The sequence below is a fragment of the Callospermophilus lateralis genome, chromosome 8 (genome assembly GCF_048772815.1).
Source record: "Callospermophilus lateralis isolate mCalLat2 chromosome 8, mCalLat2.hap1, whole genome shotgun sequence".
In the NCBI taxonomy this organism is placed as follows: domain Eukaryota; kingdom Metazoa; phylum Chordata; class Mammalia; order Rodentia; family Sciuridae; genus Callospermophilus; species Callospermophilus lateralis.
In genome coordinates, this window is record NC_135312.1 from 13,516,844 (window position 1) to 13,588,932 (window position 72,089).

The following is a 72,089-nucleotide window of genomic DNA, read 5'->3' on the forward strand; positions in this document are numbered from 1 at the left end:
TTAACTATGTAAAATACAGAGAAAAAGGGGGAAAGGATATCAGTAATCAGTTCTTTTTAGTTAATTTGGTGAGTTTTTAAATATATTTTATATATATTTTCTATATTTCAAAATTAAATTTTTTTATAATTATAATAAAGCCCCCTCAAATTAATTATATCCATAACAAAAGTGGTTTGACTAAATCTCATTCAAAAGTAAAATTTAAAATTAAGTTAAATAGTCCTTGTTGGGAACAATTTGTTTGATGGAAAAATGTGTTTTTTGCTTTTGCTCTGCCGAGATTATTTACTTTAAACAATGCTTTTATCTCGTGCCCTGTTTAGAAGTCTTGGTGGCTCCCTGTTTCTTATGTCTTTATTCTAAAAATCTTTGGCTGGTTTTTAGGGCTTTCTAAAATTTGATTCCATCCACAATTACTCTCCATTACTCTGCCTTCTGCTTCTTGAGACTCCAACATGTATTGGAATCTATGCTTACCTTTGAGACAAATACACACACACACACACACACACACACACACACACACACGTACACCCATGAGCCCTAGACTATCTGCTCACCAGCTGAGTGAAATCACATTGTTTCTTCACTCACTCATTCGACAGTAGTTGACTGTGTACCCTGGGCCAGGTGCTGTTCTTGCTGCTGGGAACACAAGGTCACAAAGGTTAACAGGCCTCCTCCATGGACCTCTTCTGTCTAAAGTAAACTTATTTGGCAATAATCCTTCAAGGGTATGGCGTGTATGGACTAGTCATGTCTCTAATGTCTAGACTTAGACCTTAATTTCAGTCACAAAACTTTCTGTTGGGCCAAATTAATCTGGTACCTGGGAGGAAAGAAAGCTTTCTTTGAGTCCTAGAGTTCTCTCACTACTCCTTGCTTCACGGTATCTATAAGAAAAGACAACATCAATTATGCCATTAATATATTGCTCTCTTTTATTGCCTGTGTTTTCTTGTTTGGAAGCCCAAACTATTTCTTGGAAGAAAAGAAGAAGAGTACAAAAAGTGTCATTTGATGCCTCCTATTGGGCTGAGGTACTCAACTTCTCAGTTGCTCAGAGTAGTTGTGGTCATTTGTCCTAAATCACACACACAAAAAACATTCCCCATGCAATGCCTGGTGACTGAAGCAGGGACAGATAGGCCCAACCCTTTATTTCTCAAGGGAGGATAATGCTGAAGACCACCATCCCAGTTCACCTTCGTCCTGGTTCAGGTTTCCTCTCTCCAGGCCCTTCATCCACTCTAATGGGTGTTGTTCCATATAGTGATAGCACCCACTACTGTATCTTCGGGCAAATATTAGGCTCAGTATGTGATTCTCAGGAATCTGTACCTATAATAACAAAATTAATAAAAGCCCCCAATGATAGCACTTTCTCTTGGCTACCAGTAGGTATACCCTCTATGCGATGAGGTTGTGATTTGGCTTTAGAATGTCCCTACAAGCACATGTGTTGGAAGCATGTTCCCCAGGGCAGCCCAGTTCAGAGGTGGGGCTTTTAGGCTACGATTGCATCATGAGGACTCTGACCATTAATCTACTTGATGGATGAATCCATTGGTAGCTGGATGGACCACAGGGAGGTGGGACTAGCTGGAGAAAGTAGGTCACTGGGGCATGTTCTACAAGGGCTTCTCTTCTCCTTAGCCCCTTCCTTTCTCTCTCTCTCTGCTTCCCAACTGCCATGAGCTGAGCAGCTTTCCTCTGCTATGTCCCTCTCCCATGATATTTCTGCAATGGAGTTAACCAACCACAGACTAAGGCCATGAGCCCAAATAAATGTTTCCTCCTCTAACTTGTTCTTGTCAGAAATTTTGGTCAAACAATCTAACTCACATGAGGTCAACAGCCTTGCTACCTTCATATCATATCTACAAAGATAGCATTGTTCATTGATCTCCATTTCTTTGTTTGTTTATTGATTTAGTGCCAGGGATTGAACTCAGGGGCACTCGACGACTCAGCCACATCCCCAGCCCTATTTTGTATTTTATTTAGAGACAGGGTCTCACTGAGTTGCTTAGCACCTTGCATTTGCTGAGGCTGGCTTTGAACTCATGATCCTCCAGCCTCAGTCTACCTAGCCACTGGGATTAGATGTGTGTGCCACCACACTCAGCTCCATTTATTTTTAATTTTAATTTTTTAAAATGTTGTGTTTTATTTTTGATTGACAGATAATTATATGGGTTTTATATATAACTATTCATATATGTGATTTTATATATAATTATATATATGAGAGTGTGTGTGTGTGTGTGTGTGTGTTTGTATATATATATATATATATATATATATATATATATATATATAATGGTTTATTAGTCAGCTTTCTGACCCTATAATGAAGTATCTGAGGCATCTGCATTGTAGAGAGAAATGGTTTATTTTAGCTTAAGGTTTTAGAAGTTCCAGTCCAAGATTATGTGGTCCTATGATTTTGGGCCACTGGTGATTGCAACACATGACAGAAGCATGTGGTGGGACAAAGTACTCCATGAGCCATGACTGAGAGAGAGAGAGAGAGAGAGAGAGAGAGAGAGAGAGAGAGAGAGAAAATATCAATTGGTAGGGACCTACAATCCGTTATGAGTGTTTGCTCCTAATGACCTGAGGATCTCCCAGAAGTCCCACCTTCAAAAAATTCACAGCACCTTCCAATAGAGCCACCCTGGGGACCAAGTCTTTAACATAGGGACCTTTGAAGAACATTCAACATCCCACCTATAGATATGAAGCACCATGATTCCATTTGCCATGGATTTCTTCAGGGGTCATGGTGAGAGTGACACAGCTTTTAATTCTTTACCAGCCTCTGTTCACTGTCCTTTCAGAAGGTTGTAACCATACAGTTTATTTGACACACCTTCTTTTTATTTGTGAACACAGTAGGACTTAGAAGCACTGGAAACTTTTGGCAATGACTTTAGAGTTATAAATTCCCTCGTAACTACTACATTACTTAATTGTTCACTCTTCAACCTGGATCGCTATTGTGCATTAAATGTGATTTCATTGTCTAAACATTACAATCTTATATTCACAAGAGCCAGAGCTCTAGAACATACATGGTCATGTTGGTGTTTCTTGAGAAATAGAATTTGCCTTATGGTACAATGAGAATCAACATTGTATTAGTTTCTAGGGCTGCTCTAACAAGGTCCCACACACTTAGTTCCCTAAACAACTGAAATTTCTCTTGCCTCTGGAGGTGGACATTTGGAATCAAGATGTAGGCAGAGCCATGCTGCTTATGGGGTTGGATTCTTCCTTGATGCTTCTTGGTTTCAGGTGGTTGGTGGTGATTTCTGGCATTAACTCATAACTACATCATGGTTTTCTACCTGTGTGTCTTTGTGTCCAAGTGTCCCTTGTATTATAAGGAAAAGGACAGTATTCATACTGGGTTAGAAAATGGCTTAACCCACAATGACCTCATCTTAACTTAATTAAATCTTTAAAGTGTATATATATATATATATATATATATATATATATATATATATATCTTTAAAATATGTATATATTTTAAAGGCTATATTCACAGGAATGGGAGTAAAAATGTGGACATGTCTTTTGAGGGATATCACTTAATTTTCTGCAAAGCTGTAATTTACTCTAATTTCCTGATACAATAACATAGGCTACTCTAAAAAATATTTAAGTAAAACAAGTATCTTCAGTTAAACACAATCACTTTTATTGATTGCTTGAAACGTTACTCCCACCTAGGAAAGATTACAGTGCACTGCATTAAATATAAAAGCCATCTCTGTGGATATTGAATGTCCCTGATCTTTCCAATACCTTCCTAGTCCCTTTTTCTGCCTTTTTTCCCCCTCATGTAATGTATTAGTCTGTTTTCTGTTATTATGACAAAACATCAGAAGCTAGGTATTTTGTGAAGGAAAAAAAAATATGTTTAGCTTATAGTTTGGAAAGGTAAAAGTCCAAAATTGTCCATGCCTTTTGATTTAGTTTCTAGTGAGGGCCTAATGGCACATGGAATTATAAGAGGAGTGTGTGCAAGAGGGATCACTCGGTGAGACAGAAAGCCAGAGAGTGAGAAGGACTCCTTTAGAGCAACTCACTGTCTTGGGAACTTACTGGGGTCTTATGAGGACCCTTAATATTTTCCAAGGGTAGTGCCTTCCGTGACCTAACCACTTCCCATTAGGCCAAATTGCTTAAAGTTTCCATACTACCTCTTACACCATCACACCAGGGACCAAGCTTCTCACACATGAGCCACTGGGCAGCAAACCTCAGCCAAATAGGGTACAGGGTTTGAGGGAATTCTATAATCTTCTTTGTTGTGTTTCCTGGTCCAAACCTCTTTTTTATTTTTTTCTATTTTTCCTCACTCAAATTCAGTGCCTGTGTGTTAATCTTCAGGATTATATAAAATGTTGGGAATCATTCTGATAGTTCTTTGTTTTCTGAACTTTCTAATCTAATTCCTAAAATTGCACTTACTGTGGGGTAACAGGCATGGATGTTATAGGTATGGGAAGGGAGGCCTCCATGAGCAAATGAACAAGAATTTTTGTGTACTAAATTTCCTCTTCTAGATTCATAAATTTAGATTATCTAGTTCATGAGAATTCTCACAAGTAAACAAAAAAGCAAACTAACAAAACATGCTGACCTTAGTCTATGTCAGCATTTCCCAAGTGCATTTAATCAGAAGACACAACAAGCACACCCACATTGTTAAACTTTTTCATAGTCTGTGTCTAAAGAACAAAATAAAACTGTCATCTTCTTGGTTTGTCTCTCCACAGAGAAAGAAGGATTTTCTAGACTGTTCTATGACTCACAGATTAAAGCCAATAATCAAAATGTCAGACAATAGCACTGGTTTCACAGGGAAAGGTGTACCACTTTTTAGGAAGAAGGTTTGCATAGATGTAAAAAATGTAGGATCCAGTGATGCTTGTATTGTTGGATTGATGTTATACTTTAAATTTGGGATGTGTTAGCTAAAAAAATTAAAAGGAAAAAATGTGATACAAAGTTGTATGGAACACTTAAAAAAATAACACTCATGATGTGAGGAAGAAATGAAAGCCAAATGAAATAACTGATTTCAGAATTTAACTAAAATATAAGCTAAAATTTAGAAATACAACTGACATTATTAAAGAACGAAATTTGATAGCAAAAAATAATAAAAATTTAAGTAATAAAACCAACCCATTGGTGTCAACCTGTTTTTGCCTCTATGAGAAAAACAAAGACCATCTGTGTGATTCAAACTGTAAAAATGAACACTAGGCAGTGAATTAAAAACATTTAAAAATTATTCAAAAGTAGCATGCATTCCTTTAATTTCTATACATTTTGTAATATTTTTTGCTATTTTAAGTTTTTTTTCCTAAAAATTTTTTTTCTTGGGGTTTAAAATTTACAATGAATTTCAAGTTTATTGATGTAGGTATAAATCATAGTACAAATTTCTGAAGTTTGAGAATTATATAATGTGCTTTATTTATATGTAACTCTTATTCTAAAAGTTGTCACAAAGGCTGAATTGGAAGCTTCAAGTGTGCATGAAATTTCCTATATTTTAATGCCTATGATGAATTTAATTTTTCTTGAATATTAAAGTTTGCCAATTGCTATGGGAAAAAAAAAATCAGTTCCAGAATCATATTGCCTGAGTTTAAATTACTTCTCCACAATTACAAGCTGTGTGTCTTTGAACGAATCACCTCATCGCTCTCAAGCTCAGTTTCCTCATTTATAAAATGATTATAATGATAATAATACTTGCTCATGGCATCATTATAGAGATGGAGCAATCTAGGTAAAATGCCTAGAATATTCCCCTGCACACAATTCAGTTTCAAGTTGAAGACTCTCTCTTGCAACCTCTTATCTCCATTTGTCGTTTTTATTGTGTCTTTCTCCCTCATTCTCATCACATACACACACACACACACACACACACACACACACACACACCACTGTTAATGCTAAAATTATATTCAACATTGGGTGCCTACATTATTGTTCTTGTGATTAGAACCTGATCCTTGGTTTTGGAAAGGACGCTCTGTTGGGAGTCAGGCTCTCGGAGCCGTAGATTTGTTTCTGGGACAACACATTTGAGAAGTGTTTTTGTCATTCCATTTTCTTTACTTGTAAAATACATAGAACATGTAAAAGGTCTACTCTGGCATACAAATTTAAAATTCACTTTTTTTTTTAAAAGAAGCATATTTCAGTATTATTGGCATCTTTTTGTTATGAAGAAGCAGTGTTTACTTTCACACACCTGCAATAACACTTCCCCAGATTGCAGCAGTTCTATTAGCAGTTCTATTTATTAGTTATTCTATTAGTTCTATTAGTTGCTTCTGCAGCTCAAAATGTTGGGAGTCACACGAAGATGATCTTACAGGATGCCTAAAATACTTCATGAGAAACACTGAAATGTTAAAAGTGCATTTGCTGTATATTCGTAGACTGTGCTCACCTCACTGGGGTTTTAGAGATCAGACATTGTGGTGTAGGCCAAGGACATGGAATTGGTGTCACAAGACCCAAATGGATATCTTGATTCTACTGCAGTTCATTTGCTTGAGCTCTTTTCACCTATTTTCTTGCCTGTGAGTAAACTCCCTACATCTGTAGAGTTATTTTAAAGGGGCATGTCTAACACACTCAAGGCACTGCTTATTGTAGTGTCGATGATAATATATAGACGATATTGCTATTGTAGGTAATCAGTACTTTTACAGACAAGAAAACTGAGACTCAGATTAAAATGCCTGACCTGGAAGTCACAGAAATAATTAATGATAAAGCTGTGAGTGGATTTAAGTTTTGAGCCTGATTATATCTCCTTTTCCTTCACAATTGCATTCCGGCAAGAAGGACTTTAAAACCAATCTTAGTTGCTTTAGTCATCCAATTTGATTAATCCCTCAAAAAACCTAAATCGAATTGGCTTAGTTTTCAAATTGACTTAATATTTGAAGCAAAATCTTCTGACTCAGTGATTTTTCTGTTATATGAAACTTAATAGAAGGATTCTAGGAAGATATTAAAATCATCTTTATGTCAATTATATGTACATTTATTAATTATTACATAAGGGAAGAAAAATGTATAAAAATGCACTCTAGATCTGTTAGGGGAGAATTTGTAACCCATCTCATTCTTGTTTTTCCATAAGGACTCTCTTTAACATACCTCAGAGCAGTTTTTCTTATTCATGAAAATATATTTATTTGAAACCTGCTATATTTTAGGTCTGGTTTTGATTGAAAAGGAAAACTTGGTATACAGGCAGGCAAATTATAAGTTCATAGGTCTGAACAGAGGTCAGTAAGCTACAGACTCAGCCCAAATCTGGCTTACCATCTGTTCTTGAAAATGAAACTTTATTGTAATATAGTCATGCTAATACATTTGTTTTTTGTATGGCTATTTTTGCACAATGGTAGAGTTAGAAGTTACAACAGGAAACCCATACGCCTCAAAGTCTAAAATATTTACTACCCAACCCTTTATAGAAAACAATTATTGGTCACTGATTTAGTAAGATGAACCATTCAGTAGACTTAAAAACAAAGAAGATAATTTCAGATACCATGAATAATAGAGACACCAGGGGATTACTTTAGTTTGGTGGTTACTTGGCATCCTTCCGAGATAATGATTATTTTATCAGAGACTAGAGTGGCAAGAAGCTGTGAGTCACATCAAGAACCAAGTGGCAAATTGTTTCTGGAATCAGGACCAGCAAGTACAAAAGTCTGATAAAATGCTTTGGTGGACAGAACACTGTAAACGAGGAAGGTCAGACGGACTGGGTCTCAGGGCCATACTGAGGACGTGGGATTTGACCTGGAAATCTCAGGAGAACTAACTGGGGTTAGCCTTTCTTTTTTAGTCAAAGGTAAAGATTTAGTGGTCATGCATAATCTCCTTTATTTTTCTTCCACATGTACGATAAGGGTGTAGAGTAAGGCCATCTTTTTCTCTATGGTAGCAGTTTACATAATTTGATTCTTTGATTTCTCCTCTTGACACTGAGTACAAAACTCTGGGCACCTCTATCCCTTAGACCATAGGTTCTGAGAGGAGCCTAACAGGTCCTGCACCATTCTCCACCAGTTTTATTAGTAGTAAAATTATGATATGTTTTACTTCATATTTGAATTATTATATAATTTACTACAACCCAGAGAGAGAAGGAGAAAGAATAATTTTGCACCTTCATAGACATTTCTTTCAGTTAAAGACATATAGTAACATTTTGATCTTGCGATATAAGCCCACAGCAAATATTCACGAATAAAACAGCATTTACCCAAAAAATAAATGAACTAGTTAGGCAATACAGAATTTATCTTTAGAGTCTAAAAGGCAAAGGAAATCTTGTGATCTGCATTGCAAACTGTAATTTTGTAAATCAGCGGTAAATAAGTATAAAATGACTAAAATTCAGAACACCGTGTAAGTAACTACAGCTATTCTAACTAAATTAATCTTTGTTAGAATGGAGAAGTCCACAGATATAGGGATGGCAAAATCTCAAGAATTGTCCATTAATTCTTAATGTTCCTTAGAAACTACTCAATTAACAATATCCTTGTGGTGACTTGGCTTTCATCCAAGGCACTCTGTTTTACTTTCTGTTGTGACAAAATACTTAATACAAGAAGAAAAAATGTATTTTGCTCAGTTTCAGAGGTTTCAGTCCATCGTCACTTTTCTCCATTGATTTTGGACCTGTGGTGTTTTGGGACCATCATGGCGGACAGTGTGTGTCAGATCAAAACTGCTTACCTCATGGTGGCCAGGAAGCAGAGACAGGGAGGAAGAAGGGTGAGGGTCCCAATATCTCCTTCAAGAGCATACCCAAATTGCCCTAAATTCCTTCCACTAGGCCCCACGGTCTCCAATAGTGCTACAGACTGGCTTCCAATCTTTAGCACATGTGTCTTTGGAGGACATTGAAGATACAATTCATGAAACCCTCAAGGAGCTCTGATCATATGAACCTCATGATGCACCTACTATATTAATATTCAATATTAATATTCACTGTGAGTATTAATATTATTGATACTATTGATAAGTATATAACATAAATTAATATCATTATAATTATTATTGTTAATCCATGTATCTAAATTTAGTGGCAATACCTGGATCTTAATCAAGCCACCTGATTTCAGAGCCTTGCCTTTAAGAAGGGATCCTCATAGCAATGCTGGTGGCCCTTATGAACCAGGCTTTGGAGTCATGTGGATCTACATTCAATCCCGAGACTTGCTTCTCATGGGCTGTACACTTCTGAACATCTCCTGTTTCTGCATCTTTAAGTTGTGGATAAAACATATAATTCAGAGGATTGTTTGAAGTGCTGAATGATTTTAAATTGGGAAAATGTTAAGTCCAGAATCTCCCCCAGCACTGGCACCAATTAGGAGCAACCATTTTCATACTTACTGTGCGGATGTGCCATAGTCAACTCCAGCAACTCTGCATTTCTATGCAGCTTGAAGCAGTAATATGTCAACAACTCTCTGATCAAATTTGGCTGACTATCCAAATGTAACATATATTCTTTTAAAAAAATAAAATTCTACTAATCTCAGAAAAAAAATATAATTCTACTAATTAAGAATTCATGAAAATTAGTTCATTGCAGTTCTAAAGTCCACACCAAGTCACAGCAGCAGCATGACATTGTGGATATGAGCCAGACTTGTGGATTCTTAAATGACATATCACCACACAACAGAAGACTTAGAGGACCTGAATCAGAAGCAAGAACTATTATGTAGCTGGGTTATAAGAACTTGATTCTGTGATTTGGTTTCACTTTTCTTAGTGAATTTTACCTAAGACAAGAATCTCATCCCTGTTGGACATAAACGTTATTTGTAGTCTCTATCCTGTGCCCTGAGTAAGAAGTTCCAATGAACAGCATCCCTTAGAAAAAGCACCTGTTTTTGCCTGGGCATTTTGTCTTTTATGTTGTGGTACCAGGCAGAATAGGCTTCCATGCTGAAATTTCTTTTTTATTATGAGGAAGTTTATATCAGCTGTCGTTTACTCATCCAGGTAATTCCCTGGCTCTTAAATTTGCTTCCAGTCCTTTCAAAAAGCCCTTAGAATACTATCAGGAAACATGAGATTCGGGACATTCAGTAACATGTAAGGCTTATGCGTGGGGCACTGCGGAAGCCCAGTTTGGAGTTTACCTTCTCTACTTCCAAAGCCCTCACCTTTTCTCTGAGCCAGGGTTCCTCACACTTGTACATGATGAGTAACAAGAATTTCAAAATTTCAGTAAAAATGTGTATTTATCTAAAAGATATGACTTTAGTTCTCTGTGAGCTGATCAAATTTTCTATTCGTACTTTCACATGTTTTCCAGAGACCAGAAAAGTAATAGAACATATGTTTCCAATTCTCTGCCTTCCATTTCCCCCTAAAACATTCTCATGGCCACACCATTTGAGAAGCTAGCATGAGAAATCTAGAGAACTTTATTCAGTTTTATAAATATCAAAACAACTTGTCTATTCAATCACAACTTCTGTAGATTCAATATAATAAATTTCTAAGACAGTTATTTGTCAGAAACCAACAATTTTGTCAACCAGATGCTGGAGTGAGAAAGGTAAGGATACAGTTCAAAATCTTTGAACTTGTGTCCAACAGGTTGTTTGTTTTCCATATTAGGGTGCAGGCATTGACATGGAGAAAGACTATATTATAAGAAAATTTATTTTATTACAAAAGTTAATTTCTTTTGAATAATTGTCTCGAGTGAAGGCACATCTTTGGAGAGTTTCCTATTGAAATTTATTTTACATGATCCTTAATGTGTGCTTTGGCACCTCTGGTGTATAAATAGATTTTTATTATTTTTTTAACTTGGAAAAATAAAGTAATGGACAATAGTCTTAAAAAAAGAAACCAAAAAAATAAGGAGGGGTGGAATTCCAGGAAAATCACTTGTACCATGTAAGTGAAAAAATAATTTTTCTGTCAATTTTTAAAACTATGCAAATGCAAAAGTACATGGTATAATTGTATTCCTTCACTTTGGATTGAATTGAGATTTTCAGCATAAAAGCACACAGTAATATTCACCTGGATTAAGTTTTGCTTGTGCTTATAAAGAGGGTATTTTAGTCCCAATCTGGAACCATTTGGAGAGTGTAGTTTACTGCAGAATTCCTGCCCACACCCTTGAAGAGTCTGCTCCTGAAGCCACACGACAGAGGGGGAAGGAATTCCACAGATGCTTATTTATGGAAAGTCTAGTGGACATCTGGGGACTTTCAACTTTTCAGATTTCAGTTTCCTTTCTCTGAAATTCCACTGAGGAACTCATCCTCCCATTCTATAAAATCTTGCCAGAACTGCCAATCAAGATGCCACTCTCCCCCTGACAAAGAGATCCTCCCTTCAAGCTCTGGTTAGCTACCATTGCTCCCAGGAAGTGCATCTGGAACCATGTGACCCCAAGATGGATGCCGTAGGCAGATAACTCAGGGAAATTCATTATTCCTGATCATATTTCACCCAGTGACTCCTCAGTCTAAAGAATGTTTTTCAATTGTTTCTTGAATTTTGTGAGATCCCCCTAATTTTCATTGTGCTGTTTCGATTTCTTTCTTGATCTCTCGTCCTCTGTTCTACTTTGGTTAGTCAGAGTTAGTTTCTTTTGCTTGCAACCTAAGAACTGAAGGAAAGATACCAAATTAAACAAAAGGCACCACACTCCCATTTTGTACTTTGAAAGGACAATAATATAGGAGTCATGTTAATTTTAATTTTTCATCCCTCAGTCCTTGGACATATTTCAGGATATTATCTCTAATAATCTCAGTGACACTGACTTGGATATTGGATGTAAACAATTAATGAGTTTTCAGATTTGAGGGGCAGGGTAGTTAGAAGTAGGCTGAAGTGTACTAGTATGGGAGAGGTTTATCTGGATGCTTTTAAAACGTATATTAAGAGGATGGTTGCATATAAATTCATTTTTGGTCTAACTAATATGCACAAAGTCTTTGTGTTTTATAGTAACAGAACTTTGGATTATTTAATATCTCAATGTTTCAGTCTTACAATAAGTTACCACCTTAATTTGTAATTATTCTCATAGTTTGTGGGAATGATATAGAAATATGAATCTCCATATTAAAAAAAAACATTTAAGTGGAATTTGGGGAGAGGTTACTCTGTATATTGCAAGTGTCAAATGCATTTGTGGACAAATCACATAACATTTTTAAGTCATAGTTACTAATCTGTGTTTTTCATATTTCACTGATAGATGTGATGCTGTATGAATTATAAAGGGAAGCTTTTATCTACTTCACTTCACATTGGGTCTACTTTACACTTCTCACTGAAAGTGACTAGAGCTCACATGGTACATGGGTTTCTTTACACTATGAGGAAAGAGATTTAATGAATGAAGTTTCCTGGAAGGGATTGTTTTCCCTCCATGCCCCTCCCCTAAAATAATTCATAATGTTATAATCTCATGCATACCAACAACTGTGGGGGTGCTAGTGCTCAAAGGTTCTTTTCCCCTCCCAGTGTCATGTTGATACTTAATCCCCAATGTGAGAGTAATGGCAGTGGTAGCCCTTTGGAAGCTGTTTGGTCATAAGGGCTCTGCTGTCATGAACGCATTAATACCACTATAGAAAAGCCTTGTGGGAATGGGCTCTCCCTCTCTTCCTCTTTTGCCATTTGAGGACACAGAGTTCCCTTTGTGGTCTTCCTCCTTCCTTCATGTTAGGATATAACAAGACTCTCATTAGATGTCAGCAACCTGCTCTTGAACTTCCAAACTCTAGAACAGAGAAAAAAAGCACATTTCTGTTCTGTAGTGCTCTGCTCTAACAATTCAGAACATACCAAGACAGGGGTTTGTATTTCAGGAAACTTGGAGACATTTGCAGAGGTTAATAAACTCCTAACTCTTGATTATCACAGGACACTCACTGTTTTTGAGAAGCTCTTAATTATACCCTCATGATATTTTTTGAGAGATTTATTCTTGATTTTTATTTTAGGAATGAAGAAACCAAGTCTAAGAATTTAAATGAGATGCATTAAGCTCCTCCAGATAGGAAATGCAATAGCTCAGGTTAGTGTCTTGGCATGTACATTCTTTACATTCCAACAAGCAGTGTTCCCTCTTAGAGCAGGCTGACTCAGCCCACCCTCTCAGCAGCTTAGATCCACAGCTCTTGTTCTATTTATCTCTGACAAACTTCTCTTTCATAATTTTCAATTCATTGTACAGGTGAGCAGAAAGTGGATTCCTGTTTCAGAGACGTTTAGCTAAAACTGCTGTACTCCCTTTTGAAATAGAATTTGTTTTAGATGAGAGAACATGGACACATATTTAACAACCTCCAGTCCTCAAGCTAACAGAAACCATAGAGGAGATGAGAAATAAAAATATCAAGTTAAAATTTCAATGAGCTGTAACACTTCAGGGCTGGAGGGAAACTTAAGAGGCATCAGCTTCAGTCCTGGTATTTCTGAAATTACCCTGTACAGTGGATTGCTGGTGCAAGACTGATGTCACTTCAGTAAATCCTGTACTGTGTTATCATTGTGAAGATTCACCCAGCACTCCTATTTTCACTGGACACCTCCAAGTAAATGGCAGATAGAGTCATATGTATTATCATGGTCTATCATGTACATATTATAGTCGTAGTCATAGAGTCACAACCCATATTTTAAAAATAAAACAACACATATTTATTGAATTAATTGAATTTCTTTGAATTCACTTGAATTAATTAAATTCTTTTTTAATTTATATATGACAGCGGAGTGCATTCCAACTCTTATTACATATGCAGAGCACAATTTTTCATATCTATGGTTGTATACACAGTATATTCACACCAATTCATGTCTTCATACCTATACTTTGGATAATAATGATCATCACATTCCACCATCATTAATAATCCCTTTCCCCCTCCCTTCCCCTCCCACCCCTCTGCCCTATCTAGGTTCGTCTATTCTTCACATGTTCCCTCTCCCTATCCCACTATGAATCAGCCTCCTTATATCAAAGAAAACATTTGGCATTTGGTTTTGGGGGATTGGATAACTTCACTTAGCATTATCTTCTCTAACTCCATCCATTTACCTGCAAATGCCATGATTTCATCTCTTTTATTGCTGAGTAACATTCTATTGTGTTATATACCAGATTTTTTTTACCCATTCATCTATTGAAGGGCATCTAAGTTGGTTCCACACATAACCCATATTAATTCTTTTTTAAAAATAGAAATTACCTCATTTTAGAAATGAGGAATCTTAAACATAGGCTTATTTAGCTTCCTTCAGGTCACAAAGCTGGTAAGTGGCAGTGGAATATAAACTCAGAACTGTGACTCCAGAGGGCCACACTTCAACTCCTCCTGTGCTCACTCAGGGAGTCACCCACTGCCAAAAATTAAGACTGTGAATGTTCTTTTCATTATCTCTTCCGAATTATTTTTCAGTTTCATAGGAAGGCTTTTTTTTTTAACATTTATTTTGTTTGGGGGTAGCTAACTGACCTCAATTATTAGCTGTAATAGTTTTTCAGTGATGTTTTCTGCACATACGATCATAGCATCTACAAATAAAAAACTTTTTCTTCCTGCATTTCAATCACTGTGCCCCACATCAATTTCCTGTTTAATCAGATTAGGCATAATATAGTTTTTCTCAAAAATTAGTTGGAAGGAGGGAACTGTTGTGGAATTTTGGAGTCATCATAACCAGCTAAGAAGCATTTCAAGTATACAATAGTAATGATCTGGACTAAGATGAAGGAATGGGAAAATAAATATTCATTAGACAGGGATCTTATACTAAAAAAATGACTGAACTTGGGGATAAGGGCTGGGAAACAATAGTTTTTAAATCTGAAGCCTGCAAGTCTTATTGATAATAATCGGGAGCTTAACTATAAGTTGGATTCCACTGACCTATTCATCTGAAACAAATAGATGGAGGAAATAATTAGAATTTTTAATATAAAAACAGTTCTAGGACTGTATGTTAAAAAAGTGTATGTTAAAGGGAAATTAGCACACTTATATGTATATATGTGTGTATATATACAGAATAGCTTTTCTATAGACTGATATGTAATACGACTACCTACAAATTTTACTAAAGATATCATAATGCTTCTCCAATTTATAAAATAACTTGAAACGCAGTATGCTGACTCATTTAGTCTTTTAAAACCCTGGGATAGATCATAAGATATTTTTTAAAAAATTAGTTCACTTTAAAAATCTCTATGGTAACTCCTAAGGGACCCCAATCTTAGAGACTCTTTAATTGGTCTGGAGTAGAGCTTAGGAATCTAGATTATCAGCTCTGAGTCAAGGTAATTCTGATAAATTGGGTCATGAACTACGTTTTGAGAAATTTGGTCTAAGCATTTAGTTTGTAGTAGCACTTTGACTTTGTGTAGCATATTTGCTACACATACATTGGCCGTTTACCAACCAAATCTTAACACCTTCTAATGTGACACAGTAACCTTTTCTGTATCTTTGTCCATGTGGCTCTGACTTCTAAGAGTGTCCTGCTTTGCCTACCAGATGAACAATTAAACTGTCCTCTAAGCTCTATTTATGTCAAGGGGAGCCTTGATTCCTGTCCCCAGGTGGTGAGGTCCAGGGTGGAGAATGCTGAGAGGTCACCCTCTGAGCTCTAGTGGACAGAAGGGCAGAGGTAAGGCTGGCATCATGCACATGTAGGTGGTCTCGACAGCAGTGCCTCGCCTAGGGAACATCCTCTTCTTTGATAAACTTGTTATCACACCTACAGTAGGGTTCAAGAAGAGCAGAACAGAAGTATTTTTAAGTACTTAGGTTTTTTCCAATTATTTTGGTTATCCCAAGGTGAAGGCAGAATAATATTTAGTCTGATTTACTTCATAATCATAAAAAGGACACTGCATGCATGACAGTATAAGGAAAGATAAAAATCTGAATGAACATAGCTTCTGTGTACCTCCAATAATTACTTGTAAAGAAAAGAGGGAAAGGGTTAAAACACACTACCAGTAAACTGAACGAATAATGATTGTTCTGCTTTGGAATCGTAGATAGATTTCACTAACTGCAAGAACAATAGAGATGGGTGGAAAAACACAAGCGTGTAGCAGAAACACTAGGCCACCAAACTCTTTGCACCTGTTTACTTTAAAGTAGGTGGACATTCCCTTCCTGTCCTTTGCACACTCTGGGGGGATGGATGAGGCAGCCCTGTTGGGACTACTTGGAGTCTAGGAGGACTGGTGCTGGGGTCAGCGAGACACACATCTCACAAAGAAGCCTCTGGAGTCGGGACTGAAACATAAGGAGCCTAGGTGACCGTAGTCACTGTGAACTCAGCCTTAAGTTTCTGCCTCTGTGTGTGCCCGTCAGAGTCCTATGCTATCTCTAATATGGCCCCTTTCGGGGCCAGATCCTCAGAATTCATCCATGGGTCCACAGCCACATCCTACAACAGCCAATTTTAAGAATAAAATGAACAATAACAACAACAAAAATAAATAAAAGATATAAAGCCTTCCTTTCCCAAACAAACTCACTAAAACACTGAAGGACAGGAAAAATTATTCTGAAACAAGTCCTCAAAGTAGGTATCCCGAGCTGAGTTCATCATGGTCGGGGTCTTGGGGTGATTTTGCACTTTTAGGACCAAATTAGAAAGAGGCAACACTCATCAGAATGGGGAGTTTCCAAAAATCTCTGCTTAGAAAGAGTCTCAGCATATTCAAGTTTGTATAATCAGGAAGAATTTTTGCAATGTCTCTTTATTGCTTTTCTTTTTTTCTCATGAAAGAACAGGGGAGCCCCTTCTCTTTTTATCCCTCCTGGGTGGTCCTGTTGTTCCTTCATAGGAACAGAAAAGGTATAATTTTTTCTCCTTTCAAAGATACTAAGTGGAGGTTACCGCTCCGTCTGTATTGTTTGGTGCAGTCTGGGCACAGCCGCACTCCTGCTAGCTTGTGTAGGAGCCCAACAGGGGGCTTCCATTATCTTTCTTAAGTGTTGCCTTTCTTCCCTTTCCCCCTCATTTCCTTTTTATTTATTTATTTATTTATTTTTCTATAGGCATCTTCATTTTCATTTTGCTGGGATGCTTCTTTGAAAAAGGAGAAAGTAGTATACTCCTTTAAAAGTATATCTTCTTCAAAGAATAGAGGGGAAAGAGATTAATAAATGAGAGGAAGGACATGAATTGTGAAAGCTACAACTCCCCAAACTGCCAATTGTCAGGGAGAGAAAAAGAGGGAAAGAGCAGTAGATAGTGTGAGACAATCTGGGGCGGAACACTGAAAACCTCTATTCAGAAATGCAACAAATTGGATATTCTCTTTAGTGTGTCAATCTCTCATTCTCCGTTCTTAGAGACCATCTCTCTCTCTCTCTCTCTTTTTTTTTTTTCTTTCTGATGCTCAGCCTGAAGTATTTCCTCTCATGAAAAGAATGGAGTTTTTCAAACTCGAGAGCCTAATTAGGAATAAGGCTTTCCATCCTTTCACGAATGCATTGTAAGTTCAACTTCTCTTTTCTGCTCTATTTACAATGGGAGCATTTGTCATAAAGAGTATCACAGCAGGACACTGCTGTCATTGGTAGTATCGAAATGAGAACCGTGGAGAGAAAATACACATAAGTTCAAGTACTGGGGTGTCTATTCTTTGTAAGTGTTTTGTCTAATGCAATAACAAGCAGGCTCATACCATATTGGAGACACACTAAGTGGATTGTGAAACATCTCAACAATTTAATGAGCCTCATATTTAGTATTGGGAAAAAAGGGTCCTCAGTTCCAAATTGGGACACCATTCTCATAGGCTACTTTTGTTTAGCTTTCAGGCAGAAGCAGAAGTAGAAATAGAAGTGCCAGAGATGACTGGGAGAAAAAGAGGCATTTTCATGGGAGGGATATGTAGAATGTTAGTTTTGATCACATACCACCTGCTTCTCAGGTGCTTCTCTGATGATTCAGCATGGGTAAAATTTACCAAAAAAGTAAGGTCCTTGGGTCTTTTTACCAGAGGCTCTGCAAGACAACCCCATGATCTGCACTTCCAGTTCACTTCCTGGTGACGCCAACGCTTCCAGGAAGTGCCTAGACCTCACTTTGAGTAGCATGGGCATGAGGCACCATATTTCTGGGGAGAATAGAAATAGGAAATCTCTGAAATCTTAGGACTCCTTCTCTTATTGCTGTTCTAACCCTCTGAGCTCTCTCACCTTTTCCAACCCCTGGGTTTTATAGATTCGACTCTCAGAATACTTCCTTTGTTTACTTCCCTCTATTTTTTTGGGCCTGAATTTTCTATGGCACCTTGAGTAAATGATCCCTTTGTATTTCGTCTCGTTTCAATTTGATCTAGCTTCCGTGTAACTTTCTTTTTTAAAATAAAATCTGATCAAACAGTTCTTCCTCAGATTAAAATCCAACAATAGACCTCCAATAATTTACCATATCCAAGCTTCTTAGCACTGCATCTTAGGCCTTCCTGATGGCTCCCTAACCATCTGTTTAGTGTCCTCTGTGGCAATGGCCCACCCTACACTCTCAAATCAAAGCTTAATTTATCTGATAACCAAGTTGAGCCACTCGTGTATTCCTGGTCAGGCAGGGCTGTAGGTAGTCTCACCACCTGCAGTATCTCTACTTTTCAACCAGAGGGAGGGGGAGAGAGGAGTTTCCATTCATTCTCTAAAATCTCAGATCTAACTCCTCTGTGAAATTTTCCATCACTGCTCTTATCTTGCTCTTCTGTGGTCACATGTCAATTTGTAGTAATTATTTACTTATTTTCTTCTCTTCTAATATAATGTGGTTTCCTTGAAAGCTGCATTGTTCAGAATGTAACCATGCAGCATCTACCACTGTAATATTTGCCCAATTAAATTGATTTTAAGAGGTATTAAATCACATTTGCAGACTCTCCTTATTCAGATAGGGGAAGAAGAGAGGAAAGATAAAGGAATTGTGTCAGAGTCTCTAATAGAAGCCTATAAGTGATGCGATGTCTTTGCTAAACTGAGGCAATTCCATAAAACAGGATTTGTGTCTTGTTAGGAAGCTTATTTAGATGACTGTGAGGACTAGGAAATGTGTAGGGACCAATGACTATGTCTATATATCTTTGTGTTTAGAGCCTTTGAAGTACATTGTTTGAATACTCAGTACAAACATCCCCATCTTTATATAGAGCATGCAAATTGCTAATACTTGGGTTATTTTATTCCGGCTGGGCTGTGTTTTGGAAAACTATTGTATATCCTTTACCTCATTAAACATGAAGCCTACAGCAAGTCTGAAGATTTCCAAAGTATCTATTTTCCTATTAGCCAACAGGAAAAAAAGAAACTTTACAAAGTTACAGTATAACAAAGCACTTGGCCCTTCCTTTCTTCCCATCTGTATATAGGAACCACAACCAAGTCAATCTATGATACCATAAAGTAATTGTATTTGCCTATATATCTCCAAAACCAGACAACTCTTAAGACCTTAGTTTTAGGAGGGGATAAAATTATAAAATCATGCAATCCTGGCCCCCAAACATACCATAAACAGGCCAGGAAAAAAAAAAATCACTGGTGTGGACAACAGACTCATACTTGCCAAAGTAGGAAAGCTGTGGACCTAGACAGATCTCTCAAAAGGTGACTTTATTTTGTTTCCCCCCATTTTTACTTTTTTTTAGTTTTATTGATTTAATTTTTTTAAATACATGACAGCAGAATGCATTACAATTCTTATTACACATATAGAGTACAATTTTTCATACCTTTGTGTATAGAGTATGTTCACGCCAATTCATGCCTTTATACATGTACCAAAAGGTGACTTTCTGATGTGTAACCAAGTGTTTTGGCTTTCCACAAGTCTCCACCACAGTCTAAGGGCACACATGTCATTCTGTTGTCACAGCCCAAATTCTTACTGAAGAATGACTCAACCAGTTTAACCAACTTCTGTCTACTAAAGCCTTTTGCTGTCAGAATGGGCCCTGGTGAAATGGATGGGTGGAGATCTGAGAGGATCTTAGCTTTGATTTCTTATGATGCTCAGGAACATGTCAGTCATGACACCACTCACAGTGCAGTATGGGGGCATCCCATTTTCCTTGGTTAATTTGACCCCATGTCTCTTCCTAAACCTCGTTCTCCTAATCATTACTATCATGTAGGTCAGGAGCAAATTCACATCACCAGAAGAAAGTTGCATAAGGCAGATACTTAAATCAACCACATTAAGGAACTGGAAGAAGGTGTATCACGGGAAACTGCATCAAGGCTGATTGAGCCTTGCTTCTCATATGAACAAGTTCAAATTATATCCAAAATGAATGCTGGAGCAACATAAAATAAGAATTTCTTGTAAGTCCTAGACCAGATGTCTTGAGAGCTTAATTCTACAAAACATTTATGGAAGAATTAAAATTGGTTCTTCTCAAACTCTTCCAAAACATTGAGGAAGAGAGAACACTTCAAGACTCATTTTGTGAGGCCAGCATTACCCTGATACCAAAGAGAGGTACTATTAAAAAAGTAAACAATATCCTTGATGAACACAGATGCAAAAATCCTCAAAAACAACAACAACAACACACACACACACATACACACACACACACACACACACACACACACACACACATACACTGGCAAACCCAATTCAATGGTCTAGTGGTATTAACCCCAGAATACAAGGATGGTCCGGCATATGCAAATACGTTAATGTGCTCAAAATATACAAATTATTTAACACAATAAAGTCATATATGATGAACATATAACTAATATAATACTCAATGTTGAAATGCTAAAAACTCTTTTCTAAGATCAGGAATAGGGAAGGATGCCCAGTCTCACCATTTTTTTTGTTTCTTTTTTTTTCTTTTACATATTTTTTAGATGTTGATGGACCTTTATTTTATTCATTTCTTTATATGAGGTGCTGAGGATGGAACCCAGTGCATCACACATGCTAGGCAAGTGCACAACCACTGAGCCACAACTTCAGCCCCTCACCATTTCTTATCAATATAGTTTTGGATGTTCTAGAAAGAATTAATGGGCAAGAAAAAATAAGCAAGGCCATCCTAATAGGAAGGATAGAAGGAAAATTAACTGTTTTGCAGTACAAAATCAACCTACATAAATCAGGAGAGTTTCTCTACCCTAATAATAAGCTATCTGAAAAGGAAATTTTTTAAAATTTTCATTTGTAATGGCAATCAAAAATAAACTACTTAGGTATAAATTTAAGGAAATAAAAAACTTGTATACTGAGAACTATAAACACCAGTGAAAGAGATTGAATAACACACAAGAAATTGAATAAATCCTATGTTCATTAAATGGAAAGATTAATATTGTTAAAAAGTCCATACCACTGAATGTGATCTAAAGATTAAATTCAACCTCTATCAAATGTATTTGTCCCACAGAAGTAGAAAAAAACATATGAAAATTTGTATGGAATCATGAAAGATCACGAATAGCCCAAATAATCTTGAGCAAAAAGAACAAAGGTGAAGGCATCATACTTCCTAACATCAAAACATATTGTAAAGAAATTGTAATCAAAATAACATGAAACTGACATAAGTAGACTGGTTGAGCAGTGGAATAGGACAGAAGACCAGAAATAAATTCATGCATGTATGGCCAATTGATTTTGACAAAAGTGTCAAGAGCATTCAATGGCAAAAGATAATGTGTTCAATAAATGATGGTGAGAAAAGTGATCATCCACAGGAGGAAGAATGAAATGAGACCCTTATTTTACACCATGCAGAAAAATCAACTCAACATAGATCTAAGACTTTAAATATAAATCCGTTAGAAGAAAACACAGGGGAAATGTTCTGTGACAATGGTCTGGGCAAGGATCTCAGGCAACAAAAGCAAAATATGACAAATAAGATGGCATAAAACTAACAAGCTTTTGTGCAACCAAAGAAACAGCTGATAAGTGAACAGAGAGCTCACAAGATGGAAAGAAATACTTGCCAACCATACACCTGATACGGGAATAACATCCAGAATATATGAGGAACTCCAATAACTCAATAGCAAGAAAACAATGTGATCAAAAAATATTCAAAGGATCTGAACACACACTTCTCAAAAGAAGACATAGGAATACCCAACAGATTAATAAAAAAATTCAACATCATTAATTATTTTATAAATGCAAATTAAAGCCACAGTCATTCCACACTTGTTAGAATGGTTTTTGACAAAAAGATGAAAGACAAGTGTTGTTGAGATACAGAGAAAAGGGAGCCCTGTACACCCTTGGTGGAAATGTATATTCCATACAGCAATGATGAGACAATTCCATAAAATAGGATTTCTCTCTTGTTGGGAAGCTTATTTAGATGACTGTGAGTACTAGGAAATATGTAGGAACCAATGACTATGTCTATATATCTTTGTGTTTAGAGCCTTTTACGTACATTGTTTGAATTCTCAGTACAAACATTCCCATCTTTATATAGAGCATGCAAATTGGGTTATTTTATTCCTGCTGTGCTGTGTTTTGGAAAACTATTATATATCAGGAACATGTGAGTCATGATACCACTCACAGTGCAGTATGGGGGCAACCCATTTTCCCTGGTTAATTTGACCCTTTGTCTTATTCCAAAACCTCGTTCTCCTAATCATGAGATCCGGCAATACCACCTCTGAGAACATATTCACAAGAATTGAAGTCCACATGTTAAAGGGACATCTCCGCTTCTTTGCTCACTGCATCACTACTTGCAACAGCCAAGGTGTGAAATCAACCTAAGTGCTCATCAATGGATAAACTGATAAAGAAAATGTAGCATACACACAACAGAATAGCATTCACCCTTAAAAAAGAGAAGGAAAATTTTGATTTGGGACAATATGGGTAAATCTAGTGGATACAATGTTAAGTGAAATCAATGTGCCAGAGAAAGGCAAATACTACATGATCTCATTTCATATAGAATCTAAAGGAGGTGATTTCCTAGAAGCAGAGACTAGACTGATGGTCACCAGAGGCTGGGAAGAGCAAGAAAACAGAGTTACTGAACAGGAATAAAATATTGTGGTCTATTGCACAGCTGGTAGGGGGGAACCTATAATAAGAATAATGTATATTTCAAAATAACTGAGAATATATTTATATATTTCAAAAGTATCATCTCAAAATAAGTCAAATTAGGTGATGGATATGTTGAATACATTGATTTAATCATTCCACAGGGTATATATACAGATACACATCACACTGTACTCAAGGTAATAAAATTATGATTTGTCAATTAACATAATTAGCTATATTGACGATTTTTAAAAAACATTAAAATCACACCCTAAACATGAAATGATTAATTATTTATTTAACAAACCATCTGTAAGTTCTGTACACTTTATAAAACACTGATGAAAGAAATGTTTAAATGAATGTAAGAATTTGTTCCCATGAACTTAAGACTAGTGTTTTCAAGATGTCAAGTATTTCCAAAATGATCATTAGCTTCAACTTAATTTAAATTAAAATCCCAGCAAAAATGTTTGTAGAAATCAAGAACCTCATTTTAAAGTTTATGTAGGATGACAATAGATCCAGAATATCCAAAGAATTTTGAAAAATATGTTGAGTACTGGTAATACCCAACTTAAAGACATTAGGTAGCAACTGTTTTTAAAGAAATGCAGTATTGATGGGATTATAGATACATAAATCAAAGAAATAGAATAGAAATTCCAGAAGTAGACCCACAGATATGTGTTTAATGATGTTCTAGTAAAGAATTGGAGGCAATTCAGTGTTAAATATTTTTCAACAAATAATGCTAGGAAAATTAGATATTAATGTACAAAACAAACAAATTCCTTTGAAATTTAAACAAAAAATGAATCACATATATAAAAATGACATATAGAAATATTTACAAAGATAACACAGGAGAAAATCTTTGTGAGCTTGGACTAGTAGAAAATTTCTTTACCCAGACTATAAGAATACAATCTGTAGAAGAAAATAATGGCATCCTGGGCTTCATCAACATTAAGAATTCCAGAACTCTTGCTCTTTGGAATGCATTCTTAATAGAAACACAAATAAACCATGGACTTGAAGAAAATATTTTATATCACATTTCAGATTTATTCTAGTATCCAGAATAAAAAAATAGTGAAAACTCAAATGATAAGGAAACAACACAATAAATGCTTGAAAAAAATACTTGAACTCATATGCTCCACAGATAGCAAATACACACTTGTAAATATACTGAAAAATATTAGTCATATGAGTAATTAAACCATGATGAGATAGTATGGACACAACAAAATTTTTAATTACTAACAATGTAGCATATTTGTGAGGATGCAGAAAAACTAGAACTCTTTATAATTTTCTGTTGAGGATGCAAAATGATACACTAATTAAAAAACAAGTTATAATTATTGAAAGTTAAATATTCACTTACCAAAAGTCTGACCCCAATGACTTTGTCTACATGAAATGAACACTTGGTGTTTTAGTCAGTTCTTTTCGCTGCAGTGACTAAAGGACCAGACCAGAGTAATTTTAGGGAAAAAAAAAAAAGTTTATTTGAGGGTTTACAGTTTCAAAGGTGACAGAGAAGGCTGTCTCCATTCCTTGGGCCTCGAGGTGAAGAAGAATGTCATGGCAGAAGAGTATGGTAGAGGGAAGTATGTCACATGATGATCCAGATTTAGAGAGACTCCACTTTCCAGATAAAAAATATGTACTCCATAGTGATGCTCCCCAATGAACCACTTCCTCCAGCCACACCCCACCTACCTTCAGGTACCATACAGCTAATCCTATCAGGGAATCAACTCATTGATCAGGGCAAGGCTATAATCCAGTCACCTCTCTTCCAAACCTTCTTGCATGGTCTCACACAAGAGCTTTTGGGAAACACTTCACACCAAACGATAACACTTGGTTTACTGCAAAAGTCACATGCAAATATTTATAGCAAATTCTTTCGTAATTGATTTTAAAAAAACCTGAGCTGTCCAGTGACAGGTATATGGGTAAATAAACTGAGAGACATCATACTGTGGCATGCTTTTCAACAATACAACAAAGTAGATTAATTTTAAATGCTCTATCATAAGCAAAAGAAGCCATCCCCCAAAGGCTAGTTACATTTTATTTTTTTGTCTATAACATTCTGGAAAAATTCAAACTATATACATAAGCATAGGTCAGAGGTTGGGCTAAATTAAAAGAATATCTGCAAAGGGTTATAAGAGCTTTTCTTGAATTAATGGGATTTTTCTAAATTTTTATTTCATTAGTGCTTACATGACCATGTGCATTGGCAAACTTCAGAGGAAAAGAAAAAAAAAGGGGGGAAACCATCTGAATTTTACTCTATATTTTACACAATAAAATAATTGATGTAAAAATATTTTTAAAAGAAGCAGTTCAAACAACCTAATGTTAAGTTTCCCATGCAGATCATATAGATGGAAATGTTATAGAATTTTGGAGAATCACTTTCGTTTTTTTTTTTTAATCTTACCTTTCTAATAGATTGCTGACCAGTGGAATTTGGTAAATTTTAACACTGATGTAAAAAAGCATAGAGATTAAAAAAATGTTTTCATTCAAGAAATCTATATGGCCAATCAGCTGGGTTTGATGCTTTCTGGTTCTAGGAAGTGTTTGAAGTATACTAGTTCATTCATTGAAACGTTTCCTGGATTCCTATGAGACTCTCCCATCACTGGAAAAACTCTAATGTAATTGTCCAAATGAACAATGTGACCACACCATTGCCAGGTCAACCAGAACTTCTCCCTAACTTTGTAGTTAATGAAAATACAATTCCAATTTTCTTCTTGCAAGATCTCTTGCATATTCATCCCCATACTAGAAAATGAAAGTCTCTTGTTACCTTTCTTTCTCATGAATGCCTGACTGGTTCATGGGAATCAGACACTTTGAGAACAAACTCATAGGGTAGACAAATACTCCCTAAATTACCATTGCTATGGTACTATGTCAAATGGCTTCTGAAGTCAGCCTCTTTAGAACTTTGACAGGCAAGAGACAGAAGTAAGTCTACTCTGTTTCTTAAATTTCCAGTGCAAAAATGAATATCCTGAGTTTGAAATCTATTTTTGAAGTGAACTCTAGGAACTCCCATTCCTTCTTTCTTGGAGATAGTGAGACTCATAGTACCCTAATGACCTTCTCTAAAAGTTCTCCTAAAATTATAATTTCTCAATATTTTATTCTTTCTGTGTGGGATAAGGTTAAAAAGTGTGAACTCATTTTAATACAAAATTCTAGATAGTTTTAATCCTCAATCCAGAATTCATCTGTTTTTTTTTTTTAGATCTTTACCTACGTTGAGTCCAAAATAAATCATTTAAGCAACTTGAAACAGAATTTTTATCTCATTTGCAAGAAAGTCCTCTCTAAAATGAAAAGAAAAAGAAAAGCAGGCTAAAGAAAAAAGAGTTCAAAGTGCTGACCCAGGCCAGGAGATTCTGGTGTGTCTCTGAATGAATAAATTCATTTGAGCATTAATCAAAGTAGCTACAGGATGAATTAGTACAACTTCCTCGTGCAACATAATGATCAATAAAGGGAAGACACAGGTGCCTTAGAGAAAAATTTAATCTAACTGCAAATCTTTTATTCATAAGTTTCAAGTTAAATCTGCTTGACTTTTGAAAGCTCCATTCTAACATTAATAAATGTTTTTATATCAAAGGGTGGAAGTGCCACACTGTGTTGTAAACTAAAATTCATGTGATTTTACATGCTCCCAACTGAAACCCATGAGCCAAGCAAAACGTACAAATGAGAAAAAATTAAAGTTATTACAAGCAGAAGTCCCAGTGTATGTTATGCTCACAATTGCATCCTGTGGTGATAGATAGTGCTATCATCACACTTTCAAACCCCAAGCCTTGATAAGCATAAAGAATTCAGTTTACATCAGAGTAAGAAGTTCAATTCCAGTGTTTATCACTGCTGCTAAACAGTTCTCTGTAAGCACCTTGGCCACCAAGGCAAGGTTAAAATAGGGGAAAACAAAAAATCAGTCACTTTTGTTATGGACAATGGATTCTGTCTTATTCAGCTTTTGGTTGCTCTGAACAAAATGCGTGACATAAACATATTAAAGGTAGAAGGCTTTATTACGTTTCACAGTTTCGATGGTTTCAGTCCCTGATATGCTGACTCCATTGCTGTGGGCTGGAGGTGAGGCAGAACATCCTGGCAGAGGAAAGCCTCTCAGCCCGGGGCATCCAGGAAGTTGCAAGGGAGGGAGGGAGAACGAGAGGAGAGAGAGAGAGAGAGACAGAGAGGGGGTCAGAGAGGAAATGGGGATGGGAAGCCTGGGAACAAGAAACACCCTTCTAAGATGTGCCCCTGTGACTACTTCCTTCAACTCTGCCCCCTCACCTGCAGCTCCCACCACCTCCCAGCAGTTCATTCAGCCACATTTCCTTTATCTAATTATTCATGGGATCACATTGAACTTAAAAGCACTACACAGTAAGGAGAAATCCAACAAAATGAAAAGGCAACCTATGACATTGAAGACAATATTTATAAACCACGTATCTGATGAGGAGTGTATATATAAAGAAACTCTACAATTGTGTGTGTGTGTGTGTGTGTGTGTGTGTGTATAACTCTTCTGCAAAAACAAAACAAAACAAAACAAAAAAACCTAAATAATCTAATGTAAAATAGGACAAGAGCTTAAATGGACATTTCTCAAAGAAGACATACAAATAGCTAACAGGTATATCATCAGATAAATGACAATCAGAACTACAGTGCAGTATCACTTCACACTTGCTATGATGGCTGTTATAGAATATATTACTCAACATCTACACACACATAAAAGATAATAATTATTGGTGGGATATGCAGGAATTGGAACACTAGTATACTGTTAGTGGTGATGTAAATGATGCAGACTTTACAGTAGAGTCCATGTAGGTTCCTCAAAAAATTAAAAATAGAAGTACCATATGGTCCAGCCATCCCATTTCTGAGAATATAACCAAGAGAATTTAAGTCTAAATCATTAAAAGATACCAAGATCATTCCTATGCTAATTGCAACATTATTTACAAAAAACAAAATATGAAAACACCCTAAATGTCCATGACAACTTCAAGATGTAATTATCTCTCTTTCTCTGGTACTAAGATTAAAAAAAAAAAAGACATTTTTTTTGTTGTTTTTTTGCAGTATACTCTAGACAACTTACATTGCATCTATATATCCACCTCTAGCATATTAGAAGTGCTAATTTAGAAACACAAGTAAAATTTTTAGGATTATTTGTCAGTGGCAACTCTTCTCTTTCTAGACAAGTCCCATGGCTTCTCTGGTCATTTTTCTACATAAGCATCTCTCCTATCATTTCACACATAAATATGTCTCATATCTAGGAATTTTTAAAAGTGTCAAGTTTGGTATTACGACTTTAACCTTTGAACTAGTTCCTGCTCTTCCTGCTGGGACCCCAAAGATGTCAGATAGTCCTTGTAGTTTTTAATTATTATTATTAGTGTAATTATTGACCTTTATTTATATCAGTCTGTCTTTGCTCTATTTTCAGTGCAATTCTAAGAAGCTTCATCCAGAATTTAGAATTTAGTACTAAAAGCAAACAAACAAACAACCCCCCCCCAAAATTTAGTACTAAAATTTAGTACTAAAAGCAAAACAAACAAACAACCCCCCCCCAAAAAAAAAATAACTGCTGTAATCCCAGTGTCTCAGGAGGCTGAGGCAGGAGGATCCAGTGTTCAAAGCCAGCTTCATCAAAAGCAAGATGCTAAGCAACTCAGGGAGACCCTGTCTCTAAGTAAAATACAAAATAGGTCAGGGGATGTGGTTCAATGATCAAGTGTTCCTGGGATCAATCCCTAGTAAACCCTGCCTCCCACCCCACCAAAAAAGATGAAGGATCAGTCACAACATTCCATTTCTTTCCCAGGAATAGTAGCTAAACTTTGCAAAGAAAATATTCCACATACTCTGATACAGCATAACAGAATGACCTTTGAAATTCTGTAGGTCAATAAATAAAGGCCTTATGTCAGCCTCCTTTCTCACAAGCAAACTAATCTTTCTGAGAAGTGTCCTTGTTGATTTCTGCATTTGAGTTTAGTCTGGGAAAACAAAGGGCATTATTATGGTTTAGATATGAGGTGTCCTACAAGTCTCCTGTGCCAGTGCAGGAATGTTTGGAGGTGAAGTGATTGCATTGTGAGAGCTGAAACCTCATCACTCCATCCCAGTGGAATAGACTAACTGGGTGGTAACTGTAGGAAGGTGAGGCATGATTGGAGGAGGGAGGTCACTGGGTCATGCCCTGGAAGAGTTCATCTTCACTGAGGCCCTTCCTTCCTCACCCGCTCTGCTCTCTGGCTTCCATGAATGGAGTAGCAATCTCCTACCACCATGGTCTGCTTCACCTCAAGCCCAGAGCAGTGGAATTGGCCTACTAATGATTCAACCTCTGATACCATGACCCCAAATAAACTATTTCTCCTCTAAGTTGTTATTGTTGGGTATTTTGGTCACAGTGAGAAAAGGCTGACTAAAAATAGGTGGCTTTGGGGAATAAAAAACCAACATGAGACTAATCAACTAACTTGTTAGAATATCCAAAGACAGCTCCAAGATAGCCTATGCTTCTTTATTCATAAACTGGAGGTGGATAATGATGATGAGATAAATGTAGATAGATAGACAGATAGATAGATAGACGGACAGACTGACATTATATTCCCATTTCCTTGAGAGTATATGTGCTTATATTTTTACTGCCACCTGTTTAGTTTGGGATTTGTCCAATCTTGGTGAAGTTTGAAAGAAATTCTTCCTTTTCATACTTACTTCCATGTTTTTTTCATAACAGAGCATGTGCAATCAACACAATTTTCTCTCTATTATATAGCTAAATTGCATGATTATATATCTAAATTTAACTTCTCCTTTCCCAACACTATCCAAATCTACTGCAGGACATTGGCTGATAAATCTAGGTCTTCTATCTGCCATCCAAAGCTAAGGGCAGCTAACTTGTACCACTCATAGTGTGATTCTGGCCAATTTAATCATGGTTTATATTGTGGCCTATGGAAAACAAAGCTGCCAGTCCACCAGTGAATGGCTCATATGAAAATTGGGTAATTTAGGATTAGATGAACATAAAGTATGCATGGGAAAGAGCAGCCAAGAGTCATCATAGAACATGCTTAAAGTATTCTAAACTGTCTGCAACCGAGGTTTGTCATTTATTGTCACATACATTAATTTTATTATTTTGCCATGTTTTTCTATTTAGCAATGCGCTCTATTGGAAATAATAAGCACTAACAAGCAAAAGCACATGTTTAATGGAAATTTAAAGACTGTGTTTCTGTTACTGGAGAAGGGTGATGAAAAACATCTAATTTGTACAATTTTTTTTGACATTTACCATCTACCACAAAGCCATAGTTATATTCTTGGGTACATGAATAAGCAGATTACACAAAGCTGCTAAAGCATCAGCCACTATTTCAAAAGTTTGTTTCTGAAAGTAACAATAGATTTTTTGCAGAAGCAGAAAATACGTTCACATAACATCTTGGGAATATGAGTGACTTTTCATTTAGGAAAAATAATTGTTTTTCTTATTTAATTTTTCTTATTTCAAATAAAACTTTTGTTTTGAAGGTAGGAAGATAGAATATAGCTATTGATATGTTTTCCCAATCTAATAGAAAGGGAATTTTGCAAACAGATGATTTCTCCTAGTTGAGAAACAATGTCATGTAATTCTTTGAGAAAAATTGAGTTAGGAAAATTCTAATAATGGTTTAATTTATTAAAAAAATTTAAATAAAAGGGTTATATAAAATTTAGTTTCTTTTGTCAAAAATATCTGGAATTATCTTTGATAATATTTCAAATCTAGAAGTTAAAAATTGAACTTAAAATAATTTGATTTATTATGCTAATACAAACATTAATTTTGGTGGAGCTCAATGTTAGGTAAAAGCAAAGCTCCTACATAATTAAATTAATGAAAGAGAAATGTTATTGGATTTGATTCTGGTGCACACACAATTAATAATTTTGTCTAAATAAACTATGATGCTTTATAATTGTGTCCAAGTAAATAGTGGCATTCTTTAAATTGATGTAGAAGCTGAAGTTATCAAAATTTTTGTGTTGTTATATCTAGAATAAATAAATCATAAATCTAACTGATGATAAAAATAACTTCTTCAGAGAAAGAGATGTCAGCCAGATGGTGGACCAGATTCATTCTCCCCAACACAGAAAACTGAATGTTCAACAATATATGGACCCAAGTAACCTTGTAAAACCTCTAGAAATCACCAAGTAGCAGCAACCAAGTGAACATCTAACCAAGAAAAAGATTCCATTTAAAGTAGTTGGGTATTTTATAGCATTTTTTCACATTCTTGCCTCTCGTTTTGCCAGGCACAGTGTGGTGCCTTCACATGGAAATCACCCAGTTCCTGGTTCCTCCTGTGTAACAAAAGGAAAAAGTTGTGTTTGCTTTCTGTATTCTGGTTTCTCCAGGGACCAAGTGAGGGAAGGCTTTCTGTGTCACCTGGTTCAGAATGCTGGTGAGGTCTGCGGCGTGGATTGCATATAAGGTTTGAAGCTGCTGACACCAGTGGTAGCCTCTGCTGCATATAAGCAGCATATGGTCAACAGAATGGGGTGTAGGGGCAAAAGATTATGAGTAGAGAAATATAGCACAAGAATGTGGGAGTGAGACACTTAGGGAGGTTAGGAGCCTTAGAGAAATGCAGTTAAAGCACATGTACAAGCTTATGAGAGACATCCCCAGAAAAAGCTGACAGGATGTAAACCTTTATGCTATGCTGACAAACGAAGGGTTTCTCATGCATGGTGTGGGTCTATGAAGCCAAGAGGGACGATTTGTTTTTCAAATGCTGAATTCTGAAGGAAAGATCACAAGATAGGCAAAGACTGAGGGGAAACATGACCCACTTAAAGGAACAAAGTAATTTTCCAGGAATTAACCATAAAAACACATAGGTTTCTGAATTACTTTATTAAGAACTTCAAAGTCATTTCTTAACTACTCTCAGTGAGCAGAAGGATACTATATACAGATAACTAAACAAAATGAGGAAAATAATATATGAAGAAAACAAGAATATCAATAAAGAGAAATTTGTAAAAATGAATCAAACAGAAAATCTGAACTGAAAAGTACAGGAACTTCAGCGTCAGCAAAGGTGAGGTGCTAAGCAACTCAGTGAGACCCTGTCTCTAAATAAAATACAGAATAGGGCTGGGGATGTGGCTCAGTGCCCCTGATTTCAACCCTGGGTACTAATAATGTGTGTGTGTGTGTGTGTGTGTGTGTGTGTGTGAGAGAGAGAGAGAGAGAGAGAGAGAGAGAGAGAGAGAGAGAGAGAATTTATTTGGAAAACTTAAAATATTAAAATTCAAAATTCATAAAATTAGGATAAGCAAAAGAATCAATGAACCAGAAAAATCAATGAGCTAGAAGGCAGGCCACTTGAAATTATTGAGTCTGAGAAACAGAAGAAAAAAAAATAATTAATATTCACAATGGAATATTACTCAGCCATTAAGAAAAATGACTTTATGACATTTGCCAATAATTGGATCAATGTGGAGTCTATCATTATAAGTGAAATAAGCCAGTTCCAAGAAGCCAAAGGTTGAATGTTTTCACTAATATCTGGAAGCTAATCCGTAATAAGAGGGAAGGGGAGAATAGAAATTCAATGGATTAGATAAAGGAGAATGAAATGAAGGGAGAGGGTAGGAAAAAGGAAAGAGTGGAAAAAATCTGACATAATTTTCCTAAATACATCTATACATACACAGGAACAGGGGTCCTAAGTAGAATATGATATATTCCAAGCTTATTTAAACATATCAAAATGGATTCTCCTGGCCTGTATAACTAAGAAGAACCAATAAAAATAATAATAAAGAAAAGTGAACTTAGTCTGTAGAATTGATAGGATAAGCAAACCAACACATGCAAGAATCCTAGAAATAAAGTGAAAGAGAAAAGGATAGAGAGTTTATCTGAAGGACAATGACAGAAGTATCTCTAAATTTGAGCATAAATGATATAAAATAAAAGAATCTCAATAAAATTAAAATAGAATTAGCCCAAAGAGACTCACAATGAAGCACATAATCAAACTGTTGGAAGTCAAAGATAAAGAGAATTTTTGATGCAGCAGTAGAAACGATTCATTCAGGGAACCACAGTAAGATTATTAGCAGTGTTTTTCTTTCTCTTTCTTTTCTTTTCTTTTTTTAAAGCAGAAACTTGTCAAGCTAGAGGGTAACAGGAAATATGTAAAGTGCTGCAAATAACTATCAATTAAGATCAATCTTATCTGGCAAAACTGTCCTTTAAAAATGAAGAAAAAATGAGATTTTTTTTTAGATAAACAAAAGTTGTGGTGATCATTGTCACTAAACATAGCATATAAAAGATGCTGAAGAGAGTCCTTTGAAATGAAAAGATAGTGATAATAAAGCCACACAAAAGTAGACAGTTCTTAAGCAAAGATAACATATATCTTAAGCAAAGATAACATATATCTTAAGCAAAGATATATTAACAAATATGAAAACTTATATTTTATTATTTTGTCTTACAACAGCACTTCTAATTATGCTATGGGATTTAAAATGCAAATTATAAAATAAATAAAATGCAAAGTATGCAAATATATATATAAATGTATGTTAAAGGGCTCATACCATTTATATGGTATGGGGAATAGAGTGGTTCAGGAGTGGAATTTTTGTATATTATTAAATTTAAGGCGTTTAAGTTTAAAAATATTTTTATAACATTAGACATTTTGACAATCTACATAATAATAAAAAAATCAACAGAATGTGCATAAAAGAAAATGAGAAAAGAACCAGAAATGTGTTACTTCTTACAGAAAAATAACTAAACATAAAAGATGCCAGTAAGGGAGATACAGGGACAAAAATATTGTAAGACGTGCATAAAACATTAAGTGGCAGTAGTAAGTACTTTTCTATCAGCAATCACAAAGGTTAAATTCTCCATTCAAAAGACATAGATTGGCAGAATGCATAAAAACAAGAGCTAAAAAATTGAATAAACAAAACACAACAAAATCTTTCAAAATAGTATCCAACTATGTTCTATCTACAAAAGACTCAATTTAGATGTAAAGACATATAGAGAGGTAAAATGAAAGACTGAGAAAACTATTTCATGTAAAATATAAATATAAATTAAAAAATGAGCAGCACTGGCTATACTAATAGCAGATAAAATGGACTTTGTCAAAAACTGTTAAAAGAGACAAAGTAGGATATTACATAATAATAAAAGAATCAATTCATCAAGAATATATAATAGCTATAAACATATATGAACCAAACATCATAGTTTCTCAATGTATGAATCCAATATCAACATAATAAAAGGGTGACACAAACATCTCTACAGTAATAATAGGTGTCTCCAACTTCTTGCTAATGAAAACAAGATTGAAAATCAATAAGGAAAGAAAGCACTTAAATAACTATAGAACAATTAGATCTAACAATACACATAAAGCATTACACCCAACAATAGCAGAATAAATATTTTTCTGAAGTGTACCTGGAACAGTTTTCATGATAGAACATATATTAGGACACACAGCACATCTCAAAAATTTTAAAAACTACTAAAATGATACAAAGTATCTTCTCTAATTACAAATAAAGATAAAAATAAAGGTTAATAGTTGAAGTAAAATTGAAAAATCACAAATATATAGAACAAATATATAGAACACTATTAAACAACTGATGGGTCAAAGAAGAAATGACAGGGAAATTAGAAAATGTCTTAAGACAAAAAAAAAAAAAAAGGAAACGACATATCAAAACTCATGGGATGCTGTAAAATCAATACTAAGAATGAAATTTATAGCTGTGAACATGTATATTAAAAAAGAAAAATATCTAAAATCACCAACCTAACTTTACCTTCTAAGAAACTAGAGAAACAATAACAATCTTAAACCCAAGCATAGAAAAAAGAAGGAGGTGATAAATATCAGAGACAAACTAAATAAAGAATAGGAAAACAACAAAGAAAAGATTTTGTTGTTTAAAAGAAAAGATCTGTACACTGAATTACTGAAAAGATCCATAAACCTTACAAACATTTAGCTAGACTAAGAAAAAAGAGACAAGATCCAAATAACTAAAATAAAAATGAAAGAGGGTCATTGTATCCATATTACAGAGATGAAAGTGATTGTGAGAGCATCTGTACTTGACTGTACGCTAATAATTGGAAAAGCTGGGTAAATGGACAGAAGCCAGCAAGAAGAAACCACATTCAAGCCATAGTAAGTTTTATCATTTTAATAATTACATTTTCTCACTGCTGGTGGTTATATGTGCATAACATCTGGAACGGAGATAAGGTTTTTAGTTATAGGTCTTTTCCATAATGAGTTTTTTTTTTTCCTCTCAACTGTGAAATTGCAGTTGAGAAGTCACAATTGGGCAAGAAACAACCAAAATGTTCCCGAGTGGATCACGTAGGTACCAATCACCTTCTTCTCTGGCCAGATTTTCTCAACAGCAATGCAACCTTTCCTTGCTAGTCAGAGTCACCAACTTTAGCCAAAATGGTAATTCCTGTTCTTCCCTGATAGTCTCTCAAAACAAAGGTGCTAGACAAGGCAGTTACTGCTATTGGGTCCCCGTGTCTCTTGGTGAATTGTCACGAGCTGAGTCATCCGTGGGCTGCATGTGTGTCACTGTGCATGGAAGCCACGTGGATAGAGACATCTGGTGTCTGGGAATGGCCAGTGAACATTTTCTCTGGTCAATTGCCCAGGGACAATGTGAATTTCTTTCCCACTCTGCTGTGGCCCACACAGTGCCTGAGATGGGTGGGACCTGCCAAGATGTCAGTCAACCTGCTGACTGCCATGACATCATGAAGCAAGACTCTGCCCTTGAAACCTTATCACTGCCTTTGATATGCCTCCTTAAATAAACCACCAGAGCCATTTCCCCTTTCTCTAGTTCTGGAACCCATGTGGACTAGATCTATCAGGGGCTTCCCATTCTGTAAATATATTTCTGAGTATTTGTGCTTTGTTACTTACTAATTATCTGAGATGGTAGAGAAGCTTGGATTATCCTGGGCAGCAAAAAGGACCCTTTAATGAGATGGTGGGTGTCATCACCCTGATAGTGAACAAGAGCCACTGAGATTAACAGAGGCAGATGATATTCCATCCACCCACAGAGAGACCAGTGAGGCAGTCATTGCCGGCTGGACAACTGATCCATTTCCAAAACCTCTCATAGCACCTGCTTTTTCTCAGCATTGTTTGTGATAGGATAGTACCATTGGATGCATGTGCTAAGGTGGAATTTGGCATAGAGGGTATTTGTTAGAAATCCGCTCCGTTGAAAGAGAGGGGAGGAAAGCAAGATTGAGTAAAAGAAGAAGATGTTGAATCACATCAAAGACCTGGAACATTCTCTTCCCATCCAGTTAGTGAGCTTTGGAACATAGATGGCCCCTGAGAGTTGTCCAAAATTGGTAAGAAATGGTTGGACCTGTATATCCCAGTACAGATCAGCCATTAGACGGGGACAACTCGAGAGGTGTGCCCCAGGTCTCAGCAGCTACAGTGAACCTATGGGGCTCTGCAGCTGGATCACCAGAAGGGGATCTAGGTATTCCTTCTGTGTGTCCCTTTCTTCATTGTATCAGGTTTTATAGTTTACATTTTGCTTTTTGATATTGTTCTCACTTGTTCTTTTAGATCAATAATAAAACTTTGATCATAGTCTACTGATTGCTTCATGGAGAAATCATGCTCTGGTTTTTAAGCTGCAAAATGTATTTGGGGTGATACTTTATTCTTAAGTGCTCTTAGGCTTTCATCTAAAGCCTTGCTTTTGTCTTTCACTGGGTCAATATTGTAATCATTTTTCTTGGTTTCTTTACTCCATGAGACAGTTCATCATTTTGCTTTTTTAGCTGACAGAGCCTTCCAAACTGGTTATTGGCATATCCCAGCGGAGGGGAGGAAAGGATTCTCTTCTGCAGGGAGTGGTGAAGAAAAAGGTGTGTTGTCACCCGCTGCAAAATAACACATATGCTCCTTAGGGGCTCCCTGGACACTCTCACCTGGACTCTGTCCACTCACTCGTATTTCAGTTTCTGTCTATTTTTAAAAACCATTTGATAACCTTTCTCTGAGTAAAAAAATTACAAAATATCGCTACACTTTTCCCCATCTGTGCCCACTTGGACTTTCTGGGCCATTGAGTGGAGAAGCTGTAAGGATTCTTGTGGAATCCATTTTAGCTAAGACTCAGTTTTCTTTTCAGCAATTTTACTTCTTGAGAAAATCAGTTCCTATCCTGATTATTTCTAGAACTGCCTTCAAATAACTGCCTACACAAGAACAAAGCAAAACAAGCAAACAAAAAACCCAGTTCATTAGAATGGAATACATTATTGTTAAAAGAAGAAAGGTCCTGGAATCTATCCTGAGTTTGAATCTCAATAGTATGTTTATCAGGTTTAAATGTTGGACAAGTGATTTCATTAAAAGATGACTTAATTTATTCTCTGTAAATATGTTTAAAAATATCTTGAAAGTTAGTTCTGTTGCATAGAAATGATTTGTGTGCATTTTTTATTTAGCAGGGCTTGAACTTGAGCTCAGAACTGTCTGACAAAGGCTGTCTGGGCATTCCGTGTGACAGTGCCCCTGAACCTGTCTGATTTTGAAGCCAGGTCACAATAGATCACATTGTTTGGTTTACTCTCTACCTTGGCCTTGGTTTCTTAACAATGGAATTGAGGTGAAATTGTTTTTTTCTTTTTTTTTAATGCTCATAGATTTTTAGAGATAAAATGTCTGGTCAGCAGGAAAGAAAGACAGAAAGGACAAGGTAACTAGAAAAGGAGAATGCAAACCATGGTGTACATTACAAATTAACATGACCTTCCAGCAAACATGGTGATCATATACATATAATGAATATGTGAATATATATAGGATGAATCACATGGATTTTGAGAGGCCATATAGAATCACTATGTAGTGGGTTCCAGAACGTTTTGGATATAGATGTTTAACAAATAACATGAAACATTTAATATCTTATTATAAAATAGCAAAGTGCTAGGTGACTTTTTCCAGCCATAGGCTAATGTACATGTTCTGAGAACATTTAATTTAGGTTTATCTGCGATTTGTTGTCTAGGAGGTTAGGCATATTAAGTTTTCAAATTAAAGTATTTTTAGTTTTGATGGGTTATAGTCTATCATACAGCCCATGAATTTGTTGCAATCCCTGCCCTAAAAGGAAACTCATAATGTACATTAATGTTTTAGTTTTCCATTTTACGCTTAGAGATTTTCCCTTGTTGACACCGAATCAGTTTTATTGTTTCAGCAAAGGGCATTGGCCTGACCCCAGACATTGGTCTGTGCTTCTTATCAGAAAGTGAGTAAATGAATCTGCTGATGAGGAACAATCTCAATAGGGGGCCAGTCACTGGTAAAGGCATGGGACAGGCATTGTGGTTTTTGGAATAAAAGTCTGAAAACCTGGTTTTTAGTCCTGTCCATATATTCAGGAACTCTCCGATCTCGGTCTGTGTCTCTGGTGTGGCAGATCTCCAACTGCAGGAAGTCTACTTGATTGATGGCTCCATTGCTATGCTTTGAAATCCATCACTATGTTCACATTGAGGCCACCCTTCTGGACGGCCCTCAGTCAATAACGGAATGAGGAAGGATTACTCAGGCGGGCATGTTCGTGGGAGTGGCACACCTTTATTGGTGCAGATCTGCCTATGGACTCTGTTAAAACTTTCTGAGAGCTGGGTGCAATGGTGCATGCCTGTAATCCCAGCAGCTCAGGAAGCTGAAACATGAGGATCACAAAGTTCAAAGCCAGCCTCAGCAAAAGCAAGGTCCTAAGCAACTTAGTGAGACCCTGTCTCTAAATAAAATTCTTGGGATGTGGCTAAGTTGTCAAGTGTCCCTGAGTACAATCTCTGGTACCTAAAAAAAAAAAAAAAAAAGAACATTCTGAGAGCTCCATAGACTTTTCTTTCTCAGTCTTGTGTCCTTCTGTCTGTCCTCCACAGGGATGAGAACTGCATCCTAGTATGGCTCTCCCTTTACTTTTCCATTTTTCTTTCTCATAAGCATTTACCTCTCTTACATGTGTAATCCCAATTTACATCTGCTTCTTAGTAGAGCTGAATTAACATAGCTAGCTTGACCACCTTCGTCTGTAAAATATGAGTGTTAATTGTCTAAATTCTTAATTTTGACACACTAGCTATCAGGACTGCTTATGTTTCATAAAAGTAGTCATTTTGAAAATATTTTTTTGTTTCAAACTAGGAAGGAAAAGTAAATAAGTTTATGCTAAAATTTTACATCAATTCATTAGTTTTTGTTTGTGAGTAGATTAATGAAGAAAATTCAATTACACTGTTGAGAGGTAGGAAAAATTGTCTTAAATGCTGGTTCCTGAGCCATTCTATGAAGTAAGCATCATTTTCTCTATACAAACGATCATATGTAATGTAAATCACTTAGAACACCGGCATAAAACAAAGAGTAAATGTTAATTATTATTTTGTGTCACCTAAGCTAACACTTAGATGGCAGAAGTAAGCTGACAAGCCATGTTCAATATATAAACAAATCGACAGGTGTATATTTCAAATTTATAGTCACACAAATTTGAATTTCATATAATTGTTATATGTCACAGAATATTATTCTTGTTTCAATCTTCCTCACCATTTAAAAATGTTATACAGGTCAACGAGAGATATTATGACTATATTATAACTGGATTAGTATTCAGGAATGTGTGGAAATAAAGAGAAGATGATAAAATGGGGTGGGGAAGGGAGGACATAAGAGGCTAGGGAGAGAGAGAGAAAGAGAGGGAGGGAAGGAGGGAGAGGGGAAGGGAGGGGGGAGACTTTGATCTTTGTCTTTCCACTTGTGGAATCGTGGCCCTGGGGCCAATTAGACCTAATGTCAAGATAAACCTAACCTATGCTTGGGACATGCACACACACAGAGACACACACTCACTCACTCACAAAGTGTTCCCTTAGTTTGTCACTTACTAGAGTTAGTTAGTAACTATAGATCATAGACCAAATCCAGCCTGCCACTTGTTTTTGTATGACCTGCAAGCTAATAATGTTTTTACATTTTTAATTCTTGCATAATATTTTTTTGTGATGTGAAAATGCAATGGAATTCAAATTCCATGATCCAGCAGAGCTTCGTTGGAACCTCAGCCACACCAATTTCTCGACATATTGGTTTTGGCTGTTTTCCTGCTATAAGGCGTGAGGTTGTTGTACAGAGACTGCATGACCCACAAAGCCTAAAATATCTACAATCTGTCTCTTACAGAGGAGTCAGCAGCTGCTGGTCTCCATCGGTACTCTTCACTATCACATTGTGGGGGTACAGATTCTGGTTGGTACTTCTCATAGTCTTTGAACACCTGGGAATCATCTCTACTGCTCAAGGAGAGGGTCTGGTGGAAAGTACTGATGTTCCTATCTGAGTGATGGCACCGATGAAGTTGCTTCAATGGGTTTAGGAAGAGTCTCCTGCCTGCCACACAGGCCAAACCAAGAGCACCCAAGTAGGATCTAGAGCACGTCCTGCTTTGTGCCTGGGACATCTTGGTACTTATTAGACAGCTTCATTAAGCATACTTTCCCCTATCATACACTTCTGGCTTCTTTTGTAATTTTAGTTTTGCTATTCTCTAAATATTTTGGTGCATCCATCATTTTATCTTATGATGTCTACCACTTTGCTATGCTGTACCTAGACATTAACATTTAATTGAACGGCAGGATGAGTCAAATCAGAATTAAAAAAGAAAAAAGTTTTCTCTAACAAGAAGTTTTTCCAATGAGCTGCAGGGTCTTTATTCAACTATTTAAATAGATTTCCTAAAACCTATTAACCTGAATTAGGTTTTCTAATTGCCATTTTTTTCTCTTTAAAGCTATGTTGATTTTACTGATTTCAGCATCCAATTGTTTTCTTTTTCTTTTCCTTTCATTGATCTCCTGGCTCATCCTTTGGGTAAGCCCTATTTTATTCTTCATTTAAAGGAAGAGAACATTAAAGAACAAGAATTTTTAACTGACTTCTGTATATGTGGGGTGTGTGTGTGTGTGTGTGTGTGTGTGTGTGTGTGTACTGGGGATTGAAACCAGGTCCTTGCACATGCTGGGCAAACACTCACTGTACCATAGAACTACAGCCCAGATTTTTTTTTAACATAGGGTCTCACTAGATTGCCCAGGCTAGCCTTGAACTTTCAATCCTCCTGCCTTAGCTGCCCAAGTAGCTGGGCTTACTGATATAGGCAACTATGCCCACCCTGATACCCAGTAAAATGGAAGAAAGAAAACTTTAACGTGAGCATTCACCCCCATGGTTATTTAGACTTAAGTGCAAATGTTTGAACACTTACTTACAGTAGCTCACATCTCATCTTCAGGAGTCTGGATAGAGCCCCCTTAGTACAGGCAGCAAGCATCTACACAGCTCCCTTTCAAAATGGAGAGTTAGTGAATCTTAGCCAGCTTCCCATCACTGGTAAAATACCTGAGACAACTCAACTCGAAGGAGGAAATATTACTCTGCCTCCTAGTTTCAGAGATTTCAGTCCATGGTCACTTGGCCATTTTGCTTTGGTCCTAAAAGCAAAGCAGAGCATCTAGGTGGGGTGTTCATGATGGAGCATACTGCTCACCTCATAGTGCCCAGAAAGAAAACAGCGATAAGCTAGAGCTTAAACCCCCTTCAAGGGTACACCCCCAGTGACCCAACTTCCTCCCACCAGGGCCCACCTCCTAAAGGTTCTGTCTCCCAATAGTGCTACAGGCTGGGGACCAGGTCGTGAACACACAGGGGACACTTCAGAGTCCAACCATAATAATCACAAAGCATCAAACGAGAGAAATTGTGAAAATAACTTCCATCTGGCTGAACCTTAGCTGTATTTTGTGCTCCCTGCTTTTTTGTGTGAACCTGACTCTGTGTGTATGAGTTAATAAATATCCTGGAAGTGCCAGGAAACAGGCGGACATTAGACTTCTCAGGCTGACAGGACCCTGAAACAAGTTGACGTCATTTGCTTGGGTTACTGCAGGCCAGGTCCACTTGGTATGCCCTTATTCTAGTTGACATCATAATGTGAAGACATCATGGGGATAAAGACTCTGCAAGCGGCACTGACCTGAACCTCAAACTTCTCTCGGAGCAAGAATTATCTATTGCTGTTTTTTTTTTTCCTTCTCCCAGCCTAAGGAGGTAGGTGTGTTGTCATGAACATGCTTGTTCACCCATCTAACATTTACTGAGCACCAGCCTTTAAGGTCTCGGGTATAAAAATTGAATCAAGACATCTTTCTTTAGCTCCCTCAAGGTATTCAGTGTCTAGGAGACAGGCAGACCTGCAAATCATTCTCTAAGGGACGTAGCACCTGCCATGACAGATCTATGGGCAAGGATCTTTGCCTTTGCAATGAGAGACTTCCTGGAGGAGAAAATATTCATGCTAAGAATGCAGAGCTAGGCAGGAGTAACCAGGACAATAAGGACACATCATTCCAGAGAGAAGCGGGTGTACACTGCCGCCTAAAGATCCTCCCCCAGCCTTGTGCCAAATGACATATCCTTGTGCGGTCCCCAATCCTTGAGTCTCAGCTGGCTGTTTGAGTAAGTCTTGTTTAAGAGAAAAGTTGCTTTGTGACTTCCTAAGCTACATCTTAAGAAATCTTATGATTTCTACCTGGGATTCTTCAAATTATTACTTTTGAGATGTTCCCTCTTGGGACCTGTCACAGACATGCACCTCCTTGGGGCCCTCCTGCCATGAGAAGGTTTGAGCAAGATGGCTAAGCTGTGGGGGAGGAGACGTCGCACTGAGTCAGAGAGGCCAACAGCCTCCTCTTGAGCACTGCATGTGATGAAGCTGACAGAGAAGTGTGCCTTCCAGTTCTAGTTGCCTTAGCAGAGCTATGTGGAGTTGAGTCCTTCCTGAATCAAAAAGATAAGCAAAATAAATGCCTCTAGAAGCCATCAGGCTTTTGGAGAGCTTATTAGAGAGCCGTGAACAATCGGAGGAGGTGACTGAACAATCACCTAAGGTGCAAACCGGACCGGAGTGAAAGGTCTCTTCTAACCTAGGAATAGCAAATTGGGTAATAGCTGAGCACAGATAAGAAGAATGTTAGGGGAGATTGATTAACGGAAACATTTGCAATGACAAGTCACAAGTGTGTGTGGGGGGGTGACCTCAGTGCAATCCAAGCTGACTTCATGCTTATGTGGAACAAATGAGTCAAATGAGTTCCGTGGGTCTGCTCAGGAATCCTCTTCCACCTGCTCTTCCTCCTTTTCTCCTTCGTCATCTTCTCTCCTCCTTTTTCTCTCCCTCTTTCTTTCTTCCCACTCCTTGTCTTCCTCCTGCTTCTCCTCTTCCACTTTTTTTTCCTTTTTCCTCCTTCTCATCTTCCTTCCTTTTCCCCTCAGCTTCTTCTTTTCTCGCTCTCTGTCTCTCCTCCGTATGATACTTGCCCTCATTTCTGCAGAGTGGGGAAAATAACCAGCATCTTCCAATGCACATGAGTTTCTAAACGGTCCTTCTTCTTTCAGCTCCAAACTAATTAAACCAAGAGAAAGACTTTTGTTGGCTGAACCCAGTTCATTTTGCCCATCCTTGGTTCCAATACTGTGGTTCCTGAAATGGATTATTACAATTTGCTAGGTCGAGTTCAAATTTTTTGCCTAGGGGTGGAAGTTGCCTTGGGTAGGGTTCCTGTCCTCAAAAAAGTAACAAAGGAAGAAAGAAGCTATTTCTCCAAGGAACAGGAGATGTTGAATAATAGTTCACCACAAGGAGAATAGCAGGTAGTGCATAGATTTCAGCCAGTCATGGAAGGTGTTATATTTGGGATACAGATATAGCCAGAATTTTTACCAGAGTATTGCATAGATTGTAATTAATTAGATGTCCTCTCTTGATCTAGTTTGCCAAAGCCATGTGAATTTGCTTAAAATTTTTAGTGCTACTTCAGTTTTACTAAAAAAAAAAAAATGAAGTTATGTTTCTCTTTGCAGAAAAAATATTGAAAATTATAAATGTGGCATTTTCTTCTAATTTTAGAGACAGTATTATGTTAAGATAAACCATGTTCTCTCATTTTGTTCTTGACTCATCAGTGACAATTGTTCTAAGATGTTTACTAAGTTGAATTTCGTACAAAGCTATTGTATACACTCCTTAAATTATTAATCCACTCACTAAATATTTAATGAAACAGTCCTTTCCTAGACCAGGTAGATAGATAAGAAAAGAAAGAAAAAGGAGAGTTTTCCTAGTGGCCATAGAATGCAAGGATGAATAAGAATGAATATCAAAGATGGTCAATTACACAGTTTTGATTTTCCACAAAAGAAAACATAAAATTGAAGCTTTCCCAGCAATTAACTAATGAAAAAAATAAAAAGACATTTCTCATGAATCTTTATACAGTTGAGACAAAAAGAAAAGAGTGATATTTAACAATGTCTTTAATTATATCTTTTCAGAGCAAGAAGAACCAAAAAAAAAAAAATACACAGAAATTCTGAAACAAATAAAGAACAGCCCTTCCCTCAGTCATTTACACAGTGGTATATGAAGGATGTAATTACAAAGAATTATAGTCTTAGTGACTTAGTTCTGTACCAGTGATGCCTGGGGTGTCTTCAGAGCTAGGGTCTTGCTGCTGACACACCTGGGCCCCAGGGGGTCTCACTCTCCCTGTGGGCACACATGCTATGGAAGTCAGGCCATTCTGTCATCAGATGCACGAAGCAACAAAGGAGCAGATGTCTACCCAGGCTGTCGGGTGTTCATGGGGTGGATGTAGGTAGGACGGCTGGAGCCGGAGAGGGACTGTGTAGAAACAGATGTGGGCGGGTACCTAACTTGGGTTGCTTAGGAAAAACTGAGTTCTTCACAGCTTCACTGGCTGCCTCTTTAAATACAAGTCAGGAAAAGTGAGATGAAATGTTATATAAAGGATTTCTCCCCATGATGTTTTCTTCCATACTAATTGGTCCCATTCATCGACAACTATCAGAAACATGATTCAGTGTTGCTACACTGTGTGTAGGGTGTGAGGAAATCTTCCCTGACAGTGATAAAGGGGCACTGATTAAGGTATGCACATGTGCATGGGTAAGTCAGGGAGTGGGCAGCAGTTAGGGGAGCAGACTCTGAGTCCAGGCCGGGTGGTGTGAATTTACCACCACGGCTTACTAACTCTGTCATCTGTTACTTAGTCTCTCTGCCCAAGTGTCCTCTTTTGCAAAATGGGGACAATTACACTTTGTGAAATCATTGAAAGGATTGAAATAATTCATGTAAAGTGTTTGGAAGAGCAACCAGCAGGCAGGACACTCATTATACATGCCAATGGGTCTCATTTTGTTTATGTAGCATATTCATAATAGCAACGCTGTTAGATACCTTATGGCCTCTCTTTCTCTTTTGTATATAGCACTATCTTTCTCTATTTATATCTACCACTGCTGTTTTTCTCTTCATCTATCCTAAGCTACCTAGGTATCATATGTAGATCTTCCCCATGTCACAGATGTGCAAACTGAGGGACAAAGAATTCTTGGCATTTCTACCAGAAGATCTAGATCAATTATTTTAGTTGGAAAAAAAAAAACTGGTACAGAATAATATCAATTAAACTTACAATGAGGTTAATTTAACTAATTGAACCTAGCTGAACATAGAGGCTAAACATTTCACACGTTATTTTTTTTTTAAATAAGTCTTTTTAATGTCATTACAGACTCCTTGTCCACCACTCTATTTTTTTTTTTTTTTAAGAAGTCGATTTTTCAATTTGGAGAAGTCAGGCTCACAGCATTCACAAACATTGTGTACCACAGTGTCATGGCAAGCAATGCTTCTTGTTAAGGTAGGGAAAAGAAAAGATCAAAATCACCTCTGGAATACTTTCAATCTACATAAATCAAGCACCTGAGACCTTGAGTCTATGGAACAGACCTGGATAGCACCTCGTTTCAGAGCATAGTCTCTGAGCCAGGCTGCCCAGAAATGGATCTGGCCTGGAAACTTCCTGGCTGTGTGATCTTCAGCAAGTCTATTAAACTCTGTCTAGATTCGTCTTCTGTGTAGTTGGATAATAACGGTTTCCATCTCATAAGATTACTGTGAGAATTAAATGAATTAATATGTAAAAGGAACTCAGGAAAGCAACTGGCACATACTAAGAACTCAATATTTGCCATAGTTCTTCTGTTTAAATATCATCAGTGAAATTGAACATCTGCAAGCTTTTATTTATTTATCCACGAGCTCCAAGGGTACAGCTCCCACCTGGCACATTTTGTGCCTGTCTCTGTCCCCCTTCTTTCCACCAGCCTACTGAATCCAGGTCCTTCAATATGCTTACTTCTTTTGACCTCATCATTTTAGCGCCAGATGATTTTACTGCCTGGAATCCCTCCCCCTGGTCTTCTTATCTTTACAGGGCTCAAGTTCAACGTCACAAACTCAGAGTGGACCTCCCTGCTCATGCCCTACCCTACACCTCACCCACCAGAACACTGGGATGCCGTCACAGCAAGTGTCACATGCTGTTATTTCAACGTTTGGTTTGTTTCTTTTTCTCCCCTGGTGAATTGTAGTTCCACGAACACAGAAAACCTTTTTTGCTCTTTCAGCATTTTTCAAATACAAGTAGATAAAAATCCAAGTGTAAATCATGGGATAAAATAGAACCTGATCATATTACTTTTCCTTCAGAGTTAAATATCAAGCTTCTAGAGCCTGACATCATATGTTTTGATCCATTGTCCCAATGCTTTTATCTGGGAGTGACATAACCCATCCAATATCTCTGAGTGTGTCAATTCAGATGCACAACACACAGATTCCTAAAGCCTTAGTGACAAAAGGGATTCTAGAAGATTCATAGACTAATGTGACTCCATTATTTATGAGAAAGTAGAATCCTGAAATGGAGGAATGACGTGTTTAATACCAATCAGACCCTCAGAACTAGAGTTGGGAAAGAGTTAGATCTTTCTGCTGGTCCAGCAGTTCTTCCAAATTGTCATAGTGTCTTCATCTGTTTTCACAGCTAAGTATCTTTCATTAGTTCAAGCCAGAATGATTAAACTAGTTGCCTAAACTGTCTGCCAGAGCATTTCATCTCAGAGATATATTAGAGAGCCTCCTACTCTTGAAAAGCACCTTCTCATAGAAACACAATTCTGTATGATAATCACAATTTATCATCGCAGAGACGGCTGCACGAGATCAAAGGGAAGCTCTGTTGAGTGCTTACGAGCCCAGCCTTATCCTCAGGGTTCTGTGTCAACCTGTGGGATCTGTGCAACTCCATGTGGTAGGCGTCACCAGCATGTCCATTTTACAAATGTAGAAACGGAGGCACTGCTCCAGGGATATTACTGATGGTCTCCAGTGGAGCAGGGGCTTAAGCCTTGGTGGTCTCTCCTGTCACCTCCTAACTACAGTGCCATCCTGCCTGTGCAAAGCGGAGGGTACAGTGGAGATGGAGGGCTTCTCAGAGACTGGATCTTGAAGGGCCAGGACACAACCTTGTAATTTCCTGGGGCCAATCTTTCTTCCACAGCAGAACCTGCTCGATCTGACTGGGAGCTTCCTTTTTCCTCTTCTCCCACCTACATTCAGGTTCTAGTCTAGCAAATTGGGAGAGGCGTCTTCCAATCTCTTCGACTCTCCACCTCCTCATCAGGTCAGTCAGCTCAAAACACTTCTCCAACAAAGTAACACCCGAGTGAGCCTGTGGCTTTGCCTGGTCTCTGTGTGAGGCCATATTTTCCCCACTGCATCAGAAAATTAGCTTATTATTTTCATGACCATGGATCTAGTGGCCCCTAGCGATGGGTAGACAGCCAAGATAAAGCTCATACCCCCATTTCCTGCCATGAATAAGCTGTACATTCAGACTGTCCAGTGCAAACAAACTCCAGTGTGATGTTTTATATTACATGTCGACATGACCAGGAAAAGACATTTGTTTTCTTTTTTCCCACCTCACTGCATGAGCTGGAATCCTCATCTCCTGCCCTTAGACTAGGAGTTATGCCATTGGCTCCCCTGGTCCTCAGATTTGCAAAATTTGATTTAATTTCTTCACCATTTCTTTATATCTATGTAACTTATAGAGGTGAATGGATGATAGGTCTTCTCAGCCTCTAATATCATGTGAGTCAATTCTTCAAAATAAACTTTCTCTCTCTCTCTCTCTCTCTCTCTCTCTCTCTCTCTCTCTCTCCCTCCCTCCCTCCCTCCCTCTCTTTCACTGTATATATAAATACAAAAATGTAATTTCCCTTTCCTCTGGAGAACTCTGACTAATACATCCTGAGAATTGTTCTTCTCTTTCAGATCCAGACACAAACCCAAGCATGAGTTCTTGCTCACTTTTGTGCTTAAATTCCTTTCAGGGTCCATTGAGATAAGTATGATCAAAAATTTGTTTTCTTTTGTATATATTTCTATACTTTATATAGATTTGCAATTGAAGAGGGGTACGGAATCACATTTCTCAGTGAAAGCATTCTGTGCTTTTGGCTGAAATGTAGAGAACTGTGATGACTGGCAGTGTACAAGGATTTTTTTTATAGATCTCAGTGAATCCTAAGAATATGGTAGATTGTAAATTAGTGGTTTTCATTTACAAATGGAGAAATTGACTCAGATATTTTTATGACTAAACCTTATGATATGGTTGAGGGTGGAATATCTGTGTTCTTACTGCTAAGCTTAAGTGGGAGTGGTCAGGAGCAAGGGTTAGGGCTTGAGGTAACAGACAACTGTGTTCAGACTTCACTGCACAGCATCTGGGAGACCACAGACACTCTCACACAGCACCTCAGTGTTTTCATGTGTTAAACTGAATAATAATTTTTATAACCATTGGTTCTGTGACACATTATCATAGTGCCCAGCAATTTGTAAAGGTTCTCCAAATTGGTCACTGTTATTGGGCTTTATAGTTAGTTATCTCTCCATTGCCTGTAGGTGAGTTAAATTTCCAATTCATTCTTCACTTAAAGTATGCTAACAATATGGAATGATAAATGTAATATTCTTAAAAGTAATATCTACTTTCTGTCATTATTCCAGCATGGAGTTTATTTTCTCATGCCTCGTGTTGGCTCTAAAGTAGTCAGATTGATTTGTGATCCTGGAAAATGCAGATTTATATTAGAATTGGATTTGGGGTCAGACAAAGTTATTTTGTGATCAATGGTGACATTCACCCCCCTCTTCTTTCCCATAAAATTTTATGAAGGCTGACCATACTTTATATTACTAATAAATCTTCAATTTATCATGTGAAGCAAATTTGAAAAGAGTGATTCAACGGTGTAAGTCCAGCTTTTTCTTTTTTTATAGTATTGGGGATTGAACCTTGGGTGCTCTACTACTGAGCTACATCCTCAGCCCCTTTTTTATTTTATTTTGATATAGGGTCTCTTTAAATTGCTGAGGCTAGTCTCAAACAGAGCCAATCCTCCTGGCTCTGCCTCCCAGGTTTCTGGGATTACAACGGTGAGTTCCCATGCCAGGCACTGTTAAGCAGGACTGATGATCTAGCTTAGCATGAAAGGTCTGGCCTAGCAAGTGCAGGGGACCTGAGTTCAATTCCCAACACTGCAAAAAAAAAAAAAAAAAAAAAAAAGGAAGAAAATAACTAAAAAATGTTACTATATGTTTCTAGGGGTCATTAACAGTGCTCACTTCTGTGTCTTTGGAGGACTTTCTGTCAACCAGAACAGGGTTTCTTAATTCTAATGAGCAGGGATCGATTGAGGTATTTGCCAAATGTAGGCCTTGATTCTGTAGATTTGGAATGAGATTCCACATTTCTCACAAGTGCCCAAGTGATGCTGATACTCTGGTTTTTAAGACAAACTTTGAGTAGCAAAACTGAATATTCCTTAATCTAAGACTTGCGCCCAGGGATTCTGAATCAATATTATGAAAATCAGATTTTTAAAATATCAGCATAGGGAATTCTGACAATGTACGTTGCTTTGAAATTGCCAATGACATTCCAGTTTTGAAGGGTTTGATTACTCCAGGTCCAGTCTGTCTTTGCAGCCTACTCTTCTCCACCTTGTTCGCTATGTATGCTGCACAAACTGTCAAATTACTTATGATTATCTAAATATGCTCTCCCTTTGTGGGCTGCTTCTCTTGCTTAGAAATGTATTTCGTTTTGTGTATTGGGGAAACAATCACTTTTCCTTAAAGATCCATCTTCTCCAGGGGACCTTCCCTGAAGCTTTTGCCCATTGGTTCTCAGATGGGGGCAATTTTGTCTCCTTCCATCCTTGGAGACATTTGGTAATGTCTGGAGACATTTGGGTTGTCAGAACTTTTGGGGGGTTGCTCCTGGCATCTAGCAGGTAGAAGTAAGGGATGCTGTTAAACATTCCACCATTCATACGCCAGCCCCACAGGAACTGTTTACCTACGAGTGTGAGTGGTACTGAGGTTGGGGAACCTTCTCTAGGTCAAGTTTGATGCTTCTCTTTCAGGTTCCCCTTGACTGAATCTGTCTGATTTCTTATCATATTTATGCAGCTTTTTTGTTTTGTTTTGCTTTTGTTGTTGTTGCTGGGATGGAACCCATGGCTTCACACAAACTATGCAGGGAATCTACTATTGAGCTATACCCCGTCCCACTATGATAATTTTTTAAAAATTATTTTTCCATGTCCCCAGTAGCCTGTGAGAGTTTTAGATGAGCAATTGTCCCTTTGATCTCTCTTTCCTCACAACCAGTGTGTGTGTGTGTGTATATATATATATATATATATATATATATATACTATACCAGTTATACCAGTATAAACATACACACATACACATATATACACATATGCATATATATTCAGTAGTTCAATAATATACAAGATTATGTGTATAAATTGTATATATCTATATAGCCATATATACATGTATAATCATATATCATTTGTATAAAGAGAAAACATTTGTGTATATATAGAAGCAAATAGGTGGGTAACTAAATCCTTAAATACATAACTAGATTTACAAATAAACTCATATGTAATATTTCGGGGTGGGCAGATAGGCTAATCCAAGCATCCAGACAGATTCATGGACTCTGGCTGAGGGTGAGATGTTACTCTGGTCTGAAAAGCATAATATCAAGTCATCAATCACCAACCGTGGAGTCAACCTCCTGAGGAAAAAAAAAAAAAAAAAAACCTCCATTTATTGCTTGCCAATTGGAAGGAATACAATTGACTCGAACCAGCTGGCGTTGGCCTCTCTGAAAGGCTGTGACCCATTTAATCAGTTTGGAATGCATCCATAACTTTGAAGGTGGATGGGGAAAGATGGCAAGTGTGGACAGAGTCGGAGAGACCCGGACTCTCCCCGCTTAAAGTGTTTGATGTGAGACACACGATGATTAAAATAAAAAGAAAGCAATGTGAGTGAGGTCAGGGGTAAAGGCAGGAAGATGGGTTATTCTTTATGATTTCAAAACTGACAAACTGTGTTTAGTTTGGAAAGACCTGAAAACCTCACATAACTCAGCCTGGGCTCCATTTCATCAGCCGCGTGGGGAAATAATGAAATCTGCAGTTCCTGCTTTCTGTCTGTCATCTCAACCATTCCAGGGACAGCAATCCTGGGCAGTGTCTTTCAGCCAGGGCCGTGTCCCTGGGGAGATGGAGTTATTAAGGAGACATACATTGAGGGCTCGTGGAGTCTCTCCTACCTGTTTTTGATTTTCCCTCTTCCTAATGCAATTTCACTGATCTCCTGGACACTAGACAAATGAGGAAAGCTCTTCACCGCTCACGCTCTCTAAATTTGCTCCACAAATTGAATCTTTGCTGTGCCATGTGCCAATGGAGGTCTAGGAGATTGGAAAGGACCTGTTAGATTTCTTTGGGATACGCCTTCTGAAGAGCACATATTCCTGGTTTTATTTTATCCTCATCTCCTTACAGCAGCTCACTTGCCTTTCCATTATTCCAATGGCAATCCCTCCACCATCCTAACTTTAACATACTTATCAGTGTTTGTTCCCCTTAATAAGCCAATTTAATATTTCCTGAAATCCACTAAAATTTAATCCATGGATACTTTATTTGGATGTCACTCTTCCCCTTGTGACTTCATTTAATGGCCATTGATGCCCCTGTCTTTTACCCATCACCTTGTCTACTCCTTCAATCCCTCTTTCGTTCTCTTCAATTACTGTGTTAGCCTGGCTGAACACCAACCCTTGGCTGATGCCAGTGCTCTTCCTTGTCTACACATGTACCTGAAGGGCTGCAGGTAACTGGAGAGACCTCTCCCCGACCTCCTCTCACCCTCACACTTACACACACAGGCACGTCTATGTTTTCTGTTTGGCCTCTAAATGTATGGCCACTACCTTGTGCATCCTAACACCGTGTCAAAATCCAAATGCAACTCTTTCAATCAGTGGTTGGCAGTTATTTTCTGCAAGTGGTCAAAGCGCAAGTATTGTAAGCTTTTGGGGACAACTGCCTGTCATAAGCTGGCCATTATATAGTAGGAGAGCAGCCATGGGGAGTATATAGATGAGTGGGTGTGGCTGTCTTCCAACAATGCAGTGTACAAATCCTACAGGCTGACCATGCTTTAGGCTGTTCAGGCTTCTATTATGCAGCTACTTTCTATCTTCTCTCTTTTCTCAAACTTTATACTTTTATTGCCCACCATGCCAAGTTTTTGCTATTAACCTGTGTTCCATTCTCCCGGGATGTGTGCCCACTGTACTCTGAATCCTCTCCTACTGCTTTGTTCTTCTACCAGGCCAGGCTCACTCTGTGTACTGGATACCATCCCCTCTCCTCTACTTAAAGGAATGGGTCAGCTGTCTCCTCCTCTCTTACTTGTACTATTAATTATTTCCTCTTTTCTGGATTATCCTTATCAGTATATAAAAGTGCTGTAATAGCTGCCCTCCAGGGATAAAAAGGGAGGAAAACACCCCTCCCTTGACCTCACATTCCTGTTGAGCTGCAGCCCCACTTCCCCGCTCCTCTTGCCGCAGTCCAGTGAGTTATTCACAACCGTTTTCTCCATCCCCTTTCCTCATAACCTCTCTTGAAGCCACTCCCATCAGATTTCCATCCCCAGCATCCCACCAATGCCACTCCTCTTCATTGTCTTACCTGTCACCTTTCCATGATCAACTTCAGTTTTCACTATTTCAATCCTTATTTTTTGGCCCAACCTCAGCAATGTACAAGAACAGGATTCTTGCCACCTCTTTGCCACTGTACCTCACATGGCTCCTGGAAGCCAGTCTCTCTGTTGTCTCCTTGATCTCTGGCTCCTTCCTGACTGGCTAGTGACTTCATGGCCTGTAGGTCAGATAATATCTTTTCAGAGACTTTCTTGATCTCCCCACCCGAGGCAGTCCCACTATTGTGCCTCCCATCAGAGGTCCCCATACTGGCCTCACTTTCCTCATAACACTTGCCGTGAGACTCATCCTGCACCTACACGTAGTGGTACACACCTCCCAGCACTAGCATATAAGCCCTGAGTGCAAGGCTGGTGTTCTGTTCACTGTCAGATTCCAAATGCTTGGTATTCCCCAGCATGTTGTAGACACAACGCTCAATGGATGAATGACTCTTTAAAAGTCTTTCTACACATGCAGTCATATAAGACACCAGAGGCACCTCTCGAGTGTGTGTTATGTTATTCCGAGTGGACAGAAGCTCAGTGTGGTTAAGTGGTCTGTGCAAAAATCTCATCACGGGTGAGAATCAAGACTCTTTCCCTTTTTGAGAGATGGCTTTCTAGCCTCTGTTTAATACCCCAAATATGAAAGTCTGGAAGAGCCTCATCTTATTCCTCTGCTGAGGGAATTTGCATTAGAAATCACCCATCTAATGTGCTCCCTTCATCCCCTCAATCTGACCAAAATTATGTATTCCTACCCTAACCTTTCAAACTCATTTAAAAAGAATATGTGTAGCTGAATTTTTACAAGCTGCTTCTACAACATTTGCTTCTTTTATCCACTACATACATTATTTAGTTTGTTAGTACCTAACGATATTACTACCTTGGTGGGACATTCACTACTGCCTTGGTGTTGTTAGTTTCCTTTCTGTGTTCCCAAGGTACTGTGTGCTCTGCATCATAGTATAGATAGAACTGCAAATTCTACTAGCCCAATGACAAGGACAGGTCTCACTTCTCATTTCCTCTCCAGCCTATAACAAAGCAATGTTAACAAAAATTAATTTTTTAGAGTCAGGCCCTACACAGATAATGCTACTTGTTATATGATGAGAAATCATGTGAGTTATGTGATTTTATTTAATCCTCACAGTGCTATGAGGTAAGCACAGTTCCGTGTTAGAGACCAAGAGCAATGAATAAGAGAGCATAATCCATCCCCATGGCAACTGCAGCTGCTGGATATCAGCATGGACCTGCTCGTCCCACATCTGTTTGGTTCTGAGGACTGTGCTCCTAACCATAGTGTAGTACTCACAGTGAATTCTAATGGAGGAAGGAAGAAGTAAGCAAACAAATGAATGAAACACAACACTTATCTCCCAACACTCAGTCTAGCCTGGGTTGTTGAAGGAACTGAACAGTTACGTACATTTTCTAAATGTTGCTCTTTTAATCTTTGAAGAGGACAGCTGAGATCACACTGGGTCTCTACTGCAAGACCATGAGGCTGTCTTGGCCACTGCTGGCTCCTGGATTCCTGATGGTTAGTGATTCTAGGCCTCTGAGCCTAAGAATATGACCTCCAAATACAATGAGCGTGAGATGGAGGTTTCTCCATCATGATTCTGGTTCCAGGTGGCCTGGAGTGACATCTAGCCCGAGCACCCACTGTCTGTCTGATTTTCCCTCAGTGACTTTACGTAAATCAGTTTTTTTCTTTTGTAAAATAGGGTTAATAATGTGCCTTATGGGAGAATTAAGCTAGTCAATATGTGCTCAGGAAAGTGTTGTGCACGGTAAACTCTAATTATTTGCTAAATATAACTGATATCTTCCTAACTCTCTTGTGTATGACTTCAGCAATACAATAGAGGGGGCACTTGGTTTTGAGGTGGGTGATCTTAACATTCTTTCTTTAGAAAGAACACTGAGGAGACAGCAACTTAGACTTTGTCTCCCTGGGGCTGGTAATTTCTTCTGACTGATTTGATGTGTCAATTCAGAGAAGAAAAAGGGAGGAAAAATCTACCACACACCTCGTCAGCTCAGTTAAACATCAGTGTAGCTGATCATTTTACATCGAGCTGACTGGCAGTTTGCCTGAAGGGATCAAAATAGCCTTTTTCCTTTTTTTTTTATTTTGAGGGACAGAAGGCATCAGCTGAACACAGGCTGAGAGCTGACCAGTGAATTTTGAATTTAGGGAAATGGGGTTTGGAATGATTATCTTGGGCCATGACTGTGCCCAGAGACATGATTTCAGGGCATGAAGAGGAGAATCACGGGTTTATGAGGCTCCTGTCCATGGCCAGACATTATGATTCAAGTACTCAGAGACCTTTATTAGTTTTGCTTTCTCTTTTTGGCCAAGTGTGCCAGATCGAGGTGTGCCTGGATGCTGCCAGACCCAGGCCTATGATACTTGTTCAATATCAAACAAGAGAGCTTCCCATTTGAGCGTTATAATCTACACCTTTTTTTTTTTTTTTTTTAATTCTCCCTAGTGCACATGGTAAGAGTGAATGCTGCCCAGGTCTATGTGATGAATGTGTACTAAACTAGATTAGGGTTCAGAGGTTAGGCAATATCAAATTGAGGGGCTGGGGTTATAGCTCAGTGGTAGAACACAGGCCTAACCCATGTGAGGTACTGGGTTTGATCCTCAGCACCACATAAAAATAAGTAAAATACAGGTACTGTGTCATTTACAACTAAAAAGATATTAAAAATAAAAGATCAAATTAAAAGGCATGGGTGATCCAAAAGCAGACCCCACTCTTTTTTCCTTTCTTTCTTTCTGTTGTTTTTGTGAATAGTATAGTCAAGAAGGTTATAGTCGCTCCTCTTTAGAATTCTTCTTAGATAAAACCTAATGACATTACCAACAGCTGGGGCTCTCTGATGAAGAAGTTTGTCAATTTCCAGCTGAGCAATACTTGACAGGCCAGGCTGGCATCCCTCGGAAAGGCAGACTGAGGTGCATGGATGTGTGTGTTTAATGGTCTTTGGCCTCTAATTATTACGTCCAGCTCCTCTTTGTTGTACTTGCTGACCAGATAATTCCACTGTTGATCAAATACTTCAAACTTGAGAAGGCATCATCTTTCCCAAATCTGCAACTACTCTCACCTCCACAACTATGTCCTAGGATGAGAGGTTGGACCTTCAGCAGCAAAATTATACAAAAGCTGATGTGGAAGCTGTCATCCATCTTCTTTTTTTCCCCTTTTCCCCCTTTTCCCATTAAACACCTTTCCTGAGAAAGCCCTCCCCCCCTGCTGTGGTCCTGTCTGCACCCTTGCTTCTCAAGGTATGGTCCCCTGAACAATCACATGGGCATCCCTTGTCAGTCTGTTAGAAATAAAGGAAGCCACAGTTCATCCCAAACTTAAAAACGAGGATCCTCTATCTCGCAAGATCCTCAGAAAATTTTGATGCACTGAAATTGGAGAAGCACTCTACTGGAATAGTACTTCCCATAGAATTGCTGGCAGAGATACAGGAGTTGATTTTTAGGTAAAAAGTCGTATAATTTTAGACTTGCCTGGAATTGGGATTTATAAATATTGAATAACGGAAATGACAATTCCCTTTCCTGTTTCCTTTCAGTGCTCCTTCTTAGGAGTTCTAAGCTAGATGTTTCAGTACTGCTTGTACCTTGGGCCTTTCCTTTTCCCCAGAGGAAGGGCAGGCTCAGGAGACTTTGGCAGTTGTCAATGTCTAGCTATAATCAAGTAAGACTGCTTCATTTTCACTGTGTTTTTATGTATACTCAATTTTGTAGACAATTGAAATGCTTTTCCTTAAATGAAATTGATATAGAGTTAGGCTATAAACAATTCTTTTTCTATTAAAAATGTGAGTTGGGTTCACATAGAAATTTTAAGTCATAGCACCCATACTGCATGGATAGGGCAAAGTTCATGCCAATATCATTGAACTGACTGTAGTTAAGCAAGCATGGATTTAGAGGCCTGAGATTAGAAGATGGGTGATAGCAGTATTTCTCTAATATTCACCAAGTCAATTGGGATGTAGTTGTACTGAAGATTCTGATTCAATTTTGGGGGAACCTAAAATTCTGCCCTTCTAACTAGAATGGTGCGAGATACCAGCCCCACAAGGTTTTAAGGAAAGGAATCAGGAGGCCATCAGTCATCATGTGCAGAAATATTTCTTACAGCTCTTCTTGATCCAGCTAGCATCACCAAGGGATTTCATTGTGGCACTTATTAGTAATTAAGACATCGCCTGACCATTTTCTCTGAATCAGTCATGCTTCAAATTCAGTGGTTTTCAGAAACACCAGGCATATCTGTTAAATCCCATCTTGCTGGGCTCACCCACACGGTTTCTGACTGAATAGTTCTTAAGGCTGGCCTGAAAATACACATGTCTAATGAGTATCAGAAGATGGTTTTGTTGCTTGTTTAGGGATTATGCTCTGAGAACTCTTGTTCTCTCTATACATGGTCCTCTTTAAGCTGGAGATAGTGGTAAGGAGTGGCAGAGGATCAAGTTTCCTAGCCAAATATGGCCTTGATTATACTAAAATCTTGATAAACCATGAATCCTTTGAGGCCCAAAACTAAGTAAATAATGGAATTAGTGGGGATTTATATGGTTCTAGAAAACCATGGACAAGCTGCAATTCAGGTCAAGATGCCATAGTCAAAGCTGTATATGGACACAGTATATTTGCCTTAGTGACTGAGAAGGGAACATTGGAAGTCAGTAGGGGTCTTGTGCTGAAGAGCAAGTTGGTGATAGTCCCAAGAATGGTGTGTGAAGGAACCATAAACATGAAGTTTCGCTGCACACACCTGTTTGCTGGTTATGTCCATCCCTTTGCAAACACCACTCTTTTAACCTGAGGTGGCATGGAGTCTCCTCCTCTTCAGCCACCTTCATTCGGAGCTCACAAATCCCTCCTCACTGGGTGCGAAAGCACACACCTAAAATTCCAGAGGCTCTGGAGGCTGAGGCAGGAGGATAGCAAGTTCAAAGCCAGCCTCAGCAAAAGCAAGGTGCTAAGCAACTCAGTGAGACCCTATCTCTAAATAAAACACAAAATAGGGCTGAGGATGTGGCTCAGTGGTTGGGTGACCCTGAGTTCCATCCCTGTTACCCCCTACTCCAAAAAAAATCACCTCCTCCAGAATGTGTGCCCTCGACATAAGGCTGATTGAGTGGGGTTCCTCTTTTTCACTGCTCCAGACACACCCTCTGAACAATTTACTATTCCAACCCTCATTGTTTTATAATCATATGCATACATCAATTTTGTATGTGTAGAGCCTGATACAATTTTTGGAAGTGAGCATGGATTAAATGTTGAAAGAATACACAGGTAAAGGTCCAATTTCTGATTTCAAAACCAGGCTCATCCTGATATTTCATCAGATTAACTGAGGGCCTATGAACACAGCAGGAGTGTGTGAGTGTGGGTTGGCCTTAATCTCTCACTTGCTTTCTAAACAACAGGAGAGCTACATCTTCAGAAATATTTAAAAGCAAACAAAGAAACAAACAAAAAAGGTCGCCATGTTACAAAAGTGATATATTCACTTAAGTGGAATAAGGAAAGGAAGAAAGAATAAAGGACTAGTTGCAATATAATTGTGCAGAGGTAACTTCTGCTGCTGTTTGAGTATATTTTTATTGTGTTTTGTTTTTCTTTAGAAGAGTTGTATGTGATGTATTTTTTTTAATTGAAAGCATAAAACACAATTCTGATTGTCATTTTCTAAATATATCATTATATATCTCCAGAATTTGTACCCATGTAACAAGTGTTCTCACACATACTTTTTGTTAGTAGGGTAAAATTTCACCATAAAGAGCAATCCTCTCAAACATCAGGACCTTTGACATTTGGGGAGGATAATTCTTTATTGTAGGGAGCTGTCTGTGCATTGTAGAATGTTTACAGAATCTCTGGACTGTACCCATGGGTATCTCTGCCCTCTACATGTGATAACAAACAAATCCCCAGGCATTACCAAATGCCCTCTGTGGTACATATCTGCCCCAATTTGGGAACCGCTGATAAAGAAGAAGAAAAACACACACACACACACACACACACACACACACACACTCTGTTTATTTACCAACATTTCAACCATCTCCTTTTTGATAGAAATATTCAGTTGGAAAGAATGAATCTCTATGTGTATGTATGAGTGCATGAGCCTGTATGTGTGTGTTTGCCTTAATCTCTTTCAACTCTTTCAAGTTTCTTTGGCCTGATAATTTCTAATTGAGTTTCTAATTGAGTAAAAGATATGCCCGGAGTTCACAAGGGAAAGTGCGATGGAGGCAGTGTGGGTGGAGGACTGACCACTGTGTTGGTGGTTACATCTGCTAGAGGATGCCTGGCTTAGAAGGAACACTGTGAGTACAGTGCCGCACCAACCTGTATTATATCATTCTTTTCCTTCCCTTATTTCCCTCACCCTGATGTGCCTCACAGAGCATAGGTTTTCTAAACCTCTATTTTATTTTTTTCTTCTGTAAAATACCATAATAATAGAATCTAATTTTTTAAAACTCTTATAAGGATTAAATTGAAAAAACACCTGAAAAGTGTGTAATTGCAACACCTGGGCCAATAAATATTAATAGCCACATAAATAAGCTCCAAGAACAGGAAGAAGGCTGGTGCCACTGGAGCTCTTGGCTGGAGGGGGAGGAGGGAAGAGATGTGCTATGGGCAAGGTAGTGAGGGCCAGGGTCTGCCTTGAGGTCAGAATGGATACAAGGTTTGAGTCAGGGTGTTAACTGTGGTAGCTCAGGGGTTGGGTGATGGGACGTGGACTAGGGTTCTGACAGTGATGGCAGTGAGAAGCAGTCAGTCTTGGAGGCAGTGTTGATGGGATTTGCTACAAGATGGCTAAGAAGTGGAAAAGAAAGATAAAAGGACTGGGGCTGTAGCTCATAGGTAGAGCGACCGCCTTGCATGGGTGAGGCACTGGGTTCAATCCTCAGCACCACATAAAAATAAAGAAAGAAAGATAAAAAGGAATCAAGGTCTTAGGCAGGGAGTGAGTGGAAGGTAATGCCACTTGGGAAACTCTAAAGGAGCAGTGTGGAGATTCCTTATAAAACTTGGAATGGAACCACCATTTGACCCAGCTGTCCCACTCCTCAGTCAATACCTAAAGGACTTAAAATCAGCATACTATACTATCAAAGCCACATCAATGTTTATAGCAGGACAATTCACAATAGCTAAACTGTGGAACCAAACTAGATGCCCTTTAGTTGATGAATGGATAAAGAAACTGTGGTATATACACAATGGAATATTACTCAGCATTAAAAGAGAATAAAATTATGGCATTTGAAGGTATATGAATGGAGCTGGAGAATATCATGTTAAGCAAAGTAAGCCAATCCCAAAAAACCAGACACCGAATATTTTCTCTGATAAGTGGATGTTTATCCACAAAGAGGGGGAGGCATGGGAAAAATGGAGAAACTTTGGACAAAGGGGACAGAGGAGTGGGGAGGGGACATGGGAGAAGAAAAGATGGTGGAATGAGATGGACATCATTACCCTAGGTACATGTATGACTACACATATGGTGCGAAGCTACATTGTATACAACTACAGAAATAAAAAGTTGTGCTGCAATTGTGTACAATGAATCAAAATGCATTCTGCTGTCATATATACCTAATTAAAATTAATTAATTAATTATTTTTTAAAAAAGAATGTGCCCAAAATAGGCAAAATTCCCATGAACCAAAGCTAAGTTAATCTAAAGAAAATAATGAAATAATTTGTTCCATGTGGTCTGAGCTTTGCACCAAAGATGCCCTAATTCTGGTCGCTGGTGGTTTAAGTAAGCTTCTCTGACTAATGGAGAGAGGGTGCATTGCTCATCATTTCCCCATTTCCAGGGAGTGCTTACATTTGCCTAGTGTACCAGTTTCAGAGGATGATCTTTAAAAAAGGATATTTTCTGCATAGTGGTGAGTTAAGAAAGCATCTCTTTTGCCTGGGGTCATGAGCCTGACACAATTAACACAGTGAAATCTGCCATGCATTTAATCAGAGGTAGTTAATTTGATTTTCTAAAATTAAGCAGAGCGTCAGCTTATCATTAGTCCTGAGAATTACTACACTCTGCATACCCCAAAAGGACTTTATTGGATATGAATAATAATAACCTACAAATATATTGATGATAATGATCATCTAAATGTTCTTTAAGGAAAAATAGGGAGAAGAAGCCTCTGACAAGCATGAATAGAGACTCATGATGGCCAGGAATTTTAAAATTTATGATCATTACAACATGAAAAAATAATTATGAATAATAAAAATCTGTTACAATAATTAGCTGTAATGAATGCTCATGGTGAGCTAAATGAACTGGAACAATTTAAGGCAATAGCACATAATTTGCATTTTGTGTAATGTCAGATCATTTTGTCATTAGAGAAAGAAGGAGAGGAAGAGAGAAAGATAAAGAGACAGGGAGACAAAGGGGAAGCTTATCAGAAAGTGAACTGTTAGGATTTCTATATTCTTGTCTTCTAAAAAACAACGTGAAAAAAATGCTGGCTTTTATAGTCTTCACCTCGGTTTTTGCATCTATTTCAACTTTTTTTTTGAGGGCATGAATTATATCAGAACACAAAATTTGATCAGTACAGTAGGCATTCAAATCAGATAAACATGAGTTTGAACCTCTACCTGACTTCTTATAGCTGACATAAGCAAGGCACCTTCCTAACTGACATAATGCAAGATACATCTGCAAAATTGAATAATAATAGATACAGCCTAATGGTATGATGGGGTGCAAACATGTAGTATCAACTCTTAGTTCTCATTCCATACCTGACATTCTCCTTGAATTCATCACATAAACTAAGTCATTCATTCTTAAAGCCCTGAACAGTAAGTGTTGATAAGTGTCTCTTTTAACTAATGAGAAAAGTACAGATACAAAGAGTTTGAAAACAGTAGTAAGAGAGGGACTGCGAGTCAGTACCTAGGCTGGGGGCTTCAGAATTTATATTTCTTATTGCTGCTCTGAGCAGAATCTCACAGTGAGCATCAGCACGGTGAGTCCCAGTGAAGAGCTGAACGCAGGTCAGGGTTGACTATTTTTGTGTCTCCTTTGTGTGCCCGAGAGTGTGCATTTGTGTTTGTGAACCAGTCTTGCTCTAATTAATTCACTTCTGCAGCCTGAAAGGCAGGATTTGGAAATGACTTTCAATTTCCCCCATGTCACCAGCCCTATCCAGCAGGGATTCTTTCCTTGTAAGATAAGAAGGTGACTGCAAAGTGATTTTCTCAGTTGGAGGGTCATAAATGGCTTCTGTCATGGCCAGTCCCAAGAGATGAGTTCTTCATGACGTTGAGCAAGATTGAAGGGCCATCACTCATGGACTCATCCAGGAAAACGGGGATGACTCCCACCCCACCAACCCCCACAGGAACTTCTTTTTGACTCAGATGGTTGAGGCTTCTATGTTCCAGTCAGTAGTGAGGCCTGGAGGGAGTTATTCTCCATGCTTCTGGAGCATGAAAGCAAGTCTCATTATCTCTGCTTGGGCTTCATCTGCAAACGAAGTGCCAACTCAAGACATTAGCAGAGGTGCCTCATTGTATCCCCTCAATTTTTGAATGTGAGCATTAAAATAATTCTTTGTTGCTGCTCTGCACAGAATCTCTCTCTATAACCCTACTTTGTTGCTTTTTTATCTCACAGTATATTAGGAGCTTTGTAAACCAGCTTGAATTTTCCACATCCAGTAAGAACTGTGGTAAGGTTCAGGTGGAGTTACAATACACAGACCTGGGAATCTGTCAATATGCAGATGGATTATTCTTCTTCATCATATTGGGACATAAAATAAATGCAAAACCAAAACATAGAATAAACATGAGGTGGTAATCCTCATCCCGTGCATTGTTGATTTCCCAGGATGAGCCCTCTTTAAAAAAATTAATAATAATAATAAGAAATACAATGACTAGGAGCCCTGCCCCAGCCCCCTCTTCCTTTGACCCCTACCCCCACTCCCAGCTCAACATTTTCTTTCCTTCATGCAAGTCCCCTAGGTCCCCAGCTGCCACCTTCTCTTTGCTCTCTTTGGTGGTCTGCCAGATTGATGTTATCAAATGACCCTGCAGGCAGACAGGGGCTTCCTCCCTCTTCCTCCTGCCCAGATTGGGACCTGAGTTCCCAGATCTCCTCAGGATACCCTCTGGCAAGGGGAGCATTGGTTCCCCCTCACTTTTTTCTCCCTTTCAAAGATGTGCTTCCATTTGTAAGACAAATGCCTCCAGGCGAAATAGAGGCTTGCAGCAATTTTCCTTTAGAAAAAAAAGAAAGAATGGAAAGATAAGAGGGGGGAAAGCTCTCTTTTGGCAGCATTTCTGCTTTGGGCAAAATACTCTGGGTTCCAAGTTCCCAAGGCAGAGCCACGGGGGCTGAGTTTAAGAAATGTTTTCATTTCATCTCCGGGTAGCAAATCAGATAGAGAACATGCTGGGATTTAGATGGACTCATGTTCTGAAAGGCCATAGTGGTTGCTAAAATCTCACATATGAAAAGTTGTTTTTCTTAATTATAATTAGGAAGGATCAGGTTGCATCACAAGAGTAGAAACCCTTCCTCACACTGGACCATAGCCTCAGGCAAAACAGGAAATGAAGAAGAAAAAAATATATAAACAATCCTAGATTGACAGTTATTTGATGTTCCTAACAATAATTGCTTGTCAATTGTTTTTTAAGAGTAGAAAGACAGAGGTAGAGGTAGAGATAGAGATAGAGATAGAGATAGAGATAGAGATAGAGATAGAGATAGAGATAGAGATAGAGATGAGGGGGAGAGGCTTGAGAACTTAGAGACAAGATAGTATTTATCTTTGCAGAAGGGAGGATTTTAGTGGTCTTCCAGGGATCAAAACAATGCTATGATTGAACTTCTGGTCTTGCCATTTTCTCAGGGAAGCTAGTGAAACAATTTTCATCTGTTTACAAATTGGGATTTCTTCGGAAAGCAGTATCTGGTCAGGTTGTTTGAACTGACTTTAATCAAAGAGTTCAAAGTCCCCTATTCTAAGGCCTAGATTTGTTGTATTTTTATATTAATTGTGTGTGTCTGTCATTTCTTGGTCAAAAAAGCAAATTTTTCTCTAAACCAAGTACTTTCATATAAGACAAGGACAGTTGGACTTCAGAATCTATGTCCCCCTGGAACGGTTTTCTTTTGATAACATTCTGCCTGGCATGTTCAGTGCACCCATCACATCAAAGCTATACTGTCTTTAACAAAAAAATAAAGAAGAAACTCTTTAATTTTGTTTTTCTTAGAAAATGTATGTTTCAGTTTTCTCTCCATGTGTATTTTAAACCATTGATGTACTTTCAAAAGAAGATTTTTAATAACCTTGAGTAGAGAGGTAGAAGGCACAATTCTTATTTTGAATAATGTAAGACCTGAAAGATATAGGAAAAGCTGTGAGGTCACTTTGGAACAGTTCTATAAATGTTTATTGGTGACTTCAGTGGCCAAGAATGGATGAAGGCCTTCAAATAGCTTTGTCTTTTGGGGTGGTTGGTGCTAAATGCACACCATCTTTTCCCTGTGGTTTCTAAACTCCTGGGTCTGGTTTTATGATATCCCTAAGTCATTACCTGAAGTCTTCTACTGCACGAGGGAGAGATAGCTGAGATCAGGAGCAAATGACTTTCTTGGAAGGATTCATAGAGTACAGATTAAAATATTATCATTGATGGAAATTTACTTTAGAAGAAAATTGTTTAGACTGAATGTAGCTGTATGGTCTTTCATAACTTGCCCAAAATAATTATAGATGGAAATTTTGGATGTGAGAGTGTAAGAGTTACCCAGCATTTGTGCTCAGCTAGAACTAGTGATGATAGCTATGCTAAATCAATAATGCAATTCTAATATTTTACACATTTTTTTTTGTTTCTTATCAGTTCTTGAACATCTAGGAAATACCCTAAGAACTATCACATTTATCTCTTGATAAATTGATCCCTTAGATAAGTGTAGTAGTCCTCAGAGTACAAAAAATAAGTTCTAGAAAAGATGGGTAGAAAAACCTTAAATTTTCTAATGGAAATACACATTTACAAAATAAGGATCCATGCAAGAGAAAAGTGGTCAGTAAGTGCTGCATGAAAGAGAAACCACTGAGTTTACTTTTACCTATGAAACACCTGGGGAGAGGAACATGTTGGCGACTTGGTAAAACTGACCAATGTTACCTAGTCTGTCTAACACACTCGGTTCCCCTGTTAGCTAAAACTGTCATGACTTTCACATGAAATTGTGGAAGAAGGCTTGGGATTTGGACAGTGTCCTCCACGTGCTAACCAGAATAGGTACTGTATCTAAAACCTCACATTGTTAAAAGTTTTCTTAGCTTGGTCCTTGGCTTCCTTCTTGTCTCCCTCTCTTCTCTCTGTCCAGTTATCTCTTTTTTTTACATCAATGGCTTCCATCATTGGCTGTATCCAAATGGCACACTAGTTTTGTCTCCAACCTGTCCTTTCCCTCTGAGTTCCAGACTGATACAGCCTACTGTCATTTCCCCTTCTTTTGGAAATTGTTGGAGGAACCTCTGAAATGTGGTCAGTGCTACACTAGTCCTAGTGTGCTTAACTAAGATTCTGTAGCTCTCTACTTGACTCATTCTTCCCTAACCTCCCACCACAATTTTGTCTTTTAAACTTGTCTCGAGTCTGGCAACTTCCTTTCATCTTTGTCACTGAAATCTTTTCCAAACTTCAGTAAACTCTTCCAGGATGGATTGTTAAATTGTCCTTTGACCTCTATATCAATCAGGGTTGTCATAGTTCTCTAGAGAAATTTTTATATTTATCTCTATAAATTTATTTTAAGGAACTCATATGGGAGCTGATAAGGCCGAAATTTATTGGAAAGTCAAAATGGCAGCCTGGAAATGTCTGTTGTAATCCTGAGTCAGAATTCTTTATTCTCTGGAAAACCAGTTATTGTTCTAAAGGACTTCAACAGAAGATAACAATAAGAGCACCTACCTTTAATTATTTACATTTTTGTATTATGCCAGGCACTTTGGCAGGTTTTTCTGGAAACTTCCCTGACTTGGCTCTCCCTCTACCCCTGGTTGGGTTAAGCACACTCTTCAGTGCCTGCTTGCATCTTATTTGCATACATACCTTGCTGGTTTATAATTGTGCTGATCCATCTTTCTCACCTTGCAGTGAACTCCTTTGAATTTGAGGATCCCAACACAATAATTTCTACATAAAAGATGTTGAATTAGTGCCTTCTGTGTGGATAAATGGATGGAAATATCCTGTCTTTAATCATTTCAACACAGTCTATTTATATATAGCATTTATGAGCAGCTACTTACTTTTCTAAGTAACTCTATTAAACTTATACAGAGTCTGCATTTGAATTGCAATCTAGAGTTTTCTGCATTCCTAAATCAGTACCTTTCCATAGAGTTTTATCACCTGAGAGAAAATGAGTTTAAATTGTCTTTATTTGTTTTGATATTGGTTAAGTTACTTAATCCGTGAGGAATAGTTTACACTCATATAAAGTAAGGATAATGTTACTCAACTTTCAACATGCAGAGAATATAGAATGGTGTTTTCCCAACCTTTTCTGACAATAGAGTGTATTATGAATCCTAAACATTCTCCACCTTTATTTTTCAGACCAATGTAATAGTACAATAAGAGAAAGACAAGGAAGTTCAGAGTATGGAGAAGGCAATGAATGCAATTGTTGAGCACTTCAAGGTGAACAAGGAGAGCAAGTGAGATGGATGGATTTCAGGAAGTTATGTAACTGGATGGTCGGAACACTGGAAATGAGTTGGAAAGAAAGGAGATGCTTGAGAAAGAGGGCTGTGCATAGGAGGAATATTATGGAAAGATCACTGTGGGAAATGTCAAGGGTGAGGTACAATCATGGGCGTGAGTGACTAGTATCACCACTGGACTGACATCACCATCAGAGGGAGAGACTGTAAGCACCCGAGAGTCCAGGAGGAGAAACGATGTTCAACATATGGAAGTATCTAGAACATAAAGCAGATATGTAATGTTAGAATAGAAGTGGCCTAGTAGTTAAAATGGTAAAAGAAAATGACCTACATGTTTTTACTGGAAGGTTACACAACAGTCTGAAGCTAAACCTTACTTTTAATTCTACCAGTTATTAGTTATCTAACAGTGTAGAAGCATTTTTTTTCTCCTGAGAATTAAATATCTCACTTTTTAAATGGATATAAAAATATTTTCCCTGCATTCTTGAAGTTTTGGGGTGGAAGATTATATAAAATAATATCTATGAACATTATCTGGTATGATGCACAGAGTCTGTGAGATAAGTTAAGTACCAATTTGACCTTTGCATCTCAACTTTCAGTGTTCGGATCAAGGTAAGTTTTAGTTCACAGTGGGACAATCTGTGGTACAGAAAAGTGAGGGCACACCCATTGATCTTTATTCTCATTTAAACAGGAGGCGGGTTGACACTTGAGACTGCTATACAGTCACTTTCCTGTACTCATTATCTGTTATCAAACATCTCACACTAATCAATGTATATGATAGGTGATTCTATTAAAAAATATTTAAAAAGCCACACTGTTGGAGCTTAAGCACATAGTCACTGTAGAAGATATTTTCACATTTGCATTTGTTTTTTTATAATACTTCTCAGTTGGCATGATAGTGAATACTTCCATTGTTATATACTTTCATCTGAGAATTAGAAAAATATTCAAATTTTCTTACAAACTACATCACTGATAAAAATTTCTATAGTGTCCTGGGTTGAACTTCATGTCCTTTACTTAATCACAAGGCAGGCTGGTAGAGTTGATCAGCTAAGATGGAAAAGCAAGCAATCAAAGAAAGAAAGAAAGAAAAATAACTAAGCTAGAAGATTTGAACCTGCATAAAGTTAACTATTGTAAAAAGACTTACAGCAATTCACAACTTTACTCAATGTATAATTTGAGTCCAAGGTCTACTGTGGCTATCTCTCCCCCTGCAGATGGGCTGCAATCCCCCCTCAATGTGCATTCCTGACTTTGCCCCTTGAGATAGCCCACATTCTCTCTTAGTATGAATCTGCTTTCCTAAATAAATCTGTCTCTAACAACAGCTACAAGACCTTTTGCTAATCTTGCTTTTGTAGCATAAATACTCATGGTTTTGAATACTGTAGAGATAGAACTAATTATATAAAGATTCTGCTGTAACGATTGCTACAATCTCTAATTTGTCTGTATTTGCCAAAAATTTTAAGTTCTTGGCAAGAGATAGACTATTTCTGTTTTTTTTTTCTTCCTATCCCTACATCTACAACACAGTAGGTCAGTAGTCAAGGTTAATTGCTTTTAATTAATAATAGATGGAATTTATATAAAGTAAAATGATTTTTTAAAAAATGGATGACAAGCCTCAAACCAGAGAAGCTGTTCAAGTGTAGCAATAGGTATTATTTCTGAGTCAACCTTGTATAACTTGTAAATCAAAATTGTAATGTCAAATAATTTTATGTCTGATTTTTAAGCAAGCCACAGTATTGGAAAATGCTTCTAACATTAAGAACATGTTTGTGTGGGATGAGTAATTTACCGTGTCTGACATCGAGCAGTAATTTAAATGACCCCTGTACTCTCCAAACATCTGGTATATCTCCAATAAATAGGGCAGTATAAAAAGTAATATAGACGAAAAACTTGCTTAGGGGTTTAGGGATATAAGTTTGCTGGTCTAGGGGATTATGGATGTATATGCTTTTAATCATGGAAGATTATAAACATTCAATCAGAATTTTTATTTAAAAATATAAATAGCTTCTGAACAACTATTGGAATTTGAGATTGAAGCCGTGAGTTCCAAAGGCATGTGTAAATTTCTTAACAATAGCAGTTTCCATTCTATGAGAATTTTTATTTTGCCAGGAAAGCTGATAAGAAAATTGAATTTATTAACTTTCATTTTATAACAACCTTAAAAGACAGGAAGGATCCTCAATTCAATTATGAAGAAACTGAAATGCAAAAATTGGAACCATCTAGCTATAGGTAACAAAACAGATTATCTGACAAACCTTTTATACAAATTCACATATTTAATGTTGACCACACCTTTAGGAGGAAGCTGAGGAACCAAGAAATTATGTGACTTGGCCAAAGGCACACAGTTAACATGTGAGACTAGGATCTAAGCACAGAACGACAATGCCTCTTTTAAAGAAGAGAAATTCTTAACTGTTCCTAACTGAAAACATGGCGCCTGGTAAATGTAACTGCCTTTCTTCCTATATATACTCAAATTTAATATTTTGCCAAATGAATCATGAAAGTAATGCAAGTTATTGTGTATTAACTTATGGAAAAAAACCCCAAATACTAGATAGCTGAAGGACAGCTCCTCTAACTATCAGCTTATTTGACATTTCAGTTGCTCCATTCACAGTAGAGTTATGATGTTTCGTATTTAGGCTTATGGAAATGTCTGACACAGTCATCACTTTTGGGTTGTCTGTTTCATAAACGCTTGCAGGTTGGGCATTTTCATCTAAAGGCCACGCAATTTGCAATTATGCTTTGTTTTATGACCTTTCAGTTAGTATGCAATCTATTTGACAGTGCTCATCTGACACCTGTAGCAATTCTGCCTAATAGAAGAACAAGTTTCCCTAAGACACTAACTTGGGCTGAATAAATCACATATAATCCAAAACTTCTGCAGTGCTTCCATTATCAATTTATCTCTGAATGTATGACCTCAAGAGTCACGTTTTCTGTCATGATTTGTTTTTTTGAAAATCTATGCTAATTTTGACTTATATTGTATTGCTTTAAAAATAACCTGTTATTTTTATGAATAGGTAGTTCATCATTCTAGAGAAGTTAAAAATAAATATGTTTATGGAGAGAGGAATTTTTACACCACCATCATATGACAGATTTTTAAACATCATCATTTGCTTTCATGAATTTAGTTAAAATTGGTATGGAGAGTGTTCGGGGGCTTTTTATTTGATATCTAATCATTTTCTGCCCTTCCACACGTTTGAATATGCATGCATATATTCTTTGTATCCCCTTAAATGAAATACATGTTTTGATGACTAGAGGTAATGACTCTTATTACATTCTATGCTTAACAATAAGAAGCACATAGTAGGTGCTCAACAGGTATAGTTGGCTCATCTTCTGTTTAATAAGGACTAAGTATAAACTTGTGGCTGAGTCCACGAGATTCCTACTGGTTGTATAATCTTGGACAACTTATTTAAACTTGAGCTTTTTGTCTGTACATTGGGGTTAATAATAGTCCTTGCAAGGTGAAATCACATGAGATAATTAGAACTGTGGTTGGTACACTGTAAGGACAGAAAATACTATTGGCATTAATTATTTATACAAAATATTGAATAAATGTCTACTACATGCCAATTCAAACCTGAGGAAAGGGTTAGAGAAGTCAAATTGGTTTTGCCTGAAGGGAAACAGAGAGATGCCAAGATAAGTAATAGGACGCCATCAGTATCATAATCCATTATGTGAAGATATGGCACAGCAAGTGTCTAAATGCTTTAGATAACCAAGGAGGACTTCAGAAGGAAAGCAGCTTATGAGCCAGCCCCTAAAGATGGTCCTGACCAAGGAAAGAGAAGGTGAACTGTAGACATCACATACATGATCAAATTACCTGTCCACCTGAGAAGCACAGGCTTAGTTTATGGTTAACCCAGTATTGTTTTTGGATTATTTTCTTCCAGTGGTGAGGCCTTTCCTCACAACATGTGCTACTCAGTATTTCTCCATAATTTCCATCCCAATAGTATACACTTAAAAACAGCTTCTGTTGGAATTGTGTGTGTGTGTGTGTGTGTGTGTGTGTGTGTGTGTAATTGGTCAACTTCTTCACAGTGAGAATGGAGAAGTCACTTACCATCCCTTGAATCCTGGGTTCCCCATTCATAAAGTGAGACAGTCATTTCTGTCTTGCAATCAGTGCATAGAAGCCTAGTGACCTTTCCATTTGGAGTCTTGCCTAAACTACAGTGTGACAGGGAATGTCTGAGTTTGACAACATCATGGAGCCAGACTTTGGGAGCCCTCTCTGCAGGGTCAGAACCATTCCTCATCAAAAGGAAGAGAGAGGAAACAATGTAAGATATTCTATTCTGACATTCAGAGAATCTACACTATGTGCTTCACATACTGGATTACTTAGGGTTTTTGTTCTTTTGTTTATCATCCCCCAAGGTGTTCCCTTGTGCCCTTGACAAAGTTGATTCACCACCACCTGTATGTGTCCAGCTCATGGGAAAGTGAATAGAGAGATCAAGAAATGTTCTTCCAGGACCCCACCTAGGAGTTGGACACATCATTTATGTCAAATATCACTAGCCTGAACTCAGTCATAGGGTCTTAACTATTTGCCAGGGTCACTGGGGGATATGGTCTATAACCAAGAAGTTATGTGCTCATTGAAAACAGGGTGGCTTAATTATTAAAAGGAAGAAAGGAA